General features: G+C 38.9%; 5 protein-coding genes across 7 annotated transcripts in view; 4 read left to right on the top strand and 1 right to left on the bottom strand.

The window, feature by feature from the left end:
* Nucleotides 1-21,292: 21,292 nt before the first annotated feature.
* On the top strand, nt 21,293-38,904 carry slc16a1a (solute carrier family 16 member 1a). 2 transcript variants are annotated; one of them, XM_072381716.1, is made up of 6 exons: nt 21,293-21,332; nt 30,463-30,519; nt 33,744-33,980; nt 36,643-36,786; nt 36,959-37,732; nt 37,847-38,904. In XM_072381716.1, the coding sequence occupies exons 3-6, from the start codon at nt 33,764-33,766 to the stop codon at nt 38,080-38,082; spliced, it is 1,371 nt and encodes a 456-aa protein (XP_072237817.1). In that variant the 5' UTR covers nt 21,293-21,332; nt 30,463-30,519; nt 33,744-33,763; the 3' UTR covers nt 38,083-38,904. The 2 variants fall into 2 exon arrangements, with proteins under 2 accessions (XP_072237817.1, XP_072237819.1); XM_072381718.1 differs by lacking the exon at nt 21,293-21,332 and adding an exon at nt 29,339-29,424.
* A 937-nt stretch (nt 38,905-39,841) lies between these two features.
* sycp1 (synaptonemal complex protein 1) lies at nt 39,842-48,698 on the top strand. Its single transcript, XM_072382869.1, has 33 exons — nt 39,842-39,970; nt 40,352-40,436; nt 40,521-40,564; nt 40,683-40,847; nt 40,993-41,060; nt 41,197-41,270; nt 41,371-41,429; nt 41,563-41,629; nt 41,728-41,801; nt 41,877-41,985; nt 43,865-43,959; nt 44,035-44,219; nt 44,308-44,375; nt 44,452-44,513; nt 44,626-44,742; nt 44,830-44,934; nt 45,058-45,161; nt 45,246-45,363; nt 45,490-45,560; nt 45,642-45,723; nt 45,828-45,890; nt 45,969-46,031; nt 46,118-46,180; nt 46,260-46,376; nt 46,452-46,562; nt 46,653-46,736; nt 46,814-46,888; nt 46,999-47,085; nt 47,168-47,290; nt 47,887-47,958; nt 48,040-48,147; nt 48,274-48,339; nt 48,424-48,698. The coding sequence occupies exons 1-33, from the start codon at nt 39,842-39,844 to the stop codon at nt 48,562-48,564; spliced, it is 3,054 nt and encodes a 1,017-aa protein (XP_072238970.1). The 3' UTR covers nt 48,565-48,698.
* Nucleotides 48,699-51,205: 2,507 nt separating this feature from the next.
* Nucleotides 51,206-60,259, bottom strand: slc5a8l (solute carrier family 5 member 8, like). Its single transcript, XM_072381714.1, has 15 exons — nt 59,906-60,259; nt 57,028-57,093; nt 56,758-56,809; nt 56,486-56,553; nt 56,229-56,383; nt 54,531-54,671; nt 54,318-54,447; nt 54,126-54,214; nt 53,813-53,925; nt 53,040-53,107; nt 52,842-52,928; nt 52,512-52,705; nt 51,908-52,017; nt 51,736-51,821; nt 51,206-51,634 (listed from the first exon to the last, which is right to left on the bottom strand). Exons 1-15 carry the CDS (start codon nt 60,257-60,259, stop codon nt 51,521-51,523), a joined length of 1,827 nt encoding a protein of 608 aa, XP_072237815.1. The 3' UTR covers nt 51,206-51,520.
* A 1,758-nt stretch (nt 60,260-62,017) lies between these two features.
* On the top strand, nt 62,018-63,859 carry tshba (thyroid stimulating hormone subunit beta a). The gene is made up of 3 exons (XM_072383108.1): nt 62,018-62,242; nt 62,323-62,521; nt 63,243-63,859. The coding sequence occupies exons 2-3, from the start codon at nt 62,360-62,362 to the stop codon at nt 63,519-63,521; spliced, it is 441 nt and encodes a 146-aa protein (XP_072239209.1). The 5' UTR covers nt 62,018-62,242; nt 62,323-62,359; the 3' UTR covers nt 63,522-63,859.
* Nucleotides 63,860-67,200: 3,341 nt separating this feature from the next.
* Nucleotides 67,201-70,371, top strand: part of slc25a55a (solute carrier family 25 member 55a) — a 5,084-nt gene continuing 1,913 nt past the window's right edge. Inside the window, exons 1-6 of one of the 2 annotated variants that reach the window (XM_072381712.1) lie at nt 67,201-67,307; nt 67,968-68,070; nt 68,301-68,426; nt 68,847-68,902; nt 70,041-70,131; nt 70,216-70,334. In XM_072381712.1, coding sequence (XP_072237813.1) covers nt 68,051-68,070; nt 68,301-68,426; nt 68,847-68,902; nt 70,041-70,131; nt 70,216-70,334 — 412 coding nt within the window. In that variant the 5' untranslated portion in view covers nt 67,201-67,307; nt 67,968-68,050. Of the gene's footprint in view, nt 67,308-67,967; nt 68,071-68,300; nt 68,427-68,846; nt 68,903-69,281; nt 69,353-70,040; nt 70,132-70,215; nt 70,335-70,371 lie in introns of those variants that run through there. The other variant, XM_072381713.1, reaches the window with a different exon arrangement.

Below are 70,371 nucleotides of genomic sequence, written 5' to 3'. Positions count from 1 at the left end.
ATGAATTTGACCACAAAACCTTTTCCCTCAATGTTTCTTTCATGAAATAATGTTCTCAATACTGCCACCAACGCATCAAAAGCAGTCAAACAAACTAAGAAGACAATAACTTCTTGTTTTTCTCTATCGAACTCCACCTACTGGATCTTTTCCAAAGCACTCAACCATACCACTTAGAGTTGGTCACTTGTCACTGATCCTTAAAGTGTTGTGGTTGGTGTTATCTGCACAAGGGGTTAAATTTGGATTTGTGAGGGGCTCTGTGGCATACCCTGGACTACACTGCAAACGAACTATGATAATAAGTAGAGGGCAGCAAAAATGCAATACTGACAAGTGAGAAGTCAGCTACAGAGGATGGTTAGCAACTGCCACAACAAGTGGGCAGACATTTGTTTGTATATTTCCCTTTGGTCTAGAATTATTTGCATAAATGATCAGTAAGTATTTTATTTATCTATTTTTTTCATTATTGTTTTTTATTCAAAGAGCTATGTTGCCCAGTTGGGAGGCTTTTATTGCACTTACACTTGCAAAAGGATTGGTTGAAAGCTGAGAAAGTTAGTGACCCCAATGGAAAAGAAAGGCGAGAAACTAGTTTGCTCTAAATGACAGCAGAGACTCTCACTTTGAGCTAAAAAGCATTTAAATTGGCTGTAATGACACACATTGCTATGCCCCTTTTCATACTAAAAATAATAGTAATGCCTTAACTATCTGGAGAGATCCACTGTTTTTTTCTTTTTAATGTTGTATGTGTGGGCAGGTTTATTGTTATTGTCACCTGTCATTGTGTGACAGGGGTCACAAGTAGGGTCTCACGCAGTGTGTTGCTAAAACAACAGTGCCTTGTTTATGTGGGCTTTGAGAGAGAAGTTGTGTAAAAACAAAGAGCAGCCTGTGGAAAACCTCAAACTTGGTTAACAGAACAATCACGTCAGGGGCCAGCCAAGAAAACATTGTTTTAGGGCAAATTATATCTTCTTAGAATGCCATTTCAGCCATGCTGCACCATGCTTTTTTGATGTATCCTCCCAACTGATACAGAGACGGAAAGAAATCCAAAGTGAAAATAAGTCAGGTATACAACCTGATGGAGAATAATCAACTACAAGTAGCCTGTATTTTTAGTCCTTTTCTGACTGCAAGCTCTTTGTAGCAATCGGATCTTTAGAAACCCATCATAAACACATCAAGGGTCAGTACCAGATTATCTGTAAAGGACCGTCAGTCCAAGAAGAGATTGAAGAAGACTAAACTAGATTTAGATCCGTCTACTGTTCAAATCATCAGATACTCCATGGATTTAAGGTCACAGTCCAGGAAGGAAACAATCCACTACATTGTATGTCTTTCCCAGGAAATAAATCTTTTGCTATGTAAAATCTGCATTTTCTACCGTGACCTTCTGTGTTTTAAGTTCAGTCAATTCAATTCTCAAGTCAGTCCTATCTACCTGATCTCAGCAAGCTGTGAAAAGCGGGAGCCATCGTCTAACACCAGCACCAAAGAGCCAGATTCCTGACATTTAAATAAAAGATGGTGGGATTTAGGAAGAAAAAAAAAACCTGCTCTTCCTCGAAAATCTGATAACACAGAATAGCTTTTACCTCGATTTCACAAAGTCTTCACTTAAAGGACACATTATTTTTATCTTCTATCCTATATTGCCAAGAAATTAAACATTCATGGACTGCTTTCCCCATATTTACATACCATGTAATTTATCTCTTTAATGTAGAAGAAGGATTGTAAGGACAGTGTCCTTATCACTGTGATTTGCTAACCTCTTATTTAATTGTACTGTTGAATATCAAGTGTCTGCTCTGCTTTCTCACTTGAACACTGAATGAAACAAGCAGAAATCATGTAAGGTAAGTTCCCCTTTGGATTTGTGCACCTCAGACATTTGAAAGTGAGACCATTGTCATGTAGCGTCATTGTCAAAAGACAGCAACTGATGAATATTTCATCCCTCCTGTCTGTGGAGCACATTCTGCCTGCATACAGATGTTCACTGCTTTAAAAGACAGCTGTGGCCTGTGGTGTTTCTGTTACAAGGGGCTTGGTTTGTTCACAAGAGCAAGTTGGTCATAAAGCTATATTTGGTAATTTGTTTTTCTGGATGTTTATTTATTGAACAAAATAAGCTACCAGCATTTGATAAGATTTATCACTATAGATCTGATATTGGAAACTGAAAGCTCTATTGTAAAATGAGATGAGAATTTATTGATAAAACAGCGAGTAAAGCAGCATATCAGAGTTGTTTATTGGTGGGGCAGTATCTACAGTGAAAATGGAAAGTTTTTTAGTTTATTTTCAAGATCTCCCCTTTTTGTAATGTGGAACACTCAACTAAACATCTTCTCAGCTGTTCTTTTTTTAGGGCCCAGACCACATTAGCGTTGACTTTTTTCCTCCAAAATTTGCACCTCTCATCCACATGCAAATAGTATTCTTAGTCAGAAAAACAAAGACTTTTAAAAAGGTTTTCTAAACTGAAGACTTTCTGTCTCCATTCTCAGTGGATCTATATGTATTTGAGAAACGGCTATTGTTTGCATGTAAGCCATCTTTGTGCATTCCCAATGCTGCTTTGTGTTGGAAGTTCTGGAAACCATAACAATAAAGATCAGGTTTTGTGATGTTCACCTGGGCTTTCATCACCTTATATTATCATATCACGTTGAGCAATAACTCTACTTCATTGTCTGTCCGCACAAAAATACAGCATCGCATTTGTCTGTTTTCGTTTCGCCATTGTATGTACTACAGTTTAAGTTTATGCCAAAGTAGAATCAGCTCACAAGGCATGCTCAGAATGTTCCTCAGAATGTATTTACCGTGCCGTTACTGTAGACACCATCTACTGGCCTGGTATGATTATTTCATATTTTTCATATATTTAGATAAACATCTGGACCAGTGTAGTCGAGGCCTAATTTATCAATCTACACACAGTGGTGCTAAAGTATCACATAGCATCTTTAGGTTTTCTTGGTAACTGCCCTGCAATCCTGGAACACCTTTTCTTTGTTAGTTTCTGTGATGCTTCATGGCAGAGAGTTCAAACAGATTGGAGCAAGAGCATCACTGTGCCACCAGTTTCAAGTAACTCAAAAACCTCCTACTAATTCAGGTCTGGACTCTGGCTCTGGTTTTCTATCCTGCCAGTTGTCCTGGAATTGTTCCACCCCAGCTTGAGATACTGAGCACCGTGTTTTCTTTATCCATCTCTTTCTCTATCCTGACTGGTCTCCCAGCCCCTATCATAGAAAGATTTCCCCACCAAATGATGCTCCTATCACTGGGTTTTATTGTGAAACTGGTATCAAAAAGGTTACTCTCACTACTTGGCTTTGTCCTTATACACTTTTGAGAATTGTGGTTGAATAGTTTAACTTTTATCTAATCTGATCAGTGGATTTTACTTTGTATGTTGTAAGAGCCATTAGTGTGTTTCTTATTGAAGAATATCCTCTGCCAGTGATGAAGTGATGGTTGTTCTTTTGTAAAGTTCTCCAATGCCTACAAACAAACATTGGATCTCATTCACAGAAATTATTGACTAGACTCAGACAGATCTGTTTATGGTTGAAAACTTCTTCCATTTTAAAATGAAGGAGGTCACTTTGTTTTGGAGCACTTAAAATACTGCAGAAATTTTCCCATGACCTTCTCCAGATCTGTGCCTCAACACAGTCATGTGTCACATGACTGTGGAAAATTCTTTGAGCTGCATAGCTTTTACACCATATATACCATCAGCTTAACATGGGCAGGTCTGTGCCTGTGTCTGGTGGACTTCTGTAAAGTTATAGAGGCATAGAAAGGATACCTGATAAAAGCAGAATGCACCATAGCTCAGTCGTGAGTCTCAAAACAAAGTCAAACTGAATAGGATGTAAAAAAAGCAATGTAGCCACCATCAGTGTTAGTGAAGGTGTTAATAAAAGGAAGGAGCAAGGAGCTATGGTATTAATGCTTTAATTCTATTGGAGATATCATTACAAAAAACAGTGAAGCTAGAATTATGTTCCACCTCTAGATCCCAGTTGTAAAATGTCTAAATACGGTGTTGACTACACATACAGGACAGCATGTGGTGCGTTCACTTGTTCCTTGTTTTGCACTATCATTCTGTAGCCTTTTTCCCTTGAGGTCATCGTGTCATTACGAGGTGTCAGAGGGGCTCCTCTCAAGCCTTTTGGCCTTCTGTAGAAAGGTTGCCACAAATCTGCAACACAGAGACTGTAGAATCTGTGAAGCATGCCAGGATTTTACAAGAGATTCAACAAGAGATTTGTCGATGTTGTTGCTCGAGTTTTTCTGTTTTTTTCCCCCCGAACAAATAAATTCTCAGGCTCTGAGCGGTAGCCCCGTGCACCTTTCTCTGATGAATATTGCATGGACTCCAACCTGACTGCCCAGCCATCACTGGCTGTTAATAAAATCACTGTGAATTGGTAAAGTAAATTAAGATCTTAACTGCAGTGGCATCAATTAATTAGTCATTAGGAATAATTGAGACATCTCAAGCATGCATACCTCTTCTGACGAAGCTGTTAACGGCAAAGCAGAATCAGCATTCAGGGAAAGTTCTTAAATCGAAAGATTGCACTGTATGTACCTGTCTTGGCAAACAGATGTATGAAAATGAAAATTGTATATCAGGCTTTATCATTTCCATAGAACTCAGTTTATTCCATGTTTGCCCCAAAATTACCATTTTCATTCTGTTGAAATTATGAATTGTTATGATGGATCTGATGTTATTGTATTGCAAGTATTACAGAGGACAAGCATTGTATTCTAATGTAATGAAATAACAATGCTGCATAGTTACATTTTTGAGCTGTTCAAATATAGGAAAATATAGGGAATTTGTTCATTGTTCCGTTCAAATATGTATTCCATAGAACTACAATGAAAAAGAAACATTTCCAAATGAGGCAGTATCGACACTTCAGCTACATCATCTATCACTCTATTCAAGCAAACACAGTATTATTTTTTCTATGATGGAACAATGCCGTATCTTCAATTCCTCCATATTCTTCATATCATTAAGGAGAGGATGAGGACTGATGCTTTTATATTTTCAGCATCGACACTTGAGGTCTCTTGTGTTGCTAAAAACTATACCATACTTATGCTCCGTGTCTAACCATGTGTGTGGAAAGAACAGCTACTATGCATGGAGCAATTCTAAGTCAATTTCCTCAACTTCCTCAAGCGGAAAATGAGCAGAGCATAGATAAGATGCGAAAATGCATTGTCAACTGCGTAGTCTGCTTTATGTTTGCATACAGTGAAAATTCTGTAGACCATCAGCAGGGAACCAAATGTAACTTGAATCCCATTAATAAATATTCTCCCATGAAACCCACTGTAATATACACAGCTCATCAAACCCTTTCTGGCCTTGAGTCAGTTTTGTTATCCTTTTATTAGTTAGTAGCCCTATATATAGTCACAGTTTCATGGATAAATGGATTTACTAAAGCCAGGATAAATGCTTGAGAAGCAGCCATGGCATTACAAACAGACTAATAGAGGTTGTTAATACCAGCACATGACTGGAATGAATAAGTTATTGACCCAAGCGGTTACTCAGTGGTGACATTTGAGACCTGACTTAATAAAAAAGGTTCAACATGACTTGGATAGGCATTTTGTTATCATATTACCTTTAAAATCAAACTACTGAATTTAAAATGAAAAACAAAAAACAGGGATTGTCAGAAAAATTTGTTTTTAAGATCACATCAGAGACCAAGATTTTACAATGAAATTCAGTAAAGTCATCAGTAGTTAAGTTGTTAAAGAGTGATTCCCTGACCTTTAACTTAACTTACCACCATCAGCAAGTTGCCATTTTTCCAAAAGTTTATGGATTGCATTGAGTGGAATTACAAACATTTGAACAACATCTCAAAGTAAAATAAATTTGATCTTGGTGAGCTTTGAACTTTTCACAAAGAAGCACCATCAGGTGATTATTTTCATCATTTCCTATAATCTGGGGTTGAACATAGATCTCTGTAAGCTCTCTGCTGGTGCCTCACAAAGGCCTGTCTGCATGTTATAACTTCCCTCAGTGCCACTTCTGAAATGTGACTTCTCTTGGTTATAATAGCACTGCCGTTGTTACATTAGCTTTGCTCTACTGTGGAAAAGACAAATCATAATGTGCAAAGATTTTCTTTGATAGAGTGAAAGTAAGTGTTAAATAATAAAGACTATCTAGTGCAACTATTGACTGAGCTTTTCACCTGTGCTTCTTCTTTAGCGCCTTCATCCTCTTACTGTGAAATCAGTTAGTGACAGTCCCTCCAGGCTGTAGCTGGCTTGAGTTAAATTGCAACCTGTCAGTATACAATCAACATATTGTGTCATCATTGTAGCCTGTCTATTGCTAGCTCTTTGGAGGACTGCACATCTGTCCATCTGCATAATGACCATATACTGAGTGAGAGTGCTGCAGATCTCCATAAAACTGACTTCAACCTTACTTACTTTGTGTTTTGTTTTAATTGTTAAACGTGCGTGTACATTCTTTTACAATTAGGATGTTGCTGTTCTCACTTTGAGCATTTATCTCAAAGCACTGTTGTGTGAAAGAAAGTCAAACAAAAATGTACGGCTCAAACTTAAGATGAAGCACACGGACTGGAACGTGGAGTGTAAAATGAAGCAAACTTCCTTTTTGTCTGCTACAGTTACACGAGTGATGCATCCCTCACAATGCATGATTATTTCTTCCAATGTTTGTGCACAACTTTAGCAGGGGCACCTTGAAAAGACATGAATGCATGCTTATACATTCCCATAGAGAATGTATCATTTTAGTGCTAGCATAGAGTGAATTTGCTTTGAGGGTAGAAAACAAAAAAATGCTCAGTAAAACATGTGACTGTCTGTCCTGCTTGAAGAAAGACTGTTGCTTAACTAAGGGCACTGACAGCTTGTATTGCGACAAAATTCAGCTGATATTGGGAAACTATTGCTAAAGAAAAACATTGCTTTTCTAAAAGAGACATATTATCTTATGCCTTTTTTGCACGTGTACATGCCTTATCAACCATCCAACACATGTGAATTTTGTACAATGGACCTTTATCTGGGAGACTCAAGTTTGATCAGTGTGAGAATATTGTTTATTCTTTTCGTTTTACCTTGACTTTCGTTGTTACTCATTGTTTGGTTAGTATTAGGCAATCTCTTGGCTGGGGTTAAAAAAGAACATAATACGGTATGAAATACGGTCTCTCAAAACCATAAGTTGAATTTGTCTGGTTTGCACCCAGAATATATATGTAGATTCATTCTACGGGATCAACAGTGAATCATCTGTATAGTTTGAAACAGAACAAAAATTAACTGCGGGGGTAAAAATATTTCATTCAATGCATTGTTTTCTTATTTCAGGCCGTCACTTTTATATAGACAACATGAAAATGGTGCATGAATAACTTTGCCCTCATTAAGTGTCCACTCATAAATAGATTAAGTTTACAAAGATGCTTTTCTGTTAGGAATGTTTTAGCTCCTACACAATAATTTATTCAGTTTTAAATTATCACCATGTTGACATCGTGACTCACTGTCTCCATTATATTAGAGCTGCCACTCTGTGATAATTGCAGAACATCTGAACAGGAGTGAGTCTGTTGGCCATGCAAGAGCGTAAAATGATTTAGGGAATTCAAATGTTGTGCTGGAGTTATGTGCTCATTACAGGCTCCAAAGGCACTGGTGCCTGAGCTCGTGATGTGATAGTGCTCTTGTCTCTCAAATTTTATCGCTCAGTAGACCTGCCATCTGGTCAGGCCCAGAAGTGCAAAGAGATTGATTCAAAATAGAAGCAGTAATAGATAAGGTCAGAGACTCAGTAAAGGCATCTGTAAAATTACCGTCATGCTCTAGGCATTGTACCGTGGCACAGTGACAGATTTAGAACACAGCTTTAATGTCATTTCTATACATAGGAGGAATATGCTTTGGTCACAAATGAGGATATTCATTTTTACCGTTGGTAATAATAATGACATTAATGCCTAGATCCCCTGCATAATCACCTGTTCCATGTCCTTGATATGTAAAGTAAAGGAAGGGAACATTATAAAATTGCCTCTTGAAGCAGATTTGATTTGGACCAGAGCCAGACTGGCAAGGCTACAAATAGCAGAGGATACATTTGCTGATGCACATTTTCCTGCATTACATATCCTCTTGATTACCCCCTGTTGTGTCTTTTGTGTGTGTGGTTTGCAGAAGCTTGATCAGCTGCTCACTATCCTAACCTCTTCACATGACGACACGCTCAAGCTCGAAAACTCTGATCTATGGCACTGCAGCAGGAATTGACCCTCATCGGATAAACCGCTCCAAATTGCCTCCCTGATATATAGCTAGCCCCTTGTTACCGCTCTCCCCCCTGTCAATTTTCCCTATTCCCCTCAAGGTCAGCACTCCATGCTGTTGGACAAAGTAGCAGAGCAGCTCTCCTGTTACTGCCTGCCAGCCTCACATCCACCTCTCCAGCCCTCAAGCCTCCACCCCTCTGCGCCTGAGCACCAATCACATCTCAGATACATTAATAACCACAACCACCTTCATGCAGCACCACAGGGGTCAGTAGGGGAGGTACATGTTGACAACACAAAATGGCTCCAAATCAAGGAGATACAAGAGTTTAGAAATACAAATACACCCTTTAGAAGATTTTAAAAATGAATCCCTTGATAAGATAAGGCATTGGGTAAGAAAAAAGAAAAACTTTCCTTTGATGAACACTTCTATAACAACATCATGCTTCTGTATGACCACCTTTACTTCAAAGAGGAAAAGTATCTGCCTGTAGCCACAAGGAATCTTTGTAAGGAAAACATACTGTACTTCATATATTCATTTGTAATAACATAAAGTGAAGATACATTTCAACCGCAAACTAAAAGATTGTGGGTTTTTAGCATTTCCACTGAGGTTTAAAGTACAGAGTGGATTAGGCAAATTAAATCCAGTAAAGTGTGAAATTTCTCTCCTTGTGAGTGTCAGAGTTGTCGTGCTGGACAGCAGCCAACACAGTAAAACTAGAATGGGTGCTTAAGCTGCATTGGCTCAAAATCTGTGTAGGTTGCACATTTCTACGGGGATGTGGGGGGTTTAAATTTGAACTTTTCAGTTTCAAATTGAAATTTTGATTTTACTGCTTTGATTAGCAATTTTTTTCATGCTCCTCTTTGCATTCAGTCTCAAGGTCATCCAACCACTGCAGCTCAGTGTGCTCTGTGTCTGCTTAGCGAAATTAAACAGGCAGGATTGAGTGTAACTATTTCTGTGCTACAACTTAAAGTTGACAGATTTAGTTGCCATGGCGGAAATTAAATGTTTGATGGCTGAGACAGAAAGGTGAACGTAAATCATGGAGGATACTCCACCAATCAGAAATGTTCAGCACTTTAAGCTCCAACCTGAAGATTCAAGACAATCAAAAAAGTACACCAAAGTTCCTGTGGTGGAAATGGGGTCAGCCAAGGTAAAGTCCCTTATTCTGAGAAAAGTTTCCTTTGGACAAAAAAGCATTACAAGGAAGTATAAATCTTTTGTCATTTTTTGTTATTTTCTAAAGTTTTCACCGCTATAATCCCACCTTTATGGGCCTCTCTCCAGATATAAATATTGAGTGCTCAGATATGAGAAAGCCAGCGTTGTACTAAAATGTATTAAAATCAGTGTGTTCATGAGTGGCGTTAATATCTCCTGGGAATTCTCAACTGAATGAGGCTGTTTTTAACTGATGAACTCAACATGAGCTGGTTCTTTCTTTCATTGACATTCAATAAACTTGTCAGTGAACATGGCATGCCTAATAGTGCCTGCAGACAGACTACAAGGTGCATGCTCTGACAGAAGCCACAGACGTTGAAATATTACCCACACCGTCAGGTATACATGCTGAAAGACATTTACAAGCATTTTATTTATAGATGTGAATGCAACTATGAAGTGTCAGGATTTACGTTCTGTTTCATGTCTTGTCTTGTCATTTCCTGTTTTATTTTGAAATTCATTAACCTTCCACTCTCGTTTCAGGTATCTTGCCCTTCCTCCCGTGTCAAGTAGCTGATTGTCTTCCGTGATTCCCAAAGTGTTTCCATCTCTTCCCCTTGGTCCCTCATGTGCTCAAATAGTCTGCATCTCCCTTGTCTTGTGCCAGTTTGTTGCCTTTTGCCATGAGCCTCAATCTAGCCTTCTTGTCCACAGTCATAGTCTTGCCTCGAGAATGCAGTCGAGCGACTCTCTTGCAGAGCATATTAATTGGTAAATTATTCACAGTCATAGTTTGTGTATTTATTCAACAACGGTAAGTGTTTCATAGCTTTGTTTTGTTCCTCCGTTTCTGGAGAGATTTCATTTGTAACTTCTATAGTTCCTCCCCTAGCGGAGCGGTTTTATGTTTTGTTCTTGAAAGGTTTTGTGCCGCCGTTAAAGGCGAGTTTAAGATTACAGTTAATGTTTCATAGTGCCTCTGTTTTTTAAGAGTGCGTCTTTCGTTTAAATCCGCCTCATTAGGAGCGCGTGAGAGTTTATTTTGTAATCATTAATAGCTTTTCTGTTTCCCTCCTGGAGTGGAGAGGTTTTTTGTTTGTTAACTTTCATAGCTGCGCTTGTCCTCAGCCTTAATTATTGAGGAGAGCACTTAGGCTTTTCACAGCCTTTACTTTGCTCTGTGAGGAGATCCTCATCCCGCCTGCTGTGCTGTGCTTTATTTAATAAACCTTCTTGAACTGACCCTGCATCTGAGTCCTGAGGCCCTGACATGAAGCAACAGAAACTGACAAGAGAAAGTGTGAAGATACGCTGTTAAAAAAGGCAAGTAAAAAGAGAGAGGCCTGTTAGCTGAATCTGAGGGATCTACAACTTTGCACAGCAGAAAGTCAGAGGTGAGCACCTGCAATGTAAGGTGAACTTTTGTTTTGGCCTTAACAAGACAGCAGCACGTTCAGGCACAGTGGCTTGGAACTCTGTTAGGCAGCAGTATTATTTTTGTTTTATGCGTCTTAAGTTTAGCATACGGTGGGCAACTACATTATGGACGGGCAAAACTACTACAGGATTACACCTCCAGAAGCCTGCATTCTATGGCTTTTGAAGAAGCCAAGCGGAGATACCAGCAGCGCATCGAGGGACACTTTGAAAACACCAACCCCTGCAGCATGTGGAAACGCATCTAAACCATAACAGACTACAAGAGCAGTGCCTTGCTGACCAGCCATGACAACTAACTTTGTGATGCCGTGAACCATTTTTTTGCACACTGTGATAACAACGGCAGCACAAAGGGCGCCCAGACAGCACAACCACCCAGGTGTCTCACAGCTCCACCAGGTGAGAACCACTCTGAGGATGATTCACACCTCCAAAGTAGTGGGACCAGACAGGGTACCAGGCCGCACACTGAAGTCATGTACTGACCAGCTAGCAGGGGTGCTCACTGACATCTTCAACTGATCTCTGCAGCAGGCTGTAGTCCCCATGTGCCTTAAAACCACCCCTATCATCCCTACCCAAAAGCAAGCAATCACATGCTCTGAGTGACTAAATCAGAATAAGAAATACTTTATTAATCCCTGAGGGGAAATTATTCTGATTCTGAACCTGGGTCTAAACAATACTCTCTGCACATTGATTATGGACTTTCTAACTAACAAAACACAGAACTACAAGTGTGTAACTGCACACCCACTCTCACCCTTAGCACCACAAGGCTGTGTCCTCAGCTCAGCCCCCCTCAATCTATTCAACCACGACTGCAGACCCATCCATTCCTTTAACGAAGTTTGCAGACGACACCAGTATAATAGACTCAGTCAGTGCGGTTACATGCGGGCAATCGGATCGGATTAATGGCTAAATTACAATAAGATTGAGTTATTCAGCTCATGTAACAAGCTTAATCCGACAAGAAATCGAATCGGATCGTGTTACTTGCGATCGAATTAAGACCCCGGGATAACTCGATCCGATTGCCCACTTAACATGATCGAGCGTTCTGCGCATGCTCGAGATTTTTTCCCGCGATCGTCACCCGGAAGTCCAAGGAGACGATATTACTGTTGTTGTCGCCGCCGTCAGAAAAAAAAACAAACAAAGCGATGGAGAATGCGCCGTTGTGCATCATGTTTGTGCCATAATCAGCTCATCTCAAATTTAGAGGGACGCAGCTTCATCTTGCTGTTCATTCGCAATCTTTCTCGAATGCCTTAGTTTTGTTGTTGTTGGTGGTGAAGACGTCAACAGGAAGTGGCTCTATTAGCGATAGTTGAAATGAGTACAGCGCCACCTATCGTACTGTGGTTTTGCATGCTTTGTGCCAGAGATTTGATTCATTCACCGCCATATATCCAAGGATAATTACCCTTTTAATTAACCCAACTATAGCTATAATCGAGTTAATCTCATCATGTAAACCCACTGAATGAGACTCTCGACAGAAAGGAGTTTTAACACCTGGCTCAGTGGTGTTCAGGCAGCAATACAACCAAAACAAAGCAAATCATCATAGAATTTAGGAGGGACATCTTCCAATCACCACATAAATGGAGTGGAAATAGAGAGGGTCAACAACGTCAAATTCCTGGGACTCCACATCACAAAGAACCTGACGTGGACACTCAACACCTCCAACCAGATGAAGAAAACTCAGCAGAAACTTTATTCCTTGAGGAAAATTTTAAAAAGCTGGATGGTTAAAATGAATTGAAACAATTAAATTATACTGCCTAGTCATTACCACATTTTGGGTAATATGTTTTTCTTCTAACAATATCTGTGCGTAACATGAAAAACTCCAAATCACGTAGAACCACACAAGATGTCAAATGAGACATCGACAGTGAGATTAGAGGTTATTCAGAAATAGCAGAGACAAGTAAGTGACAACCAGGATTTGCATGTTGATTTCTTGGCATTTTATTTGCTTTTCAATCAGTCAAAATGTGATTATAAAATTATTCCATTTATAGAGTTGTGGGTTAACAGACAGATTTTAATCAGTGTAAAGGTAAAAGTAATTTTACAACTGAAGGTGAAATAAGAAATAAAGGCATAGTTTAATCATTTTTACTCCTAATTATGAACTCATGTACAATGAAAAGCCACACGACCACTGACAGGTAATGTGAGCAAAGTGGGTCATATTTTTTCAGTAAAATGTTCTCCTGTGAAAACCTGCATTCTGATATTTATATGGATTTTCCTTTGACATTTACCACCTACCAAAACATATCTACAGACCAGACACCCCCACCCCTAATGGCAACAACACTCCCCTGCTGTAGCCTCCCCCAGTAGGGGAACAATGGGCCCCACAAAAACAGCTTTGGAATGGCTCAAAGAACACATAAAAAACCTAAGGTATTTACCTGGCCCCCAAACCCCACAGATACCAATCTAATGGGATAGAATGGCATCTGTAGGAAGCAGCCCAATACACAAAGACTCCACCCAACAACCCACAGGGACCAAAGGATCTATTGCTGATGCTCGAGTGCCACACATTCCAGGAGACCCTCAGATGTTTTTTTAGGGGGGGGTTGGGCCCTGGCTGAGCAGAATGAGAAGAAGCCCAATATTAGGCAAGTGGTAACAATATTATGGCTGATCAGCACAGTTTGTGTGATGTAAACAAGAAGCTCCTTGGATGCCATGATAGAGGTGGTGTTTGTTAGCTCAGGGGAACAACAGAGTAGCTGGTAAATGAAGGATAATAAGACTCATGACTCAGCCTGTATTTTTTATCATAACGGAAAAATATTTTCCCAGAAGGCAAAATCAGGTTTACATGGAAATGTAAGCTCAACACATTTAATATATATAAAATTGCTTTTTCAGATGTTACTTATAAGATATCTGCAGCACAAAAAAAGGAACTTGTAGAAGATTTCAGTTGTATTTGTTAGTGTAATATACTTCTTTATATTAAAATTCTCATTGAAGTGTATCGGTCAGCATCAAAGCATGACCAAACCCTCTTGTTCCTCCAGTAATGAATATACAAATCTTTCCAAATACAGCTCATTCCTGTAAAGATTTGTTGTTTTTACTCAAGACACATTTTGAAAGCTTTATATGGACTATGTTGATCTTTTTTTCCAAATTTCTGTTTTTGTTTTGTTTGTACTGAGATCACCAAATTAAATGTATTTACATTTCTCCTCACCACCACTGTGTTTAATCTTCACCGTCCATGAAACTGTACTACTTGTTTGCTTCAGTGCTGTTTCAAATAGCTTACTATACAAACAGCTTTTTATATGCATACGGTTAATTAAATGAGTGTCGACAAACATTCATGACTGGAAATCCAAACTTAAATTGGTCATATATCACCATTGGCTTTTTCTGCCTTTGTGTCCATAGTCATAATTTTTTTTCATGGCAAGTACTCTGTCTCAATATATATACAATACTTAAAGAAACCCCGTTTTTCTGTATCTACAGTTTCCTATGATACTGAATCGGTCTACTCAAAGAGTTAATCGAGTATCAGAGGTGCTGGTGGAAATGATGAACCTGTTAATTCAAAATGCCTGAATGAATGGAACAAAACAAGGGTACATTTTATTGCTTCTAAGGTCAACAATTTCATTGTAAGATAAAGAATGTGTGATTATTTCACAGATTATACACTATTGCTTTCAGATGATTCATATGACAGCCTGAATAAATCATCATTGTTCAAAGACAAATCCCAATAATTCAACTGCAACATAAAAGGAACAGGAAACAAAAATCAAAGAGGGCTTTCTTGCCCTCTCCCATTTGTCTAGTTTGCATGATGGGCCATCTGTTGCAGAGGTCCTCGCATCACTTCCTAAAGTACGGCCTCCACAAACAATGCGACCCCTGCAGAGACGGAACATGCCCCACCATAGGCACTTTATCTGTTTACACAGGAACCTATTCTGCTGAGCGTTTGATGTGTTAAATCTCTACCAGGCTGCACATAGAAAAAGAATGACATTGACTTGCCTTTTTTTTTTAAAACATGTGAGTACTTTTTTTGTGTTAGGTCAGACTATTTTACTTTATGCTGTTTTCTTTTAAGCTGTAAGGATCTCTGGGGCTACAGGAAATCCTGCATACATCAAACTGGATCATGAACAGAGAACATTAAAGATAGTAAAACAATGAAACACATGAAAGATAATGCAAAAAATAAACAAACACATGGTCTTTGCTGCTGCCTCTGGTATTCAGTACAACTGTGTGAGCACTCAGTCACACAAGAATGAGGTCAAGCAAGCCTACCTGACTGTGTGTCCTTCAGGAATAATGTTTCATTGTTATATTCTTTATTTTTATTCCTGCCTCTATACTTCAGCCAACCATCCCAACATTATCCAATGGACTATTGGGCAATAATTCCTGAACACCAGCAGTGTCACAGCGATATATGTTAACATTAATCAATAGCTGTATAAAGGCCAGAACACCAGAACCTGCATCTTGTGTGTGCACCTTTGCACAGTAAGTTTTTTTTTTCCTGAATAAAGATAATGGTGTTTTAATTTGAACACATTTGATTTCATTAATCCTATAGGAACTCTTAAAAGTACTACAACCACTTGTCATAATTTATTTCACATACAAGCGAGTACATTTTTCTGTGAGTAAACATTGCAGGAAAATAAAACACGTTCACCCTTCTCTTTTTTCACATATTTGCTCGTAAAAACATCTGCATGATTGCATTTTCGTTCAATCAGATTGTGCATTACGGCGCCGTAGAAAACAAACTACAATTAATTTTTATATTACAAACTGGAAAAAAAATTTTGGCAAACATTTTTTTTGTGGTGTATAAAGGCAAAAGCAAAGGTATTCAAAAACGACCAAAATGGGATCAGACCCCAGAGGGATAAAATACATTAGTTTGAAAGTGATAAAAAACATTGAGCACAATGCGAATCTATCAGTATAAACACAGTGATTTTTGTTGATGTTTTCTCAAATAAAACCGAGTTGTACACCTGTGTTGTGCTGTCATTCCTCAGCAGATGAACTTGTATAGATCTTTGAATGTTTGATTTAAATTTGAGGTCATTCTGAAGTAATCTCATAGCTCAATGTAGTAAAATTCCTCAAAACTTTACCATTTAATGCTGTTGAATCTTCAGCTTAACCCAGCGATCACTGAAAATCAGACACACTGTGGAGTCTAGACATCTACCAGCAGTACAGAGATATTTTTTCTGAAAGTGTTTCATACATATTGTGTATAACACCTTGTGTCACTCCATCCCTCTGATTCAAAGCAAGAGCAGTAAAACAAGAGCAGCAACTGAATTGTAAAACAGGTGATGCACGCATGATGCAAACCAGCAAACATGTATGTGAGCTTTTTTGTAAATTCAGATTGAAAACAACCTGGTCCAGAGCAAAAGAATAAAGGAGAAAATCCGTGCAGGGTTGTGCATGAGCAACAGCACGTCCTCATCTTTCAACATAACTAATAGCCAGGAGGTATTGTATGGTCAGACTTTTTTCAGTACAAAGGAGTGATTGAAGTTCTATGTAACCGAGAATATACCATGTGTGCATATGTGTTAAATGGGGGAGGGGAGGGGAGGGGGGGGGGGGGGGTCAAAGATCAAAACAAAGCTTGTGCGGCAGAGCTATTTATCAGAAATACAGTTCTAACCTCCACTTCATTTACCCACCACTTTCTGACGCACCAATTGTTGTTTATTTCCGTGTGAAAAATGATTTCCCAAAATATTTGCAACGACATTTAAAAGTCCTCTGATAAATAACAATGTAAATAAATACCCCTTAAAATTCCTTTTGATTTAAATAAATTCCTGCTCTCGGGATGCAGAAGCCCTGTCAGAGACCTATGCTGCTCTGTTTGCCCACATTATGATGCACATTCACCTTTGTGTTATCCACGCAAACACGATGCAGATTAAAAAGATTAGATTGTGTGATGACATTAAAGCAGTCAGGTGTGTCTTGAAAATAACTTCACATAAGCATCACTGAATGTGAGAACAGTGGGCTGTTAAAATATACAATGTGGTTCATTTCAAACATTCTGTTGGTCATCAGGATTTTATCTTAACTTAAAATGTGATATTTTATGTTTAGAATGAGTTATTTGAAGTCATGGTCTGTTTCCTCTGGACCTCTTTTTCATAATTACAGCTGTTTGTGTGCTAATGTTGCTTAACGTGTTGGGACATGCAGCACAAGCATCCGAAAACCTTCCAAAGGCATTTGAAAAAATATTTATATTTTCATTTTAGTAAAAGAGTTCATAGCCACCTGTTCTAAAAAGGGTGTCAAACCATTTAACATGTTCTGTTTAAACAGAATTAATTGCTATTTAAATCATTTAAGCCTTACTCATGAGAGGATGGTTTAGTTGTGAAGGCAAGAATGTGGAGCCTCTAAATTGTTGCAGTCAAGGTTTCTTTATTAAATTATTCTTTCCTGTTTCTTACAGCAGTGGTTCAGTGCAATATATGTACAGCGATGCTTATTTTTGTCAAAATAATGAAAAATAGTACAGCTGGTGAATTCAACTATGAGGAAAATAAACAAAGAAAAGGATTAGTGGTAACTATGTTTAGGGACTCAGTACTGGGCCATAACCATTTAAGTTGAGCTCCTGGCACTGCAGGCAACATCTGTGGCCTGTTAGTGACCAGAATTTCCCTAGGAGAAGCTCAAAGTCCAGCCCATTCTCTATCTATGATTTCTTCCCCCTAAAACTTAAACAAAAAAACTCCATAAATGAGCAGGGACTAGTTTAGCTGTTCCTGGATTCAAATCGAAGTATAGCCAGTCCAGAGGTATTAAAACTCATAATACTATCTTTGATATGTAAAGGCTTGGTGTGATTGTGGCACCAATACCATTTACACAATTATCAGGAGTGGGCCTCAGCTAAGGATGCTCCGATCAGGATTTTTTTATATGAGGTTTCATTTGTGCCAAAATTATGTTCACATGCAAACTGCTTATGTCCACTGAACATATGACAAAACATTTGTCCATTGCATGCTACTTCTGTACCTGTTATCGAACCTACTCATTTCAACAAATTTAGAACACCTTCTGCCACAAGAAGACAGTCGTACTGCCATTTTCCCTGCAAAATCACAGTTCATTTTACAATGATCCAGTGAGAACTTATCATGAAGCAGGATCCAATATCATACTGTAAGAAATTCAGAATGGTTCTCTCTGGGTCCTCCGGCTTCTTTCCACCACCTAAAACATGCATGTTAGGTTAATTAGTGACTCTAAATTGACCCTGGGAGTGAGTGTGAGCGTGAATGGTTGTTTGTCTCATTTGTCTCTGTTTGGCCCTGTGATGGACTCGGAGACAAGGGGTAGAGGAGAAATTAAACAGATTTATTAAAACTGTAACAAAAGGAGCAGCTGTGCTGGAAATCCAAACGACAAAAACCTGATGAAAGAAAACCTGAGGATTAACAGGAGCACCAGACTGAAGACAGGGACGAGAGCGAGAGCAGGACCGCAAACGACAGCGAAATCCATGAAGTGATACGACGAGGACCTGGCAAGGACTAAGAGAAACCAAGGGACCATATACTGTGGGGAGAGTGATTAGTGAATGAGGGCAGCTCAGAACATTGAATACAGGTGTAGCAGTAGAGGTAATGAGCAGGGAACTGGGGAAAACTGAGAGGGAAAGAGAGTGGAGCAGAAAACAGAGGCAAGACAAACTGAATAAACCTGATAAACCAATAACTAGGAACACAAAGACGGTGGCCTTCGGCAGTCCAGTTGAAGTTTCAAAAGCGATTTGAGGTTAGAGGTTAAAACTTAAGATGCTTTACTATTGCGTTCCATTGTGGACATTAGACATTTTTACACTGGAAAATCAATGAGTAAAACTGATAAATTACACTCATATGAAACGATTTACGGAACATTGCCAAGATGCGCAAACATTTCTTAAAACTATCTCTTTAACCTCATATCAGATAATAAAAAAAAATTTCATAAAAACACAGTCAAATAACAATCCAGTTCAAAGAAGATAGCTTCTCTTGGTTTCTGAGATATCTCTTTTGACTTCTGGACAAAAGTATCCCTCTATCTACTGTCATTGAACAATATGTTTTTCTCTCTGGTTTGACAAAGGGCATGCCAAACTCCATTTATGTGGTGATTGGAAGATGTCCCTCCTAAATTCTATGATGATTTGCTTTGTTTTGGTTGTATTGCTGCCTGAACACCACTGAGCCAGGTGTTAAAACTCCTTTCTGTCGAGAGTCTCATTCAGTGGGTTTACACGATGAGATTAACTCGATTATAGCTACAGTTGGGTTATGCTCCATATCTGACCAAGGGTAATTATCCTTTGTTACATGGCGGTGAATGAATCGAAACACTGGCACAGAGCATGCAATACCACAGTAGATAAGTGGAAATGGGTTGAAATGGGTACAGCATTTCAACTATCGCTAATAGAGCCACTTCCTGTTCACGTCTTCACCACCAACAACAACAAAACTAAGGCATTCGAGAAAGATGGCGAACGAACAGCAAGATGAAGCTACGTCCCTCTAAATTTGTGATGAGCTGGTTATGGCACAAACACGATGCACAACGGCGCATTCTCCATCGCCTTGTTTGTTTGTTTCTGATGACGATGACAACAACAGTAATATCGTCTCCTTGGACTTCCGGGTGATTATCGCGAGAAAAAATCTCGAGCATGCGCAGAACGCTTGATCCGACCCACTGTCGTCTCCAGGCACGTTAGGTGGCAATCGGATCGAGTTATCCCGGGGTCTTAATTCGATCGCAAGTAACCCGATCTGATTCAATTTCTTGTCGGATTAAGCTTGTTACATGAGCTGAATAACTCAGTTTTATTGTAATTTAGCCATTAATCCGATCCGATTGCCCGCATGTAACGGCACTGACTGATTATGTTTAGGAAACTGAAACAGTTGAGGCTTCAGGTTCTTTCTTATGCTCAGTTTGAAGAGTGATCTCACTTTCTAATATATTCGAGTATTTCAATTTCCACCGTAATGTTGTGAACAAACTAAAATGGTGTCCTGAAATGGCATAGTAGTCTCATAAAGTGTTATAATGACCTAACTGTTCATATTCAAGGCATCTCTGTGCTCATCACCATTGTTCAAAATATTTTAAGAAGGACAAGGCCGAGTGAGATGCAGCAGGTAATAGAGATATGACAGACAACTCTCAATACAAAGAAAACTGAAATAGCGTATGCAAGGTCACCTGGTATCAAAACTAAGTTGAACTGTTTTGAGTCAGTTCAACAGTTTTCAGGAAAAAATATTCCCACCTTGAATCTTTTGCTTGGTGCTTTTCTTGATTTAAAGAATTCATTTACACAATGGAGAAATGCCAATGTCTGATCTTTTTTTTTAAATTCCTAAATTAAAAAGAAATTCAAGGGTTCAGAAACACAATTCTCAAATCTTGCTTATCTGTCATTTTTCTCATGGGTACAGATGTGTACTTGCTTAGCAAAGCTTCTTTGTAAACTTATAAAATTCGCTACTCAAAAAATGTCAAACCAATTTTGTGCACCTTAAATGTGTTTTGATCTGGCACACACTGGCCTCTAAAGATAGCTCCAGAATTTAAAAAAAGCCATAAAGCTTTAAAAATTGGTGAGACTGGTGAGACTAAACTTGAACTGACGCAGCCAAATGTTTGGTCAGGTTAGCAGTCTACATAGGCAGTGTAATTTTGCCACAGTTGAATTTTAAAGTTACTTTAACAATGGAGAAATGTTTTGTCACATGTTCAGTGGACATAAGCAGTGCACATGGAACCTCATATTTTGGGGCCAATACACTATTGCTTGAAGCAGAATCTGCTGATCACCAATCACTATGCGTATTTGAAGTCTTTGATTTATCATGTAAGACAATTTACTATTGTACAGCTTTTAACTTAATTCTTTCATAAGCATTCATTTCAGAGAGGACAAAACATGATTTATAGACTGCTGCTGATTTACCACAGGGCAACATATGCATGATATAACTGTTAAATAGTTAAACCACAGCAGCCTTTCTTGGTTCTTGGAAACAACTTTGAGCGAAAATAAGAATACGATACCAAAACGTAATTGTTCCATATTGACACTGAATGCAGCATTTTGTGTCTTAACGAAATTGAACGCAACACTTTCTGCTTTTTAATGACAAGTGGACTTCCCCGTTTGTCATTTGTTCCACTTTCACACAGGAAACCGGTGTGCTTGTCTGTCGTTATTCGAGGATTCAGTGGTTCTGGTGAGTTGCTGTTGTTTTATACATGCTACGAAAACAAATTCTGTGTGTATATTATCAGTAGAAGATAAATGTAACTACAGCTGTTGTTAAGTAACCTGGGGGAGTGCAGTCTGTATTCATATGCTAATTAGCCATGTGCTAGTTACTCATCTTTCAACGTCTGTTCAAGAATTAGTTTGGCACTTTGGCTGTTGAACTTTTGGCGTTGGGTTGGGAAACGTCGATCACTCGTTTTCCATTGAGTTTTAATCGACTAATGAGAAGCTTTTATCTAAGTTATGTTAACTCAGCGACTTGTAGTTAATCCACAGATGTTTGTCTACCCTACTCAGTGAACGCTACATTCAAACATAAACGTATGTCATCAGTTTCGCTGAACTGTGATGACATTCATTGGCGACCACGTTTTTTTGTTTGTTTCGATTATTTACTGGTGTCTGTTTAAGAAGCCTTAAAGCTCAAAACACATTTTTCAGCGACCTCCAGGACAAATATTGGACAAAAATCAGAGCGCGATTGATTGGAGCAACAAACAACTCAGAGAGACCTGCTTTATTTAAAATGCTCTCCGACAACGCATCAAAAGTTGAGATATTTTAGAAAAGTTCATATGCTCATCTTGAGTTTGATGGATGTGACATTGTAAAGGTGGTACCGTTGTAAGAAAAGACGGTAAAGAAAGGAAAGCAACAGGTGGAGCATCTTGCATTGATTCGTTTTATTAACACATCTGTAACATGACTGAGTCAAAAAGTACAGCCCAGAAAGGCTTAATCTTCCAGGAGTAAAGATGGATTCACCACTCTGAAAGACTGCATTGGCAACGTCTAAACAGCATTAGAGGATTTCATCATCTGCCATATATTGTATGAAAGATTCGGCACAGTTGAGGAGAATTTGCATGCAAGAGATGAGGCTGAAAACCAGCTTCGAAAGGCTGTGATCTTAAGGCCCTCAGGCTGCACTGTATTAAAAATCATCATTGTTCAGTTTTTGAAAGCACTCCATGTGCTCATGAGCGCTCTGAAAACCAATGTCAGTGCACGCTGTTGGTTGCCTCATTAACAAATGCAGGTTGAAACTCTAACATGCAACGGAAAAATACATTTCTAAAGAACCAGAAATGATGCTCTCTCTGGACCTGAGCTCATTTAGAAATGGGCTGGGGTGAAGTTGGAAAAAAAATGTTCAGATCAAAGCAAAATGTTCTGCTCTATTTGTAAGTCTTGGAATTGTGGATAGGCGTGAGACCATCTATCTCATCTTATCTGCAACGTTCTGGAGGTGCATGTAGTGTGGGTAGCCACCACACCAGTGAAGGTACCATTGAAGCTGAACAATACAGCTTTTGGAGCAACGGCCAGCGGCCATTTAGCTTCTGTTGTCTTAAAATAAGACTTTGCTTATCTTAGCAAGACAATGTCAGATGTTCTTCTGAACATATCTCTGCGGTTGAGCTCCTCTGTAAATGTGTATCGTAGCTACACCGGCCTGCCTGTCTGAGGTCCATAGCTGTCTCTTATTAGAACTTTTGATACAGTACAAAATGAAAAATTTGTTGCGTCACTTTCTGTGTAATAGGCTGTTGCATAAAATGTGATGCAACACAGTGGTTAACATAGCCATCCCCGCTATGGGATAAAAGTGTCCTGAAGGCATTAAAGATGAGCATTCTTTTGAAAAGCTATTTGAATTTGATCTTTTTGCTGTTACGTGTGATGTTTGCTGCTGTTTTCAGCTAAAAAAAAAAGCACTAAACTCACTCTACACTATGCAGTCAGCAGTTGGTTTATCACATGTAGTGTATATTTGGAGTGCTTGTGTGATGACCTGTCTTCATTTAAGTGAAATATTTCCTTAAATTTGGAAGTGTTTTAATTTGAAAGGAGATTGATCTGGCAAATCAGTTAGTGTACGTTTTTAAGCCTGATGTATCATACTTAAGTGCATTTTGAGACCATGGATGTAAATTGCTGTATGAACATACATTGATAAATAAGAACTTACAAAGGCATATCAGAAGTATTTTAAATTTATTTCAGAATAAAACAACACCAAAAACTTAACTCACTCCCTCACTCGAACAAACAATCTATTGAATGAACAAACAACACTTTTGGACAGGCTATTTACAAACTATTTACACACTCTGCACCCAGGTGCTGAACATTTTATTTTTCTGGGCTTTTCAAAGAACGGCTACAGAGCTCTGACATAATTAAAATCTCCAGGGCTGGGTCCATTAATGGAGATCCTCAAGCAGGCAGCAAGGTGTTCCCCCTGAAGTTGATTACGGAGGTCTGATTTCATCTAAAAATTAAGATAATTGCAATTAATCAAAAGGAATGAAAGCAGGAGAGGTGCCTTTGGAACACACATTTTGGACCCTAGTCTTATGTATACAGTTCCCTGTAAAGGATTAAATATTAGACACAGCACTCAGCAACTCTAGTCCTGCCATTTTGCATTACTCGATTCATTGTGGAGAAGTTTCTCTCACAGTTCACGCTGGAAATGCCAACTTGCCAGGAGAGACAGAACTTCAGATTGGTTCTTGTCCTCGAAAAAAATATTAGAGAGATGTTGATTATTTATATTGCACAAATTTTGTCTTGAATTGAATAATTAAGTCTTTTGAAGTTGGAGTTGCATCAAAAGAGTGTTTATTTAAATCAGGAGAGGAGAATATAAATTAAAAAGCCGCGCGTTCTTCCTTTCGCTTGGTTACGGTAAGAAAGTACAGCTGTGGAATGGTCTGATAGACTGACAGATCTTTTTCTTTTCTCCCCTCTCTCTCTCTCCATATGAGACTGTGGCGGGCCTGTGGCAGGTCTCCTTCATTAATGGGAAACACTGTGATTAGTGCATAGTTCTGTTAATAATTCAAGCTTTGAAAATAAAAATAGACCACGTTTTTAGGATGAAAAAGTCACATTTTATTCCAGTTTGATGGGTGTCTTGCCTCAAGTCTCAAGGACCTAATAAATGCATTATATCCTTTAGTAAGTCGTTCCAGAGATTAATGTCCCCTGTACTGCTTTCCTGAGCAAATGATGCATCGCCATCAAAGCCAGGGCTGGACAGACCTTCAGTCAATTTCAGGATCAGTGTCTCACCGACTCTATTGCTTGGCCTCGTTCCACGAAAAAATGTCTGCCAAGAACACTTTTTCCGTCCTGGAGGGAAAGGAGAAAACCAGAGCCTGCATGGTTGGGTGTGGTGTGGTGTGGGGGGGAAGTAAGGCTTTTTTACACATTGTACCAGGTGCAAGCTTTCCTGTTACTACAGCTTGTATGTGTGAGCTAATTGGCTTTTTTGACATCATGCCCACCCCTTGACCCGTATGAAAACGCCGCTCTCTCTCAGTTCACTGCGCCAGGATTTGCTCCACTTTCTTTTCCTGGCTAAAAGGTAATTGCCACTGTCTTTTGACCCGTGGGTGTCAATTCTGGGGGCCACAATAAATTGCATTCAGTCCAGTTGAAGTTGGAGCTGCTTCAGTGTTTATTTGGTTCTTGGTTAGAGTTTATTTTTAGAATAAACAACCTTATGTTACATCTCAGTCGCTTAATATGTGACAAATCATATTTGTGTAATTACTGGGCTACTTTCTGTGCATTTCATTAGTTGGGGGTGTACTTAAGCAAAGCAGTGCATTAAAAAATATGTCAATTTTTGGAATTTCTGTCAAAGTAATGAACAAAGAGATCTTGGTGCTGTATGCTGACTGGGAATATGATTGTTTGATGTAAAACATTTAGACTTAGACTCAACTTTATTTATCCCTTGGGATGACTCCTTCAGGGAAATTCAAATCTCTAGCAGCTTATACAAATAATATAAAGGATCAGCATACATTAAGATGCAAAAATATACTATATAAAGTATACAAGATACAGAAAATAACTAAAAATAAACTCTGAACTAAATATAGATAAAATTAATTAGGTTATTGCACTGTTGGAATTGACATGAATGAAATTAGTTATTGTACATAGGCTGACCATTTTGATAATTAGATAAGTGTTGCACAGGAAATTGTACAGGAATTGTAGTGTGTATTGAGCAATTGAATATTTCTCTTCATCTGTCCCTGTTGCCCCCCAAAGTGTTCCAAGTAGGAGTTCTTAAGTCTGTTGGTCCTGTACTTTGGAAGGAGCAGCCTCCCACTGAACAGACTCCTCTGGTTGTTGATGACGGTGTGCAGAGAGTGACTGACATTATCCATAATGTCCAAAAGTTTGCTTAGAGTCCTTGTCTCTGCCACCGTCACCAGAGGGTCCAGCTTCATGCTGATCACAGAGCCGGCACGCCTGATCAGTTTATCCAGTCTGGATGTGTTCTTCTTTGATGTGCTGCCTCCCCAGCACACCACAGTGTAGAAGAGGACACTGGCAACCACAGACTGGTAAAACATCCACAGCAGTTTGCTGCAGATGTTGAAAGACCGCAGTCTCCTTAGGAGGTACATCCTGCCTTGTGTCTTCCCATACAGGTGGCTGATGTGTGTTGACCAGTCCAGTTTATTGGATCCACAGCCTAAGGTATTTGTAGGAGTCCACACTCTCCACCTCAGCTCCCTCTAGTAGGACTGGTCTCGGCTTCGGTCTGGTCCTCCCAAAGTCTATGACCAGCTCCTTTGTCTAAAGCTAGATTTATACTCTTCCAGAACATCGTCGACGTGACGTCTTCATTGAGCATTCGAAGTTCTGCGTCGAGGGAACACGTTGCTCTGCAATTCACTATGCTGGTAGGGAGGTGTGGCGGTACGTTTGAGGGGTTATGGCTGAATCCTTGCTTTTTCTTCCGGTCACAGTTAACAACAGTAAACAATGGCAACCGAAGTGGAGCAGTTGTAGTTGGAACTTATCAGTAATGAAGAACAAATGCTTATATTGCAAATGTTGAAGCGCAGGCAACAGAGAAGACATTCGCGGGGGTGGTCTGTACGACCGGCCGAGGCTGGGAACGGGTGAATTTACTACTCTGGTTGTGAATTCACTGGTGTGATGAGGGCGGGCGCTCTCCTTAGCTGCAGGCTGAGGTTGAACATCCGTTTGAAGTGGTTCCCCCAGTTCTGCAGCGCAGGTCTTCAGGAGTCTTGGACACACTTTGTCCGGGCCTTCTGCTTTCCTGGTTCGGAGTTTCCTCAGCTGTCCTCTGACCTGGGCTGTGGGGCAGAGATTGTGTTGAGGTGGAGGTGCTGTGGTGTCTGGGTGGAGGTGTGTTGTGGGAAGAAGGAGAGATGGCTGCAGTGGTGGTGGTGGGGGGGTTGCATGGGCTGGTTGAACCTGTCAAACCCGTTAAAGAAGTCGTTCAGTTCATTCGCCCTCTCCACTGTCCCCCCCTGTGCTCTTACTACAGCTTGTTATGCTGCATTACAGGCATGTGTTTAACATGCCTAAGATGATCAATTTTAATCCCTCCGATAATGAATAAGGTCTTTAACAACAGTGGTACCTAAAGCCCTGGTTCTGGACCTCAGAGCATTTTCTACCAAACAGAGGGGGGACGTGTTAACCAACTGAAACATTACAGCTCTCCAACTGTGTGGCCCTCTGTTTCACTCATCACTTCCTGTCACACAAGCCCAAGTTATTTTTACACTAAAGTAGGCCATCGTACAACATGCTTTGTTTTCATTATCTACCTAGACTATGCTCGTCAGGTGGTTAAATTGTCTCCGACACCTTAAAGATCACCACTGTTACTTTCCTAGCTAGCTAATTCCATCACAATAGCTTAATGCACTAGTTGATCAGGTTTGAACAGATCTAGTAAGTTGATAAGGTTAATTATTCTGTTCCATACTATCTCTATCACTCTGGATGTCACAGAGCCATGTATCAACTAGATAAACAGATGGAAAAGTCACTGTGTTCCCAGTACTAAGATGCATTCTTATTGTGTTACATCGCATTTCATTGTTCTTTTATTTTTCTTTGGCCACTGTTGGCAATCAGTGTAACCTGGACCGTGATTAGTGCGCATAACAGCCTGATTACCCATCTCCCTCGACACATTCAGAAAGTTCTCTGGTCGTTGACGCCATATACAATGGGATTAGAACAATCAGCTCTCAAGGCAACGTCAGGTCTGACACGTAGACACAGGCGACCAGATATCCTGGGATGTGCTAGGAGAGAGGATGATGTCATCGTCCCAGAGTCTGTTGAGAGCTGTCTCCCGCTGACTGATTATACAGATAGAGCAGGTAGATTCTGTACCTGCACCGAGCAGCTGCATGACAGAAAAATGCTATTATTTCTTCAGAGGGACTGCATAAGGAGATGGCGATTGTACAGATTATCACTCAACAGATGCATTCAGAGAAACGAGAGAAACGCATGCTGTGGTGATATGGTTCAACCTGACAGGAGTACTCAAGTCCTCGGATTGAAAGCAGAAATGGCAGCAAAAAGTGACTGTGCATGCACAAAAAAGACGAAAAGTCAGCCATGAGAGGCTAAATGTTAATGCTAATAACATGCTCCCTTGATAACAACTCTTACAATGTTCAGCGTCAACCACATTTATTATGTTTTATGACAAATGTTATCTTGATTAACATTAAGAACGGTTGAAGCTTGGTGTGTCATTTGTTCTGCAGTCATTTAGTCTTTCACCAAAGGGTTGGACACATTTTGCGCTGTTGTTGTCACACTTACTTTATTCCATTTTTGTGGGGCTATGAATGTGAGGAAATTTCACTCAAGGAGGAGGTGAAATATTTGGAAGACAGACAATACTGTCAGCTTCATGAAGGCTCGGTGAGAAAATTCAGAGTATTTGGAATCCTGACTTTGAACTGTTTTCTTTTTGTGCTAGTCAGAGTACACAGGCCACCGAGGCATTATACTGAAGGGGGCAGGGGGGTGAAAAAGAAGCTTTTCCTGCCACTGTAAAAGTCATGGGATCTCCACTTCATCATTTAGGAACCATGTTTGCTGAACATTCATGTCGGTGTAGTTATTAGTAACTAAGATTCTAACATGGCTCCAAAATGATGATTATAAAAGGAGAATTTATTTGGAGTTTTAACAAAAGACACCTGTATTTCAAATTTATAGTTATTCAGTTTGTGAAATTCACAAATTGCATTGATGCATATCTTTTAGTGCTTGTGTGTATGAGTGTGTGCAAATATGAATGCCTTTATTTCAAACTGTCACAGTTTATCAGCACCAACCCAAACCCGGTGTTGCTCTTTTGCTTCCTCTGTTAGAAAAGCAGAAAGTTGACAAAATGAGGCAAACAACATAACACAACTTGGCAAAGAGAAATATTGTTTCAAGGGTGTCAAGAATTTGAAGGCACTTTGCAAGTGCTTGCTTTTGCAATAACCTCCTGTACTTGAGCTTTTCCTTTCCCAAGCCCTGATATGGAATCCCTAATAGCTCCACAGGGAGTTTGAGAGGAAGGCTCAACCAGGACTGACCCCTGAGGCGTTCAAAAGTCTTTCTTCAGGTGCTTGAGGTTAACAATGTCTCTTGTTTCAGAGAAACATACTCATTTTTGCTTGAAAATTCAATACTATTGAATATCAATTATAAGTGAAAGTAAAACGGGAAATCAGCATCTCAGAAAGCATCTTATCTTCTATAGGGCAGACTTTTTTTCTATATCCTCTTAGACCACACATACTACGGTGCTGTTCTGTGAATTATTCTGACCTCAGTCTGAGCTCAGCACATGACAGAGGGGTGGAGAAAGCTTTGTTAGGGGCATGGCACTAAAGTCACCCATAGCCAATAAGAACTGCACTGACCCCACCATGTAGCACCATAGTGATCTAGATCATCCAGCTGTTTGACCAGGACACTAAATGAACTCAACTTTTTAACTTCTCTCTGTGAATATAGATACAGGCTGAGGTGCCACCCGCAGCTCTTGACCTGCCTTTGTGGAGAGAGACACGGATCCCTTCTGGAGTTTCAGTCAAACATATGCAGTGACTTTTTAAAAAAAGTTTTTTTTTTTTTAAATTTCACAGGCACCGGGTCCTATTCAGTGATGTCTCCTCGGCAATAACATGTCATTTGAGAGCTAGTCTGCAGAGCTCATCTATTCGTGTTCAAGAGCTCCTGCCAAGGTAAGATGCTTGACAAGGACAATATGCACATTTAACAGATGTCACTTTGAAAATAATTACTTCGATGAGTAATCCATCTTCAACTGGATATTCACAAATGCCATTTTACTTTGTCAGTATTGTATGAATACTTCTTTGAGCAAATATTTAACACACCCCTCTCATCTATAGTCAGTCAAATTTATTGGGTTTAATGTGTGGCTTCAGAAACCAGAAGTTGGTGGAGGCCTAAAACATAAACACAGGCAGGGTGAATCAAAATACCGCTGCTGGAAGAGCAACAGTTTTACCCCAGCAATAAACTCTTGTTTTTATACAGCATTTAGGCTGCTTTAGTTGTCATTTTTGCCAAACTCATGCTTGTTTTCACAACTTAATTTAGTCATACTTCTCTTCAATTTCAATCAAAACTGTAATCCTGAATTCGGCAGATAAAAGATTTGCGGCTTAACACTAACTATAGAGGATTGATGGAGGAGAAGCTTGATATTTTTGAAAAGAGCATAGCTACTAAATCCTGTTTATACGCCAGCTCGTGTCCTCTGTTGAGCATACCCTGCTTTGTGCTGGTATGTGTGTTGTTAAATGTCACTTAAAGGCCGCCCACTTTGACTTCTTTATTTAGACTTGTACAGTGTTCGAGGATTCATGCCTCTACCCATTTAGTCCTCTCTCATTCTCCTACTTGGCTAAAATGAATCAACTCTATAGTTTTTACTGAATTATTTGATACTTTGCTCTTTGTATTAGAGCCTAGTGATAAATCCATAGCTGGAAAGAAAGTGTTTTATTCATCATTTCTGGAGTTGCGCGGTTTTATCTTGGGACCCTGTCTGTCAAAACTTGTTCCTCCATTCATCTAATGTAGAATAATTTTTCGTTCTTTAAAAATATACACAACACTCATGTCTGCTGCGACTGAAGGACTTTTCCTTGCATACTGCCTTATTTTAGAGATGCCCAGATGATTTGTGGCGTCTGCTTTCCAACACTGAAAATGTTTTTAACCTATATCTCCTGTAACTGTGCTGTTTAAAGAAAGGTGATCCTGTCGGTGGAGAAATCCCAAACATCCACAGCCTGTATTTACTGAAGGTGAGTACAATTTTGAGACTACACATATCTACTGGTATATCTTTTTGCAAATATGCTTTGTGAATGTTTAAGGTTTTGCTGTAAAAACGTCCAAATGAAGGGAAACGCAATATTATTTTATCAGTGTTAAATGAGCTCTGTCAAAGAAGCCTGTACCTATCCTTTCAGAATCATTCCAAGAGTGAGTTAATGTAGGAGGGCTACAAACATTAATCCTCCTGATAACTTTGAGTCTTGCTTTGAAGATGGCCTGTGCCAAATTTCATAGTAACTGTTCCATAAAATCCAGTATGTTGATAAATCTACTGGTTCAGAAATTGACATCATGGGTTGCTTTCAGTTTTGCAAAGTTCAAGAAATGCTACAGTGCTTCATTTTCAAAATCTGTTAAATGGATCAAAAGTGGACCTCCAACTGTGGACAATTGGTGGCGTTAGAGTGCTTAAAGAAGAAACCTCAAACTCAGAGAAAAGACTCATGATCCTTTCTCTGTTCAGACTTGCCACAAACTGAGACATTGATGTTCTATTGCAGACACTTTGTGGGGAAATGTGGCTCCAGTTACAATGCTATTGACTGAGCAGAGTGCAGCTATGCATATCTTTGAGATGAAGCTAACCAATGTCCAGTTTTTATACCGTACCAAATTTTTCATTGAGTTGAAAACAAGTAAAACAAAACTGACAAATAATTTAAAAGAATGGCCATTTTAATAGACTTGCTTACATTTTATGCACTCATTTGCTGGAGGGATCATCAAAATACAGAGCTGTGGTTATAATTGTTTTAACATGGCTTAAGACTGAAAACGAGGGGAAAAGGCAAACGATTAACAAGTTTAAACTTTTTACTTTCCTCAAAAGCACCAGTTGTCGTTTGTACTTTTTTGTAAACGTGATAAACTGCAGACACATCTGCTAATGTTGGAAGCACCGTGTCTAATGTTCCAACAACATTAACGTGCACAGAAAACCACTACATGTATGTTCTCTTTACATGAAATATATATGCAAATTTCATTAGCTTCGCCCAAGTGGTTACTGAATTATTCCAAGAGGCCAGTAATGGATGAAAAACAGAGATACTGAGAGTTCTTATTTCATTCCCACAACCTATTGAATCTGTAGAATAATGCAAGAGGCACATTTACAGCTGCACAGCAGCAGCTAAAATCCCAGCTCAATAACAAAAGTTCTTTCATGCATTAAATATTCACTACTTGGTGCACAAAACAGGCTTATCCAATAAGTTTTCAGAGTACTAAACAAATTCATCAACCAAATCAAGTCTTGCTTGGCTGAAAAACACCATATTATCACCCACTTTTGTGCATAGCCTTGAGCTATTGAGCAGTGTAAATTCAACCTGTGTTCACAGTGATCAATGTTCTCTCTGGATAGTCCTCCCTTTGTAAACAATACAGTTAGTCATTTGACTCTGCAGATGGACTGTTATTCATCAGCTCTAAAGTGAAGTTGTGGGAGATCAGTGGCTGAAAGCTCAGTGATTACATTTAGAGAGCAATTCAAAACAAAGCATAAACACTATCATTGAGTCATGGATTAAGTTAATTTAGAAAAATCTGGTTACTTTTCAGTAACACAAATTATTAGCAGCGCAAGGGGCGCAAGGAGGAACCCATTGATCAGTATACAAGGCATCTTTTATTAGCTGCTTGGTGAATTTGTTTAGTGCACGGCACTAAAGTTCAGTCTGTCAGTACTGTGACCAGAAGGCTTGAAGCAGATGGAAAACGGAGGTTCACATGAATCTTTCACACTATGATTAAATACATTTGCAAAAAAATGTGACTTAATTAATGTGACTGAGTTGTTGTCCCTGAGCCAGATGTTTAATTCTCCAGATGCCTTGAAGATATGTTTAAACTGTGAAATTGGAAGGTGAAAAGGTTCACAGCTCCGTTCTGTTTTAGCGACTTTGGGCTCTGTGTTTGTCGTTGTTTGAGGTGAATGCTTTAAGACCTGTGACATCAGCAGCTTTGAATAGTCCCGTATCACCCGGAAAACTTTAATGTATCAACACTTTCTCTAATTCCTCAGCCGCTCAAAGAAAGGCACATTGCTAAGTCACAGTTACAGAACTGGTTTCTAAAAAGAAATAAAAGCAAGGCTTTAGAGAAGCGACCATGATTCAAAGAGGTGCTTTGATGGGCATTTACAGCTCAAGCTACATCTGCAAATGCACACAGCTCTAACTTTACAGTCAAACTTTTTCCACTGAACACAAATGTAACAAAAAAAAAAAAAACTTTGGTAAAAGCAAAAATAATCCATATCACTCTTCCAAACCAGAGGGATGTTTTCAGAGCAGCTGGTTTGTCTATCAGCAGGAATAGACCTAAACTAGTTTGAATTGAAAGAAACTTGATGGTGAAGTGGGACGTCGACAATAAGAATGCATTAAATTTGGATGCAGATCTCCATCACTTCCTTTAAAAGTGCAATAAAGGACATTTACCTAAATGAAGAACTGCACCCTTCTATTTTAAGTTCCTTTTTTTGAAAGCTGTATGAAAGTTTGTTTTATCTGTAACTATTCTGTTCTCTAATCTGAGTTTCCTTTTTTCTTTTAATCCCTTTATTGTTTTTTTTTTTTTTTAATTGGTCTCCTTTGTTTCTTATGAGATTTAATGTTTTTGTCTCAACGAAAGCGAAAATGATTAGAGGTACAAAAACTATAAAGGAAGTAACAGTTGCAGGTAAAATTCATAGTAACCCTTTTGGTGTCGTGATGTAGAGTGAACTGTAGCAGATAAGGGTTGTCCTTCCTTTAACAGCACATATTAAGGCTTGTAGCTCTTCCTGCTGCCTTTTGATAACGGCATGCACATCAGGAACCATTGAAACCACCAACAGAGCTGGTGAATGAACATTAACACAGTAAGTGTAAATTATCATCTGGATCAGCACGTTTTATTTTGTGAAAAGTCAATCTCCAAATATGACCAGAGATTAATTAAACCAAGAACAATTATCTCTTGATCACGTAATCTTAGAAAATTGAAAATTCAACTTTTACACTCGTTTAAATTTTTTCCTGTTTTGTTCAGTGCAACTTGAACACAACACTGCAAACTCTGATTTTGGCCAAAACTGTGCTGAATTTACTTTTTGGATTGATCCTCATTAGAATATAAAGAAACATTCAAGTAACATTACCGGCTAATAAAATAATTTTCTGTTTCTTTTGTCTCCACTGAACAGATTCTCATAACTTGGGAAGAATGGCGCCTGCCGTTGGTGGTCCTCAAGGCTACACACCTCCTGAGGGTGGCTGGGGATGGATGGTGGTGATTGGGGCCTTCATCTCTATTGGCTTCTCCTATGCATTCCCCAAGTCTATCACAGTCTTCTTCAAGGAAATTGAGGTGATCTTCGATGTGACCAGCAGCCAGGTGTCCTGGATCTCCTCCATCATGTTAGCATGCATGTACGGCGGAGGTGAGCAGCCATCTAAAACACAAGCAGCCACACTTGACATTTAGCACATCGGGAAGATTTACAGATTCAATCCATTTCTAGCTCTTAGCATGAGTGTGAAAGATTTATTCCTGTGGTGTTCAGGAAAAGTCAATCCTATTGTTTGTTTTTTTTAATATTTTTTGCTGGACTACAGGCTTTCAAGCCTCTCACTCGTATTTTATCCACAGAGAGGTCACAGATTCTTACTCTCAAAGCACAGATGAATTGATAAACATTTCATACTGAGAGAAAACAATACTTCAACTCCTCTATGAGAGTGCTGTTGCAACATGATCTCTCTCAGGAACACATGAATGAGTTTTAACTTTGTATACCCACGGATTGGTTTCCCTTGAGGAAGACCACAAGGGAGTTTGGTTGTGTTTCAGCGCTGATGAGATGAATGAGATGCTGGATGATGTCATACACTTCTGGTCAGTCAGGTGGTGATAAATCTCTACTCATGTGCATGAACAGAGAGAACAGAGTTCAAAGAAGCCCCATTGTCCCATATGAATGTCTGCTCTGATATTCAAACGCTGCAGATCTCTCTTTCTGTAAACTGGAAAAACTGAAGTTGACATCTAGAATCTGGAGAGAGAGTCGCTGTAAGGTTCCAAACTGATCAAATGGAAGTTATAACGCAATATAAAAGTTCTATTCTCACCTTCTGTATGATTGGATGTTTTTAGCGTAGCATCTTTTCTACGTGTCCACGGTTTTCAACATGTTACATCAACACACATTTGCTACATAAACCCAGCAAAGCAAAGTTGTAACATATGTATTTACTTTTAGCGGTATTTCATGCCAAATGCACATAAAACATCTCACCCAAGCTTCATAACAGCAAGTGTCAGGTTCTCCGTTAAGGAATCAGTTCTTATTGTTGAGCAATTCCTTCCACTAACAAGTAGCTGCAGAGAGATGTGCAGGCAGTATAAAGCGGTTATTGAGTTACAGTGTAAGACTGTTTGATTGGACTTTTCCCTTTTGGGGTGATATCTAACACTTTTTATCTGTAAAAGCATTTAATGGATCTACGTTTGTGTTCACTTAAAGAGATCTACACGTGTCCCAACAGACTACAACTTTCAGTGGTCTCAGTGCACAAATGGGTGACAACAGGAATGATCTTAACCTTTCATTCCTACTGTGCTGGCAAGCTCTGGGTCCACTTGTCCCCCTTAGAGAGAAAGGTCACTGCAAATCAATATGAAGTTGTTCTGAGAGATTGTCTTTATCCACTGCTGAAACATTCCAATCCTGGTGGGAGTTGCCTCTGGCAGAATGACATGATGACAATGCCCCCATCCACAGAGCATGAAGGGTCACTGAATGCTTTGAATATGAGAATGATGAGAATTATATGGCATGGCCCTAAGTCTCCAGACTTCAAACCAGCTTAACTGCAGCTTTTATAATTATGTTGTTTCATCATTTTAGTAGAATTTGAGACTCATAGAATCAAAATTGAATCGCATGGCATCTGCTCCGGCAGCTTATGACACATTTTTTTTCTTTATCACCCATCTCTACATGTTGAGGTGTTCGTGTTAAATAATGCAAATGTTTAGATGTAAACGTTCACAAATTAAGGCAAGTTTTGCATAGTGCTGTGACTGTGAGTAGACTGAGGAAATGTTTTAGTGCTGTGGAGTAGATGGCAGTCTGTTCCCATCTGCATGTTAAACATTCTGAGCACATCGGCAGAAGTTCATTAACAGCCTACTGTTGCGTACTCCTGTACTCCTTCAATTTTTGATTCATTACATTCATAATATTCGACATTGGTATGTCTCCAACCTTTATATCCTAAGCAACCCTTCCTGCAAAGTAGGAGGAAAGAACTCATTGTTCGTGAGGAGGCTGCCTGCATTACAATTTAAAAACCCTTTGTCTTGCACCGTGCTGGCAAATGAGTCTGGACAACCTCTAAACAAAAACTGTCAGTTTCCATTTAGGCTCATTGGGGACTGTGAGGATTTGGCAGGAAGGCAGAAATGTCTTCTATGTGGATCTTCATACTCATTTAGGGTGGTTGTTAAAAGATGGAGGTGGTGTTTTGTGACCTGAACCCTTCGTACATTTTAGTCATTTGTCGTAATAATGTTCTTTGTGATGTTGAATTCTGTATGTATGCATCCTCATGGGTTAAAATTCACCTGTCCTTCCCTGCAACTCATGCACAAGATGTGAAAACCAAGCTTACCTCTCCCATTAAGGACAAGGTGGTACCAACCCCCCCACCCAAAAAAAAAAAATCACAAACTAATACCTCACTTACTTGTCTGCTCTGACATACTTTCAATAGTATTTTGAGACCATTTAAGATTTCTTTTATTCATTAAGCAAATGATTTCTGTCAGTATTTATGAATCACAGAATCAAATGATTATTTCATTGCAGCATTTGTGGTTTTCCTGACGGATCACATTAATAATGGCACGAGAACACATCTACTGCAGTGCAGCACTGACACAAATGATTGCAGAAGTTGCTTGAATTTGCACAGCCACAGCTGTGGCACCTGTGCCCCCTGGTGGTTAAATGTGAAAATGTGCATATGGCATGATGGTAGACATTTTTCAGGGTCCACTGCGTGTGTGTGACTATAAGGGAATTGTTTTCTGTGCTTCAGGTCCTATCAGTAGTATCCTGGTTAACAAATATGGGAGTCGCCCTGTTATGATGGCAGGAGGATGCCTGTCTGCAGTCGGCCTTATTTGCTCCTCTTTCTGCAACACTGTTGAAGGACTGTACTTCTGCATTGGTGTGCTGGGAGGTATGTCATTTTAGAATTTCTATATATTCAAGTTTTGATCATGACCCAGTTATGTTTTTTGTTTGTTTTTTTTGTTTAGTTTTTTTTAACTATGCACTGTTGCCATCTAGTGTTTGAAAGGTAAAATAAATAAAAAAAAACAATCTTTTTTTTCTTTTTCTTTTCTTTTAAGGTTTGGGACTGTCCTTCAACCTTAACCCTGCTCTCACTATGATTGGAAAATACTTCTACAAGAGGCGACCTATTGCTAATGGACTTGCCATGGCTGGGAGTCCCGTCTTTCTCTCTACCTTGGCTCCTTTTAACACCTGGCTCTTTGACCAGTTTGGCTGGAGAGGAAGTTTTTTGATCCTGGGGGGTCTGCTCCTCAACTGCTGTGTTGCTGGTTCCCTCATGCGGCCAATAGGACCAAAACCCAAACCTGTAGAGAAGTCCACTGAGAGAAGAACTGTTTTACAGACCATTAATAGCTTCATTGACCTCACTTTGTTTAAGCACCGTGGATTTTTGCTCTACCTTTTTGGCAACGTAATCATGTTTTTTGGTCTTTTTACACCCTTAGTGTTCCTCTCAAATTATGCAAAGAGTAAAGACATCCCTAAAGAGAAGGCAGCTTTTTTACTCTCTGTGCTCGCTTTTGTTGACATGGTTGCCCGACCCTCGATGGGCATTGTGGCCAACACCAAGTGGGTTCGGCCCAGAATCCAATACTTCTTCGCTGCCTCCGTGCTGTACAACGGTTTGTGTCATGTTCTAGCTCCATTATCAGTCGACTACAAAGGCTTTGTTATTTATGCCATCTTCTTCGGGTTTGCTTTTGGCTGGCTGAGCTCAGTGCTGTTTGAGACCTTGATGGATCTAGTGGGAGCCCAGCGCTTCTCAAGTGCTGTTGGACTGGTCACTATTGTGGAGTGCGGTCCTGTATTATTAGGACCCCCGTTGCTTGGTGAGTACACAATCCCATAAGGGATCATTTTGTTCATCCACATGCGGTTTATTGAATTTGCATTGTTGACCACAGCAAAACGATGATGAAATGTTGCTCTTTTTGTCCCAACAGGCAAGTTCAAAGACATCTACAACGACTACAAGTACACCTACCAGAGCTGTGGGGTCATCCTCCTCGTCTCCAGTGTCTTCCTGTTTGGAGGAATGGGACTCAACTATCGACTGCTGGCCAAAGAGAGAAAAGAGGAGGAGAGGAGGGGCAGGGTGGGAGTTAGAGAACAAACATCCAACAAGGACAATGCTGCCAAAGAGGTGGCAGAGGCTAGGAACACAGAAGACTCTGTTTAGTTCTCAGTATCATGTCAGGTGTACAGTTTTCAGTGAAGTGTAAATTCATGATAAATGGATTATTCTTTGAAGTACTTCACATCAGCATTCATAGTCTTTTTCATGATGTGCTGTTTTTGAAGACTGTAATTTAAACTCCTGGACTCATTTGCAATATAGTGTTTTTTTTTTTTTCTTTCACATTTATTAAAACACTTTAAAATTTAAAAAGTAATCCACATGAAATACCTCTTATATTTGCATTGAGGCATTCAAATACTCGGTGCATAGTCTTTAAGTTACAGGATGATGTGGTATTTCTTTAGACTTATGTAGAGAAATATCAACTAAAACTCATTTAGCTTTCCTAAAGTCTATATATGTTGTATTTTAACCTTTAAGTATTTACCTGTTGTGTTTTTGCTAACGCAGAGCTTTATATTCCTTAAGAGACATTTTCTCAGACAAAGTGCAGTAATGTAACTCTTTAATTCGCACAAGTTTCTGAGGGCACTTTGTATTTTTTTAAGGTTTGTAAACACTCACCAGGTCACCATATCTGTGCTTATTCCTTAACTGTTTTCATACGCATTTTCTCTTTTAACATGTTTTTGTAGTTGAGTTTTGAAAGGATTCTGAGATCATTGAAACCTCTCTGCACAGCTTTGTGTGTTAACACGATAGGACAATGTTCTGCAATCACTGCAACTTGCTATAAATTCTGTATATATATATATATGTGTATGGAACTGTCGGAGAGACAAATAAATTGCCATTTAGAAATTATACAAATGTTCACTGTGGTGTTTGTCTCCCCAAAAAAGACAATGTATAAGCTAATGTTATTTAGATAACATGTATTAAAAAAAAATACATGTACTTTTACTGCATTTGTGATGCATTTTCCTTCATAATGCCACATTTAATCAGTTTAGCAAAATACATTGCCTCTTTCCAGCTTGTAAAGTAGTCTACATTTAAAAATAAATTAATCTGTTTGGTTAGTTATATTATTATTTAAACCTATTGTCAAATTTGTTGCATATTAAGACATAGTATAACAATAATTTTCTTGTTATGCTTCAATTGTCAACTAAAGGATCCAGATTTTTTTTTTGTGCTCTCAGCTAAGATTCCAAGCAGTTATCACCTTTATAAACCCATCTTATTACGGGAGGGAAAATATTTTGCTATTTGTATTTTATTAAAAAAAAAAAAATGGAAAAAATGAAAGAAAAAAATCTTACTGTTCATCTATCTATCTATATATATATATATATATATAAATTAAAACGTATGTGAACTGATGTCCGTGAATGGATGCATATGACTGAAATCTCAGTTTAAAAGACGTTGACTATAACCGTTGACTATAACGTCGGTGAAACAGTCGTACACGCGCTGGCATTGGGTCTGAAATTCATCACATTAATAGTAAACGGTTCAACCAGGTAAGGCTTAAAAAAACCAAAACATTTTGCTTTTAATATTTTTCTTCCTGGTAACTGCTTATAATTGTTTTGTGAAAAAGTAGCGTTAACTTAGCGTGCTTATTGTAACCATATTTTAGTGAGTTAATGTCAAGTAAAACCCGTCAAATGGTAAGCTAATGGGCTAAGCTAGCTGGACGGTTTGAACGTTTATTTTCCGTCATTTCAAGCTATGACACGACATACCGAAAATATGAATAACATTTCTTGGTTTAAAATTATTACTGCTCGGTAAGTGACCTTTGGCGATAACATCTACAATGTAACGTTGCATTTGTTGTCATATTAGTATGGACAGAGATCGGGGGTTCAACTTCAAACTGTTGGTGCCTCCCAGAGTAAAAAACGGGCAGATAAACGCTGTTCGACCTCAGGAAATAGTTGAGGAGAGTGGTGATTTCCTTAACACACTGCAGCAGGTAAGTCGTTGAATAAAGTAGACAATACATAGTCTATGTAACTAAAAAGTCAATGATAAAGTCATGGCAAAACACTTTAACCAGCTCCCTACTTAAGTGTATTAACTGTTCCTTAACTGTTCCTTGATATGTGTAGTTTTTAAAGACTTATGATATCATAAAAGTAAAATAAATGTAATAGCTGTATAGAAAATTAAGCAGTTTGCAAGGTTTTCATTAAGTAAAATCCGCTTCAATTTGAAGATTTCTTACACTATTCTGGCAACTCCATAACCTAGAAGTTAGAATGGAAAACTGAATGCATTTAACTGAAGTGAGTGCAGAAAATGCTGTAATAATACATTTATTTGATAACAAGCTATCCTTACTTTTTTCCTCTAGGGTTTCAAAATATGTTGTGACAAGGAAGATAACATGCTGTCCCTCTATACAAGTGCAGTAGCACCATCCAAACCAACCAAACAAGGTACTTTTATTTGACAGCACTGGCTACATTTAGTATAAAAGTAAAGCATGCTGTCATATATTAATTATTGTCTCTCCTCTGAAGACTTTACCAAGATGACAGTTGTGTCACCAATGGAAAAAGATGAGGTAATATTTACATTACATGGTGTAAAAATGTGTAGCGTGACTAGATACACATGGTCTTTGAAAATTGTTTATTGTTAAGTGTGTCACTTTATTTGGTGCTGTTGCAAATCGTCAACAGAATAACGGCAATCCTGGTGAGCTTTATTCCAAGCTCTTTGATGAAGTTGAGAAAATAAAGTTTTGGAAGGTCAAAGTTGACTCCGACACAGTTCAGAAGGAAAGAAGACTCCAAGATAACATAAGAACAATTGAAACTCAACGTAAAGCCATTCAGGAACTGCAGGTGTGTACCTCAGCTGCAGCTTTTTATTTTTCTTCTTCTCTACTACCACATACTCTATAATAGTGTTTTTTTAAAGTATATCCATATAACTAACCCTTTTGAATGTATACAAGTCTTTTTTCCAATGTATGTTTTGTATTTTCAGTTTGGAAATGAAAGTCTCAGCATAAAGCTTGAGGAACAAATTGGTGAAAATGAGGATTTAAGGAACAAGTATGCTTTTTTCTTTAGTGTCATAATTTCAGATACACGTTTCTGTCATGTAAAGGCCAAATAAATGTGACTTATCTTATTTTAAATACAATGAACTGTTTTCAGAACAAATTCAAATTCTTCTCTGTAAATACAGAAACAATGCAACAAGGAACTTGTGTAATATACTCAAAGAAACTTTTCAGTGGTCAGCTGATAAAATGCATTTATGTAAGTAGAGTGGCTCATTCAGCCCACATATCGTATATTTTTTACCAGCTTTGTTGGCTAGATGTTGAAAAGTATTGACTCATTCCTGTGTATTTTGTAGTTGAATCTGAAAGAGAAGAAACACATCAAGTCTTCATGGAAAACAGTGACAGTATCAAGGTAAAGTAATGCTAAATCTAAAGTGTATCATAATGAGTTAGAATTTTGTTCATCCCATTTAGTTGGACAGGTATCAGTACAACAGATTGAAATATGTTTTGATTATGGGTTTTTAACTTACTTGTTCTTGTAGAAATTGATGGCAGCTTTTGAAAGCCTTCGTATTCGAGTGGAAGTCGACAAACAAGAAATGCAGAGAGGTATCCAAACTTTAAGACGTTTTATGGAGCATGGGTATTATTGACATAGGAGAATTTTCTCCACCAGTGAGAGAGCTGATTAGTGCATATTTTTTCAGTCAAAGAGAGCTTGCTGCAATTTCAAGAACTAAAAGAGAAATATCTTCAAGAAAATGTGATGAAAGATGAAGAGGTTAGTAAAAACACATGAAAGACGTTAAAACAAGCTTTGAAATAAACAGCCTAATGATTGGCATTGTGTTCACAGATTGTAATGCTTCGGACTAAACTTAAGGACAAGGAAAACAAACTACAAAAAGTCCTACTTGACCTAGACGACACTCAGAAGTACTGCAGACAACTTCAAGAGTCAACAAGTAAGAATATGGCTTAATTTTAAGAAAATATCCTATATTGTTTGCTAAAGTGTTGTTATATTGATATATGTAATGTTTTGTCCCACATTGTTTATGTAAACAGAAAAGGAGACACAGTATCCCCTTTTTTCACAAACTAGCACAATTTCCTGTCATTTTAATTAAATGTCTGCGATGAGCTTTGGTCAAAAAAACACAAAGAATCAGGAGCTATTTTTTCTGTTTCATCAAAGCCTCACGAGAGAATTTGGCCATTTTTAACTCTTTGGCTCCCCCTACTGATATAATGCTGCTGCCATGAAAACAAACATCCGTCTGAGCTCTGCTCATGTACAACTTTACATGGAGATTTGTCGTCATGCCTTAGATAAAGGAGGCCACCTGAAGCGTCAAAGGACGAGGCAGAGTAATGTTACTGGACCTAACTAAAATAAGAGTTCTGAGTGAGTCTTCTGGGTTATAGTCTGCACCGAGCAGAAGAAGAAATGATCATGATTGTCTTCTTCTCATAAATTTAAACACACACAAGAAAATCAGCGTGACTGAACACCACCAGCAGCTATGAAGCTAATTCTGTCATCCTGTTTTTTCTCTTCACTGCATCTGCCACATTGTCTTTTTTTCTTTTTTTGCTTATTTTTTGTTTTCAAACCTTATTTGTAAAGAAAATAGTTTTAAAAAATGAATTTTATATGGAATGGCGACTGCCACTTTTTCTTCTTTTTTAAAAACTTTATTCATTATGGTAAAAGTGTGACGTTATCTAGTTGCTAGTGCGTTAGATGGTATGCTGAAGCAAATTGGTGTTAAACTGGGCAGAAAACCAAAGTTATAAAGTATTGTAGCCACTGGGTGCTCAGGGCAGCTTCAGGCTGGGGAATCTGCATAACAGGTTGGTTTACAAAATGAGTCAAAAGCACATAGTTTTAAAGTTCACAGACTTTCTCAAGTGTTGCTTTGGTATAAACATCTTTACAAACAAATATTTATTATTGTGCGTAACAACCCTTTGGAGCACATGATTACAATATGAGAGAGCGTGCATTAAATAGCCTGAGAGTTCACATCAGCCTGCTGTGGCTGTTTTATACACAAACACTAAGTTTTTCCTCATCTGCAGTTCTTTTTAAAATGCCAATTAGGTGTCAGATTTCCTTGTTGGGATATAGAACATTAGACAAAGTATTGGTAAAACATTAACTAATTTATTTCTTCAGTCAACTATCAAAAAGCAAGAGCAACAGTGTTTCAACTTCCCTCTTCTGGGCTACAGCGAATGCGTCATCATTTGAAGTTGAAGCTGTAAAGAGATGATAAGAATAGTGACTTGAGGTTCTTGTTCTCTGAACAACTTGTTGATTGGCACATTTAGATCTAGAGGGCCCAAAATATAATGCGAGAATTGTAGGGGGGGGGTGAGTTTAAGGTGACTTTAAACAACCAAATATATGCTCTAAAGTGCATACAAAAGTCATTTTTCCATGACATATACCTATTTCTAAAGTAAGAGCAGGAAGCAGTCATTGTACTACAAACGACACTATTGCTTAATCACCAATGTGGCCTAACTGAACAACAACTGAGATAAGATATAATGGTGCGGGCACAGTCCTTTGGTCGGACAGATGAAGAATTTAAACCAACAATGTGAGCATTAAAGAGGTTTGCTTTAAAGTTAAAGCTTTAACTTTAAGCTTTAAAACATTAACAAATAGCTGAAGTGAGGGCTGAATGTCAGTACATGTGAAAATCACACCGAATTTGTTACTTATTGTAAGTTTTTCATCTTTTTCCAGTGCTCTGTTCAAGTCCAGATCAACATCAGTATCGGTTGACTGGATTTTTTAAGGATAACATTGAATATTTTCTTCCTTTACAGATCAACAGTTTGAACTTCTCAAGAGCTCAAAAACTGAAAAGGAATCCCTTATTCAAAAATTGCAAACTACTGAGCAGCGCTGTAAAGAAACTGAGGTGAGTGTGTTGAGAGTCTTGTAAATCATTGTTAACCTGCTTTAATTGAAAAATATATATATATTTCCAAAAAAGGAAAAAGAGGAAATCACTGCTGCAGCCCTGGAACAAAATAGAAAAGAATATGAGCAGATCATTCTAAGCAAAGACCTCAGCATGCAGGAGCTCACCAGAGCTAAAAATCAACAAGCAGAGAAGCTGGAGAGGCATCAGACAACCATAGAAGAGCTAAAGAATTCACTCGCCTTAGAGATAAAAAGGTAGTCTTTAAAATTCACAGCACAGCATCCCGAACAAGTGGAAGTTGTCCTTGTACCATTACATTATTTTTTTTAATTAATTTTGAAGGGCCAAAGAACTGGAAGACAAACTTGTTGCAAACAGCACTGAGCTTCAATGCAGAACTACATTTTTAGGTAAGCTTCACCGGGTGGTTGGTGTTGATATTCTTATTAGATGTTTTCAAAGCCAACAAAATATTTTGCTCAACAGAAGAGACCATAGAACAGTCTGCAAAGAAAGATGATCTGATTAAAATCCTCGAAGAAGAGCAGGCAAGCTACATTTTAATATTCTTAAAATATGTTGTATTTGTTTCCTTGTCGCCGCAACCCCAAAACTACAGAAGGCGACTGGGGAGCATTAAATGTTGTTGTTTTTTATTAGGCCATAAAATCAAAATCCATCGAGTCTTTCAAAAGTCAGATCGATGTCTTTGAGGCCAGAGTGAAGGAACTTGTGGCAGAGCTTGCAAGGAAAACTGAAGAAATCCAGATGTTTAAGGTGATGCAAACCTGTATTTTATCTAAGAAGGAAAAAGTGTATTTAATATTCTAAACAAATGAAATCTTTTTGGGTCTATTCATACAGAATGAAGCACAGACAGCTTGGGCTGAAAGTGAGGAACTGAAGCAGGCTTATAAAGATTCTGAAAAGGCAAAAGAAGATTTGAAGGAGAAGTCCACTTTGACTGAGGTTTTTACACAATGTTTTCTGAAAATGCATCTACTGGTGTAGTTTAGTATTTACAATACTTACGATACTAATATATACAATAGTTACATATAAGAAACTCTTCATGTGTTGTTAAACATTTAGACCAAAGTGCAGGAGATGGAAGGGCAGTTGTCTGCTGAAATGAAGAAAAATAAAGAGTGCAACTTACAGATGGAGCAACTAAAGACAGACATCATGCAGCATGAGTGAGTCCAGCTATTCTATCTTATTAGCATATAGAATATGTCGTTCTCTTCATCTTGCTCTGTAATCTTTATATTATCTTTCAGGGTGAAGTATGAAGAACTGTTGTCCAACTTTAACAAGCTGCAGTCTGAGAAGATGGTCATCCAACAGGAGTCTGAAAATGGATTCTCCAGTGTGGAAGCTATGGAGGCAGACAGGAAGGTCCGAATTATTTAGTGAAACATAATAAACAAAATTCAGGGATAGAGTAGTTTTAATTTGTGTTTGCGCTTCTATTACTTCATTTTTAGTGTGATTGGTTAATGTGTGAAAACTGTTTTGATTCAGGCAAATGAGGAGAAGGCAGTGAAACTCAAAAGTGAAATCCAAAGACTGCAAGGAGAAAACATGTGTTTACGGTGAGTTTGCTCTTTGTGGACCTCAAGAGATTTGACAGAGAGTAGTTTTTCAAATACAACTTTTATGTTTCCATTTAAAAGAGATGAAGTAAATACCATTAAAACCAGGGTCCAAGGGAAATGTCAAGAAACCGAAAGTCTGCAAAAGAAAATTGAAGAAAACGTGAGCATGCTTTTAAAGCAGTAATCAATAGAAACACGAAGCTTTATAAAGATAGCTTTTCTGAAAATGGTAAATGATGATTTCTTTGTGCTTGTTGTGAGCAGTGCGAGCATTTGCAGGAGGAAATTACAGAAAAAGAGAAACACATCAAAGCCGTGGAATCAAAGGTGTCTGAAACTGAAAAACACAAACACTGTTATTATAAATCATTCCGTGGAACTAACATGAGATTATTTGCTTTTTAGCTTTGCAGTCTCAGAAGAAAATTTGAAATCAAATTTAAAGCCCAGGAGGAGCACAAGAAAGAGGTTTGTAATGACCATGAAACTAGATATACTGCGCAACACCCACATCAAGAACCATCGTTTTTCACTCTTCAATTGTTTAATTTCAGAATAAAATGCTTAAGAAACAAATGGAAAAGGAGATGGCAAAATCCAGTCAGCTTGAGATGATGGTAGGGTGTTTTTTTTTTGTGTAAGTCTTCCAGTTTATAATATTGATGTAAAACATTTTAACTGATGTTTCACCTTTAGATTGACAGGCTCCAAGAGGAGTCCCAAAGCCTTAAAAGACTAAAGAACGAAGATCATCAGAAAATGCTTAAGGATCTTGAGTCAAAGATGACCTTTGCAGCAGAGCTAGAGAATGAGGTTAATTAGATTTTTTTGTCTTATGTATTTCAACTGCTGGCAACAAAAACAAAATGAAAACATTTTGTGTTACAGCTACAGAAGCTCAGATTAACAGCAGCAGAGGCCATTAAGAACAAGGAGGACACAGAACTCAAGTGTCAGCACAAGATAGCAGATATGGTCACACTGATGGAGAAACACAAGGTACCACACATCCACAAGGATATATTAAGTAGATTTTGGCTATTTGAAAATGGTTGTTGCATACAAAGGAATTTGTGTCGTCGTTGTTAGAGCCAGTATGACCGAATGGTTGAAGAGAAGGACGCAGAGCTTGATGAGAATAAGAAGAAAGAGGTGGCCCATGCAAAGACACTGGTATGACAGTAAAATATGATAACTGAAAAGAAGAATAAACATCAAGTCAAACCATAACACTTCCTTCTTGACATCAGGAGTTGGATCTGTTAAAGCAGAGGACAGAAAATGACCAGCTGACGAAACAGTTGAAGACAGAAGCAGCAGAGAAGGTATGTCCTAGTTTATTTCAGTTATGATTTGATTTTTAGCTTTTCTCTTCAAGAGGTTGACTGCTGCTTCTGGAAAATTGGTCATTGATTCTGAAATATTTTACCTTTAGGAAAACCTGCACAGAGAACTCACTGACTTGAAGCAAGAAATGTCTTCTGTGAAAATAAACCAAGCATCACAAGCAAGGAACAAGCAGGTAAAGTCAGCAAATAGGCTAGAAGATGTATTCAGGTTCATCATCATTTGTACTTAACCAAGAAAACATCTGTACATTCTAGTCAGGTGACTATAAACAAGGGAGAGGGCCTGACAGCTCTTCAAAGAGTCGTATATTTGACTTTTCCAAGAGCAGAACAACCCCCTCCTACAGCAACAGTGGAAGTGCTGATGTTCTTAAAACTGTAAGTTTTATCTCTAAAAGCATTTTAGATGGCTGGAACAGTTTTTATGTTTCAGACAGTCTTGAGATGGGTTGGAAATACAAACGTAATCATTCTTCATCAGATTTGATCAGGTTCACACAACATCAAATGAAACCAACTTGTTACCCTTCAACATTATTGGCCTTTTTTTAAATCCAAACTTCCTGTTAACTGTCCACAAAGATTTAGTGTGGAGGAAAATATGCATTTGGAATTAATGTGTACATGCTGTTTTTATTATGAATTAAAACAAGCACAAATGGGTGATTGCAAATGAAGGAAGGGGCACAGAAAATGGCTTTAAATTAAAATTTATTTACATATATAAATTAATTTACAAAAAGAGAGTAAGATGAGTGGTGCCACTATGCTGAATATTCTGCTACTGAATTAGTTCCAACAATATTTGGAATAACACAAAAGACAAAGGTTAGGACAGTTGAATGAATTCATAAACTACATATTAACTGGCTATAGTTATAATTACAGATATTTCTACATGAGTTATTATCACTATGCTGCTGTTTGCTGTAGCATTTATGATCATTCAGGCTGACAGTGACTTTGCATTATAGCACTTTCTCAGTGAAGACATGAAAACTCCCGGAGGTAATACTAACAGGATCGGTGGAACGTCGAAGATCAAGGTAATATGCTGTATCATTCTGACACCCCCCCCCCCAAAAAAAATGTCTTTTCTTGGCATTCACTGGTGAGTTTCCCTACAGTCGTACAGAATTAGGACGCCCCCATCTGATGACAAGGCAGCACGGTGGGGGAAGAGTGTCATTGAGCTTGACCCCAAGTCTGACAGCTCTGATCATATTGATCTCTTGGTGAGAACTGCTTTTTTCATTTGTTTAATGTCAAGAATATTACTTAAACCGTGTTGATTTTGTGAAATGTCCAGCGTCTCCAAAACTTAAAGAAATAGTTTGATCCTCTGTTTCTTGTTCTGCTAGACCTTTAGAAATAAACCAGCACCAAGTGGCTCTGCTCCAAAGTGCAAAGTCAACATCTTCAAAAAGGTAACAAAACCAGAGTGGCTCTTTTTATTTTACAACAACTATGGATAAGGCTTGTTGATTTTGCATTTGTTTGGTGTTTTGTAGATGCAGAGTCCTGTCACTCTTAAATCACCGGGCAACTCTTTGAAGCTGGCTGCTATGAAAAGAATGAGAGACGCTGGTTGGACGGCTGTTACCGGCTGTGACAAGAAGAAGAAGAAGACCAACGAGAAGATCTTTGCATAAGTACTTCTTGTACAGGTCAGAGAAACGGTATTAATATTGGTGGTAAGGGCTTGAGATACATAGATAGCACTGCTGGGGATTAATATATACTTTAATTATCAAAAGTGTTTTGGTTTTTGTTTGTTTTGTTTTTGTCACCGTTCGTGTACAGCGAGATGATTCAGAGTTCCAATCTCAGGTTTTGTTTCATCTTTGGAGTAAACTTTACTATGACGGTGCTTTTTCATTCACAGAATGTCAGTTTGTTGTGGTTCGGTTGATTAGAATAACTTACATTTGCTGTTGTTCACATGAAATGTAGTTTTTATGACAAAAGTTCATATTGTCAATATGGGAAAAGGTGTTGTTTATATTTCTGTTTAAATATGTTTATGTATTCTGTTGTTGACAGTGATGCAAGTGAAAGCAACATTAAAATCAATCACCATTGCTCCTGTTTGAATGCTTTGCCCTTCATTATTTCTCTGCTACTACAACCATTTTCCTCTTGTGAAGACTTTAAATTGCATTTAAATTTGTCTTGAAATTTTTCTGAGTAGTGTATAAAGAAGATTTTGTCCCTGTCTGTCAAACACCAACGACGGCACTTTGACCTGCAGGAGCAAAGATGTCTCTTTTTTTAAAGGAATTCGAGACGAAATTGTGACTGGTCAGCAGGATCTGGTGGAACATTATCGTAGATTGGATGGCCATCATAAAGTCCTCCAGAAATAACAAGTGTGTCACCGTCTGCCACAAATCCATCTGTTGGGAATGTAATTGTTGTTATAAATAACATAGTGTGCACTTACATCATGAAGGTGGAGCAAGCCTTACCTGCATCATCAGTACTGTAAATAGGTTGGTGCAAGTACTGTAATTTATGTTTGCATTTGTGAAACATAATTCCAACCATCGCCACCACAAACACTCCAAGCACAGCACTGAAGGTGATTATCATATTCTTTTCAGATTTGCTGAGGCTCGGACCTGGTGACACAGAAAGATAGAATATAAACATGTAGATAAAATGATTGATAAAGCTGCCAAAGCAGAACCTGGTGCTCACCGTGTGTTGTTCTGTTCACTGAATCTGTGGCTGTGCTTGCAGTGTGAGATGAATTTTCAGTTGGATTTACTGACGCAGCAGGTGTACTGATGTAACTCATTGTGGTCTGGGTTGGTTGTGTTGTCACTGCAGTAAATGTGGGAGTTTCAGAGCTCAGCGTTGTGGTCAGTGATGTGCTGCTTGTTAGAGGAGTCCAGGTGGTTGTTGACTCTGTTCCCGTACTCCAACTTGTGCTCTCCGTTTGGCTGGTTACCGTGGTGACTTTTTCCGAGTCCGTGGTTGTTGACTCTGTTCCCGTACTCCAACTTGTGCTCTCCGTTTGGCTGGTTACCATGGTGACTTTTTCAGAGTCCGTGGTTGTTGACTCTGTTCCCGTACTCCAACTTGTGCTCTCCGTTTGGCTGGTTACCGTGGTGACTTTTTCAGAGTCCGTGGTTGTTGACTCTGTTCCCGTACTCCAACTTGTGCTCTCCGTTTGGCTGGTTACCATGGTGACTTTTTCAGAGTCCGTCTCTGAGCTGGTGTATTGTGTTGTATTTTCAGTCAAGTCATTTTGTGACTCCGCAATAGAAAGCAACAGGAGGCAACAAACCAGGCGACAAAAGATTTTAGCCATAGCTATCAAGTCCTGTATAGGGAAGCAAAATGTCAGCTAAAAACACATGCATAGAAAACACTGGAAACTAGACAGATTAAATCCTCTTTCTTTCCCTAATCACAGCAATACTCTCTCAACCTTAAGACTGAGGTTTTTTTTCCAATTTAAGCGTGTGCTTGAGGAAATGAGTTTGAATAAGATTGAACTTGATTTGACACACCAAGTAAACGTGCTGTTGCGCACCAACTCTGTTAACCTTTTGTAATTGCATTGAATGATCTGTCCGGTCTACCTCTCATTTGAAAGCTTGACTAAGTCCAAACCCAGCTTTAAAAAAATGTCTTTAACGCTAATGAACTTAATGCTATAGAGTCAAAAGAAAAACGCCATCTCACCTTGTATCGACAGGATGAGTAAAAATTCTGTTCTTAACTTAGCTCCCTTCCTGGGAATTGGGCCTTCTTCTATGACACGGCTGGCTCATAACTTCCCGCAAATCCTGAAACTGCTTGAAGGCTGATTATCTAACATGGAGGCAGGTGAAAGTGGGCTTGGCTTTTGTAAACTTCCTCTTTTGTTTGTTGCCAAGGAGACAAAGGACATGGTTATGATCAGTCCAAAGCTCAATTTCTCCTTTTCATTGAGTTTGATTACATTTTACACCGCCTTACGGCAGTGAAGTCATTATGAAAGCTTAGATTACACAGTAAACGTTTCCTTATGGCTTCACGCGTCTTGCCAACCTCTCTTAACCTGGCGAGGTTCTCTGAGAGGAGTTTGTGTTTTCAGTCATTGTGCTGAATTTGAACTTTGTACAAAATATTTATTGACAGATGAAATTTGTTTCCAATTTGAGTCAGCATTTCAGTGCACAATTTACATAGAAAAGCAACCATATAATAAACAAAGGACCATTGTTCAAAACTCTGCCGTTATATATACTGTGAAAATGAACAATATTTAATGTGCCTCCTGCGTCAGCATGAGGGACAATGTTCAGGTAGTAATCTGATATTAGTGGGAACAAATGAACAAAGGGTAATAAAAGTTAAACAATGTTGCCACGACATGAGTAAACAGGAAATGGGAGCAGCTCAATCAATGTGGACATGAAGATGTGACTTCAGTTATAGGCATTACAACCAGCTTTGAAACTCTTTTAAAGGAAAATGTGAGTAAAGTGGCATTTTAGCAAGTTTCAATACATAATTCAAGATGGATAAACATGTACCCACGATGGAGAGACACTTGTTTGCTTTTACAAAATAACTTTTGTTGTCAAAGTACTCAGGTGTATAAATACAGCGGCATTAAAGCCTGGTGGCTTTGTCAAAGTCTTTGCTCTTCACATCACAGTCTGTAAATGTCGAGTTGTCAACTCCCATGTGAAGGTCTGTTGCAGCCTTTTCAGGGTCGACTGATCCCTGTCGTGAATAAAGAACATGGTATCAGATTTTGAATATTGCAAAATTTACATTTCCTCCATTAATAATTAACTAGCAAACAGTTAGGGTCAGCATTTCACCTTTGAGAATCTGCAACCGTTGAAGCATATCAAATCACTCCTCCTCACAAACAGATTAGAGTTGAGTTTCTCTTGTTTGCATCCACCTAAAAAGCAGACGTAAATTCCCTTTGTTGTTTCACTCTGGATCAAAAGTACCCTCGATTGTAGTGATTAGGAAACGGTAACTCACCTGTGATTATGCTCACTAGCAGGCCGGCCACGACTGTGGTCAGCATGCCAAAGAGAGAGAGGTAAACGTAGGACAGAGAGTACCAGGAGTCTGCTATAGGTGGCCTGACACTGACACAGAAAGGAAATCTATTTAGTAATTATCCTGCCAGTATGTTACACTCTCTGCTGCCTTTAGAAGTGAATTAATCTGACAGCTGTTGTCCCAGTTAATTGTTTGATCTGTGACATAAACAGCTGTGTAAGGTTACTTTGTTACTTGCAACAAATTATCAAAACTTCATTTCTGAATTTATGTAGTGGTTATTTAAAAAATGTCAGATGTTTAGCACAGGATTCAAACTGTTCTTCCTTTAAAGTTTACAGTCAAATACAGTTTGAATAAAGTTTACAATGAAAGAGCAGTGAATACAACATTATTCTCATCTTGAAAACACCTGCTTTCTGATTTTTTTTGTACTTTTAATGATAACTGATATGTGGAAATCTGTCTTTTAGGCCATGAGCTGTTTTTGTGAATTACATTTGGTGTGAATTACATTTGGTCGTTAAAAAGTCAATATGTGCTCCTGAGTAACATGGCACTTTGGTGAAAAAGGACTTACTCGGGCTGTGGGGTCAGAGTCACAGGAGTGGTCCAGGGTGCTGCTGTTGTGTAGTTTTGGCCTATTGTGTTGTTGCAGCCTGCAGTGCTGAGAGGGAGAGGATGTGTTTTGTCATTTGTTGGTGGGTAAAGCTGGGCTCCGATACCCACCCACAGAGTCAGCGCTAGACCGATGATCATTCCTGTAAGTCCTCCCTGCAAAGTAAATATGACTACAGTCAACTCCTTCTTCTGTGTGCCACATTTGTGAGTTCTTTTTTAGCAACATCCATTTGTGTTGACAGGAGGAGCAGTTGTTCTAGAGAATGTTTCATTCATAAGAGATACTCACTACTGAATTGGTAGTGCGGAAAAACATGCCCAATACATAGAGACCAAGAAGAGGCCCACCAATCATGCCAAATATGGACAAAGCTGCCTAAAAAAAAGACAACATATTTAGGAGGCTTGTAGTTCTTAGCACACTGCTCTTGGTGGGGCTATAGAGTGATAAATGACTGCAGTTGGGTTTGTGCATGAAGAGGTTCACCTGCAGAACGCTTCCCATCAGTGACGCTACTCCTGCCATACCAATGCACACCCCTCCAAAGAACACACCTGAGAGTTGGTCAAATGAAAACAACTTATAAGTTTTATAACCAAGTTTATATGGGGCTGGTACACTTAAATAGTCTCATCAAAATGTAGCATTAGATGTGATTGTGAGGAAGGAGTTGTCCTTTATTGGATCAAGTCCATAGAGTATGATTAAATAGAATTTATTAAAGGTACAAACTTTCAATTTAATAGTTGGGAGAACCAGCATGCTCCTGCTCGCTCAAAGATGTTTCAGTGAATCTAACTCGTAAAATAAGATGATAACGTCTCCTGTGAAGCCTGCTGGTGGAAATTGTTTGAATGTACTTTGCTGTGATTTAATTTCAGAACTGAATTGAAAAGCTGTCCTTTGTTCACCAGGAAGTTGTCTTATATATTATCTGAGTCATTTATGGTCATGGTTTTAACTTGAAGTGGAACCACTCAGCTTAATACTTCCAGTCAAGAATAACAAGATAAGATAAGATAATGGTCATGTTGGCTTCTGCCGGTATCTCATTTATTTCAAGGAGTGGGTGTGGAAGGGAGGGTGAAGATCCACTGTGCGGCTGTGTGGATATTACTTTTATTTTAAATAGAACATGATATGAACTCACACTCTAGATCAGGACTTTTGCTCTAACTTAGTGTGAGGTTTCGAAGACGACTTAAAGAAATAAATCGTCTCATCAGAAAAAAAAATGATGGAATTTTTCTACAACTTACTGAGGCCCATGTTCAACCAAGTCACTTGTTTCTCTGTGAGGGTTTTGCACGTCGGAAATATAAAGTCTTCCACTGTGACAGCAACTAGAGCGTTAATGCTGGAGGACACCGTGCTGAAAAAATTAAATTATGAGATAAAAAAAACTGAATAGAACAGACAATGATACATTTATAATTAATATCTGATGACATGCACCAGTCTGGATCTGTGGGGAGTGTTAGTGGCTATATATGTTGACAGTTGATTCTTTCCTGAGAAGATTCCTAACTCTAAAATATTTTTCCCTTCATCCTTGTCCGTGTCAAATCTCACCTCAATGTTCCACTGTATGCTGCTGCCACAAACAGGCCTGGGATTCCAGGGTAGGCTTCCAAAATATCCATTACAAGGTAGGGCAACAGCTGAAAAAACATTTTTATAATTAACAACAGTGATTTGTTACGTAACTTAAAGTATAGTTTGCATGTGACGTTAGGTATGGATGAAGATGAATCCAATTCTTACCTGGTCGGGGGTATTTATATCACCATTTAAAAATGGGTCACAGTTCTTGTAAATGGAATACATGGTGAACCCAGATAACATAGCCAGAGTCACTGTCACCCACAATCCAACCATGTTCACATACAATGACCTGAGAGATGAGAAAAGACTTGTCAGCACACGTAACTGTGCACACAGCCAGAAATAGACTGTTTGCCTTACAGGAATGCTCACATCTTGGCATGTCCCAGCGTTTTGCAAGAGATGTAGCGCTGCACCTGGGACTGGTTGATTGAGTAGATGGACACCCACATTATGCTACCACCAACCACAATGGTCCAGAAAGTATGCCGCTTCAGGGGATCTGGGTCAAAGCTGTGGTGAAAAGGTAACCAACATGAGATTAGCTTTATAGTTGAAATTATAGTTCAAAGTCATCCAAGTTTATAGAGACAGCAGTTTGACAGAATGTGAATTGATGTGTTTCAAACGCAGTTAAATTGAGTATGATCTAATGCCATATTACCTCCGGCTGGATTATAGGGAAAAGGGTGAATCATATTGGCCCAAGTACAGAACCCTGTGGGACTCCTTAAGAGGGAGAGTCCGAGTGGGAAACAGTTTCCCAAGCTGACAGAGAAGCTTCTCTCAAACAAGTTTCACCTGAACAATTCTAGTGCCGTGTTTTCAATGCCAACATAGAGTTACAAGCAAGACATATGAATGCTGTGGTCAGCTGTTCAGAGACATAAAACCATATGGCCAGCTTTACACAGAAAGTTTGGTGTGTGCAGATGTCAGAAAAGTTTGCTTATTATCATTATATAAAAGTCACAGCCAGAGAGGCCATTTCATATCAAAACTTCACAAGGAGAAGTTGGGAGACAAAGAGAACTGTGTTTCAAGAAGGAATGTTGTCTCCCCACTGATCGTTATCTTTATAGCTCCCCAAATAAGGAGATGCCTCCAAACTCAGGAGATATACCAGACCTGGGCACATAGAGGATTGTATGTATGTATGTGTGTGTGTGTCACCAAATGAAAGAGCAAGGGAGGCAACCACTTGTTGGAGAATTCTTGTGAATCTGCAGAGAGAAGGTTCGTGTGTTGTTCTCCCCTTGCAAGTAAAATACTGAGGCCTCTGAGGGATTTCTTGATTTCATGCCGTTGTCTGCGTCTTTCTAACAGCAGAACGTTGGGATTTTCTTTTCGGTTCACATGCAATCAGGTTATCCACACACCATCAAGCTGCACGGCCATCAAAAGTATTAGTGTGATGCCTGTTATTAGTGTGATGCCTTATGCCTTAGCCTTAGATGTTATTAGTGTGATGCCTGTTTTTCAAGGATAAGTTAAGCGTCATTTAAGTGATTCTAAACAAAGCCCGCAGGTAAAACACGTGTGTTGGCAATATAACACAGACACTGAAAATATAGCTTACCCGCTATCAAGATGATTTGTCATTTCAGTCATCACATGTGACTGTTCTAGAGTTAGAACTTGGCCGCTTTCATGTCCTCACTTTTTGAGTCACATCAACCAAGGATTACACAAGACTGAGAACTGGTGGCCATTACCAGAGCAACTGCAGTGTTAAAAAACGTTGTGAAGACAGTAACCATGCTGCAGAAAGGTTGGTGGTGTGAATACACACATGGAGCCACAACACGGCAGTTTAAGCAAAGCCCACGCAATGCTCATGCCATGCTCTCAGAGTGAATCTGGCTTAAGAAGTGCCCGGTGATGTTCCTTTTTTAGATACTAGAGTGATTAAGACTCGCTGGAAACCCTTCTGTGAAAGCTGATCTGTTTTCCCCGTGGTTGTAAACTTAGATTACACTAATTCAGTTCCTCACATTCAAGAAGCTCCATCTATTTGGTATTGTAATCTGTTCAGATCACTATTCATTACAAGTCCTTTTATGTACTTACTCAAATGCATTTAGGCGGCCTCCTTCACCAGCATCTTCCCATATCTTTGTCAGGCCTCCTTGTATTACAGCTCCTCTTGCTATAACAGCTACAAAACCTGCCAGCATGACCACCATCTGCATCACATCTGTCCAGATGACTGCTTTCAAACCACCCTTACAAAATAAAATAAGAATGTTACAGCCACTAATGTTAAAATCTCAAAATTGATTAAATTTGTATCAGTTTTGCAGGGTTTGAAATGAGACATTACTAACGAAAGTGCAGTAGACGATGCAAACTATTCCTGTAGCCACCAGTACTCCCCATAGGTCCAATCCAGTGACTAAGTAAGAACAAAAAAGGCTCCATTATTATAAATGTATGTATATTAAGTAACTTGACACCAGATTTGTGCTTTGGTTATTTAGCATTTAGTATATAAACTATGGAAAATGTATCACTGTCAAGAAGATTAGACTGAACCTTGTATGTGTACTTTAAAGTTAAAAGATTAAAACCAAGAACTTGCTTTTGAGGTGAGACTTACTTTGGTTTAGTGCAAGAGCTGGAGCATAGATGACTAAACCGGTGTAGAGAGCCTGAGAAAAGATGTCCCCATTAGTTAATTAGATGGAAACAGAACAAGCAAGCTTGTGTTTCATATTAATGGTGTCTCAGAGCGTGTATCTAGAATCAATTTTACATAAAGTCAAAAGGAGGAAAGAGCAGATGCTGTTTGTCATTTAAGATTTACCATTTTAATTGTGGAATTGTGAAAAAAAAAATGTAATTGTGAAAACATAAATGCTCGACTTACCGTCTGTACGATGTACATTGATGTGCCAATTATCCGAATGGGTCGGCAGAAGCGCATCTCGAGGTACTAGAAATGAAAAGGCATTTAACTGATAACTTGAACCATGTGTTAGGCATATACATCCATGGTCCTCTGTTTTTAACCATTTATTCTTCTGACAAACTTTAAGACATCCTCCAGAGGAAATACTTTCTGTGATTGCCTTGAAGAGGACATGTTACATACAAATCATTAACTTAATATTAACTTTTAGTCTTATATTTCTGCAGAATACTCATAAAGCAAAGCTGTTTCTTTGATTTTTACAGTTACTTATGTTACTTCCAGCTGCACCTGCAAATGTTTTTCCCTTATAAAGTCTAACAATTAACAGTGTGTGACATATCCCCACCTCATAGGCACTGGTGATCCCAAGTCGGTAGAAAAACGGGACAAAGATTTCTGCTGTGATGATGGACATGATGGCATAAGAGAAGCCAAAGAGCCAGTAGGCAGCACCAAACCGGTAGGCCTCAGCAGGTGTGCCGATGACTGTGATGCCAGACATGAAGCTTGCTGTGAGTGACATGGCAACTGGTACTGCCGTCATTTGTCGTCCACCTAACAAAAACTCTGCACTGCTGGTTTCCTTCCGACCTCGGATAGCCTGAAAAAGGCCGATACCAGCTGCCCCCAAAACGATTGCAGCAAACACCACATAATCCCAGACGGAGAAAGTGGCCACGGGGCCACCTGTCCCAACCATGGTTATTTAAACAGGAGAAAAAGAGCCTCCTTAAACACTTCTCTCTGACCAGCAGTTAAGAATACGAATGCTTAGATTCAGCAGGATTTCGGTGTCATGCAAACTTGATAAAGTTTAATATTCCTGCTTCCAGTCCAGTCATACACCAAGAACAAAGTATTTACTGAAGATGGCAAGAAAACGGTTTTTGCCCCATCCGTTGTCAGAGATTTCAGAATTTTCTTGACCTGTCAAAAGTCAACCTTCGAACCATGAATGGGTAAATATATCCAAAGAGTTCCAGGTTTCAGCCTTGCCGCTCCAACCAAGGTTCACTTAGATTTTTCAACCATCTCTCGTACAAGTGACTGAGGTCTAGTAGTCTCTGATGTTTTCAGCAGACAATAAAAGTTAGTTCGCTTTAGTTGATGATCCATCAAGGACACAAGGCACTTAACGCTGTTATAATTTCAGTGACAATAAAAGAGGGTAATCCGGTGTTGTTTTACATTCTGATGGCAATTAGATGGCTCTTTATAATCAATATATCTTTTTTCCATGTGAAATAACGTGAGGCAGTGAAACATTAAGGCTGGGCTTTTATACATCTCCAGGTTACTTTTGGTTAAATAAGGAATTTCAGGAGGAGGGCAGGTTACATTTTTTTGGGGGGGGGGGTTGGTCTTTACTTCTGCTGTCACATCACATTGTCATATGTTGGGACTATTTGGGGTTTTAAAAACAATTCTAACATAAAATTTTACTTCATAAACCATTAACATATATTGTCTTCATCTCAATTTCAAACAACTGAGATAACATGCATTATCTTTAGTATTTGTTTAATGAATACAATCAGTCTCTACTAGAACACAATTAACAATGGAAGCGTGACAACTCTTTTTGTCATAAGGTTATAATTTATGTTAAAAATCCACTATACTCAAGACTTGGGTGTCATAAATCATGTTTATCTTGGAGAATACATGGAAGCTCTTCAGAGACATTGTGGCTCTAAATTGCTCTCAATGTCTCAGCATCCCACAGACTTTCAGTCGACTCCCCTCTTGATCTGTAGACACCAGCAAGGATGAGGATGCCAAAGTAGGCATGCAGATGCATGATGTCTGTCTCTTTCCACTGGTCACCAAAAACACATCTCCCCTCAAGATTAGTCATATCCAGAATCATTTTCTGAACTGAGTCAGGACTCAGCAGCTGAAAGGATGACTTGATATCCTGAACATGAGCCACTGCAAATCATGTGGGCCCTGGTACCATCCGTATTGTGTTAGCAGCTGAACAGGGGGGGGGGCTCTATCACTGGGGATGAAGACCATTCAATTTAGTCCATTCTTAGACAGATATGTCTGTGAGGCTCTTCTAGTGGCTGGCTCTTGGGCTGCTCCAGCGGCCAGCTGTGGTGCTCCTTGTGGTGCATATTCTGAGTGAAGGCCATCTTTAGGTTCACTTTCAGAATCAGAACACTCTGAATTGACATCTAAATTATCCTCATATTCTGGGACGTCTTCTTTTCCACATTGCTATGTGCCTGACTCTCTTGAAATGCAAGTTCCAAAGCCCTCTGGCAGCTAAATCTTTTGGTCATGCTGATGGTGGAAGACTGTACTGTGATTTAGAGGTATTTATCTATTTTGTCTCACCTCCTTGATGTGCAGGTGTAAAGCATATAGTGTGAGAAAATATTTGATTTTTACAATGTTATGGAATAATATCTAAAAAAGAAAGTGAGACCAAACAGCTTCTTTTTGCTTTGATGATAATAATGTAACATTGTGTGTGTCTGTGTGGGCGGGTCAAACTGACCCGAAGACCATATGAAGGATTAAATGTGTGGGGTATAGTAGCATGTGTACTCAAAACTTTTTTTTTGTTTGTACATGTTTATCACAGAAAATAAGCTAAGGCCATTGAGTTTCAGGTAGAAAAAAATGTGTGCTTGTACCATTTTTCTTCTTTTAAAAATTTGAAACGGGTCAATTTGTCCCAAATACCATACATGGGTTAATTATTTGCAGACTAAAGATTTTATTAGACAATGAGTTTACAGTTCAAGTTACTTCCAGCTGCACCTGTCAAAATGTTTTTTCCCTTATAAAGTCTAATAATTAACAGTGTGTGACATATCCCTACCTCATAGGCACTGGTGATCCCAAGTCGGTAGAAAAGCGGGACAAAGATTTCTGCTGTGATGATGGACATGATGGCATAAGAGAAGCCAAAGAGCCAGAAGGCAGCACCAAACCGGTAGGCCTCAGCAGGTGTGCCGATGACTGTGACGCCAGACATGAAGCTTGCTGTGAGTGACATGGCAACTGGTACTGCCGTCATTTGTCGTCCACCTAACAAAAACTCTGCACTGCTGGTTTCCTTCCGACCTCGGATAGCCTGAAAAAGGCCGATACCAGCTGCCCCCAAAACGATTGCAGCAAACACCACATAATCCCAGACGGAGAAAGTGGCCACGGGGCCACCTGTCCCAACCATGGTTATTTAAACAGGAGAAAAGGAGCCTCCTTAAACACTTCTCTCTGACCAGCAGTTAAGAATACGAATGCTTAGATTCAGCAGGATTTCGGTGTCATGCCAACTTGATAAAGTTTAATATTCCTGCTTCCAGTCCAGTCATACACCATGAACAAAGTATTTACTGAAGATGGCAAGAAAACGGTTTTTGCCCCATCCGTTGTCAGAGATTTCAGAATTTTCTTCACCTGTCAAAAGTCAACCTTCAAACCATGAATGGGTAAATATATCCAAAGAGTTCCAGGTTTCAGCCTTGCCGCTCCAACCAAGGTTCACTTAGATTTTTCAACCATCTCTCGTACAAGTGGCTGGGATTAGTTGTCTCTGTTTTCAGCAGACAATAAAGGTTAGTTTGCTTTTGTTAATGATCCATCAAGGACACAAGGCACTTAACGCTGTTATAATTTCAGTGACAATAAAAGAGGGTAATCCGGTGTTGCTATATAAGATTACGTTCTGATGGCAATTAAATGACTCTTCATAATCAATTTATCTCTTTTCCATGTGAAATAAAGTGAGACTGTGAAACATTAAGGCTGGGCTTTTATACATCTCCGGGTTACTCAGTATCTTTTGGTTAAATAAGGACGAGGGCAGGTTACATTTTTTTTAGGGGGTTGGTCTTTACTTGTGCTGTCACATCACATTGTCTTATGTTGGGAGTATTTCATTCCTCAGTATCTTTATCTTGATTATCTTTCCATTATGATATGGAGAAGCACATCACTTCAAAGTCCAACCTGCAGGAGAAGGGGAAAAATGTGGCAAATGTGAAAACAAAAACAAGATGAAAAAAGAATAAGTGGGTATAAACCTTTGCCCTGAACCTCTGCATCAGCACACCAAATATTAAGTCTTTGCAGACAAAAGATTTTATGAGATTTTATCAGAGAATGAGCAAACAGTCAAGTTTGAAAAGTTGATGAAAAATGCCACAGAACATTCATTTTTGTACAGGTCAAAAAGAGAACATGATAAGTTACTGACAAAAAATGAAAAGCCTTGTGCACTAGGGAAAAATAACTATTATTATATTTATAAGAATCACAAAATCAGTCTGTCCTTGTACTCCTTTACACATGTCAGTGACCCAGGCTATGACAGCACATTTGTGTTCGCCTTTAGCAGCGCTTGCATACTAAAAATAAGCAGCAGAGAAACACAGACAAAACAGCGACATTCAAAACAAGCACATGCTTCATTATTACCCCTTAATGGGTCTGGGAGACTTTGACTAAGCTCGACAATCATTAAACAAAATTGTTGATAAGGAATCCCTGCAGACTGGAGGTGTTGGATGGTGAATTACACATTCAGTTGTTTACCACAAGTAGGTTTAGCCTGATGTTTATGGCTGCAGATTTTATTTTATCTCCTGTGAAAGTGGGAGATAAAAACCTGCTGTGAATATTGTTTTTCCAGTGTTCAGAACAAAATGTTTGGACTCGCCTGCAATGCTGCTGATAGTGGTATCTATTAATATTAAACTCACAACTTAGGAAGCATCCTTTGAACCCGCACTTGAAACATCCACAGAAATTTTTGCATCGTAAGTAAGTTTTAGTTAATTTTTACTCAAATGAGAGACCAATAGGTTTGTTTTGGAAACCGCCGGAAAACTAAAGTTAAAATGTGAGTAGCTTCTTAGGAAATATACATTCTTTCAAGAAGAAAAAAAAGGGCATTTTGTGACATCTAGTGGACAACGGTATACACTACGTTGGACAGAATTACATGTTTATTGAACGAACTTCGTCATCAAGCGAATCATTTTTTCATGTCATCCACATAATGGCCCAAAGCTGACCCCTTTTGACACAGATAGAAGATAACGGTTGACTCGGATTAGGGTGGATTATATAATGTATGCATAAATACTGTCCAGCAGGGATGTTCAGACTCAGAGCATCATCAGGTCTCCAAGTGCCTCCATCTTTCCAGCAGGTGAGTCTGTCATTGAGAAAGAAAATTCTTAAGTAGAACATCCTGACATACGTGTTCGTCTGTTTCTCCTTTTCTCGCAGGACCAAAATTAATAGGGTAAATTACACATATCTTAACATGGACACAGCAGTATTCTCCTGCTGTCTTCTTTTTCTGCTGTTTTGTCCTGCTGTTCCCATGTGTCTGCCCACCGACTTCACCCTGTATGTGGAAAAGCCAGAATGTGACTACTGCGTGGCAATCAACACGACTATCTGCATGGGATTTTGCTACTCAAGGGTGCGTATGTCTTTGATGATGAAAGAAAAGTCGTTAGTTTTGTCAAGTGGGGAAAAAAAAAAGGCTCTGCGTCTAATTAACATCCCAACTATGTGTAGCCTTTCAAAGTGGACAGTAAAAGCACATAAAGATAATCAAAAATAGGTAGATTAATGTCAAAACTGAATTCTCAGCAACATTTACACTCAAATCATTGTTCACTTTTTGAGCAACTCTGCTAACAGTTAACATTAAAAAATTAATAAATAATCTATCGCATAACCTCCTTGTAAGAGCTGATAAATCAGACGTAAATCAGTCAGTTAGCCCGAACAACCGGACAATCTGTGCAATAAATACGTTTTTGCGTGCAGTAACAGCAACTCTTTTGGAGTGTTCAAAATGCCATGTCTACTGTTACATAGTGACATACTGCTGCAACAATACCATAATATGCTTTCACAGATTCATTTCATTCATTTCACAGAGGGAACCTCCCGAGGATCAATAAAGTTCTATCTTACTAAAATTCTGAATCAAGGTTATGTTGAAAATAATTGGAATAAAATTAAACTTTTACTTCTGAGTCACAGTTAACAGACAAGTATGTCATTTAGTTGCATTTTTACACACACACTCATCTGCTATTCTGAAACTTACAGCTTGTTGAGTATGTGTCCGTACAAGCTGAAGTATGAAACAAGTTTGAATAGGATGATTCATTTGTTTGCGTGTCATGCAGGACAGCAACATGAGGGGTATTCTCGGCCCACGCTTCCTCATCCAGAGAGGCTGCACCTACGATAAGGTGGAGTACCACACAGCCTTTCTGCCTGGCTGTCCCTTTGACTCCGACCCTGTCTTTACCTACCCTGTGGCTCTCAGCTGCCGCTGTGGAGCCTGCAGGACTGACAGTGATGAGTGCACGCACAGAGCCAGCACAGACGGAGCTACGTGCACCAAACCAGTCAGAGGTGTCTACCCTTACCCTGGCCAGAGCAACTATATGATACCCTTTTGATTTTTTTCTCTTCCCAAAACATCGTTCTTATTTTTGCAGAAGCTTAAAGTGTTTTGAGAAAAGATTTTTGTTGTAATTTAGCTGAGACAGTGATATTTGCACTGTGTGCGCTGTTACCTTTGCACTAGCTTATTTTAATGTGCCTTTGTTACCTAACATGTCTGTGCCGCTGCTCTGCTTCTCAGTTTACAATGGATGTGATCCCAGGGCATGTTTTTGTCAGCATGGATATATATCCTTTTGTTCACTCATGTGAGCGTGACTCCCAGACTTTTTATGTGTACTCTGAATGGAATTCTCTGAATACAACCCAATTAAAGCTGAAGCCTCTTAATAGCTTTCTGACTGACCTGTGCTTGACTTAATCACATCCTGTGCCTGACCGTAGCTGTCTGTTGACTAAACAAACTCAAGGCTGTATTACTTCACAACGTCACCTGATGCTATTTTTACCTCGAAAGTCAAACTGTAAAACCCGTGATTGTTGACACAACCCCTCTTTTAAACTGGATTATGAGGGATGGTGTTTAACCGGAAATATTTTGTGCACAGCATGCAGCCGACTGACCAAACACCTGGTTTAATAACAGTTTGTTAACTGTGTCTCTGTCTCATACTCAGCAGTGGTTATGTCAATAGTTCCTGCTTACACAAGGAGTTTTAGAAGACAGCTGGGGAGTATTAATAGCATAGTGCTTCAAAGAGGGCGAATGTTTGATAAATTCATCATGTGAGTCTGTGTCATTGCTCTTTCATCATCTTATGTAATCATTTTCTACTTACCACACAACATTTGTCTATTCTAGTCTCATTTGTTGGTTTTGTAGCTCTGATAGATTCCAATATTTCAAAATAGTTTGTTCAGAATTGAGTCAATAGGACATAACCATTACAATTACCAACCTGTGGGTGAGCACAAAATCTGACTTAAAGGTCTTCATGGCGGTTCTCTCTTGCATTTGTTCACTGTCAAAATTCAAACTTTCAAGCAACCTTTAGTCAAGCCGTGTTTTGGGGACAGAGATGCTATGGATGTGGTCCAGTTAACTACATGGAGGGAAAATATGGGAGCAAAAACTGGTTTAGAAAGTGCTGTCATTGATAAACCTTTTTCTGAGCCACTATTCTCATGACCTTCTTCAATTTGTCGCAACCTGATACTCTGCTCAGCGCTGCAGTCAGCTGACATCACTGAATGCAACCAAGTCCATTCTGTGTGTCTGTCACAGTATAAGAAGTATTGCACTGTATTTTCTTTTCTCCTAAATGCCTTCAAATGGTAAACTGTTCCAGCAGATATTTGATTTAAACTGACTTTTTTGGTTACTTACTGTGCTACAGCAGAAGAGTTAATTATGCTACATATTTCATATAAACATTTGGCCTGACAATGGTTTGAATTGTTCGGCTGAAGTGGTGTTTTAAAAACTGTAATAGCCAAATGGATTAAGCAGAGAAGGAAGTGGAATTTGCCTCCATCAGCATTCCATGTGCACCAGCAATGAGCTGCACATACCGATCACTCTTCCATTCACACAAACTATACAGTTTTGTTTGTGTTGTGTTTATTCAACTTGAAAAAATGTGAGGGTTTTATGTTTTGTTTTGTTTCGTGGTGTTTGCTTCTGTAGCAGCCTGGCTCAAGGGATGTTGCCGTATCTGTCTACCACAAATACTGTGAATGAAATATAAGATCTTCCTCTTTTGCACCAGCAGGTTGACATATTTGTTTTTATAATAACTCCTACGATCCATTGACCTTTGCTGCTGTGCTCCCATTCGGTGAAAGTTTTCGCTAAGTCAGTGAATTGTCATAAAATCTCTTTGATGGATTCACTCATCTTGTCATGAAATCTAACTTGTGCTGTCAGGTTGCTTCCTTGGGTGAATTGAAAAAAAACATTTATTACGCTTAAACCTTTTTGATAGTGCCACTATCATATTCAAAATCTATTTCCATCAGCTATAGTTTGGGTTCACTGTGAATTAGCCACTATTATCAGGCTTAGAAGTAAATTAAGACGAAACTAAGATATATGCTTGAACTCTTGCTTCCATATTCAGTCTGGAAGAATTGCAAGATTGCATGCACAATGTAAATAGATGATATTTTAAGGATGTTTGTTGCAAGCATTGTTACTCGTAACACAAGTTTAGCATGCCATTGACTATTTTAAATAAAAGGCAAAGAAAGTGCATTCAGGAGTATATCTGTCAAAATATTCAAAGCCATTCTAATGAAGAGAATATGGTTTCATATCATGTTACTTTATGTTATGGTCCCTGATTCAGCTTCACCTGTTCTAAGATTAGTCCATGATTGGGTGTTTGACATAAATGCAATGAACAAAGAGCATAGAATAGTTACTTGACTATCTATGCTGCCTTTCCAAAGCTGCATACTTGACTTGCAAATAACGTGTCCCACCCACTGTTACACCACTTTTCAGCTTCTGGTCTTGTTACTGAGTTGAGCAGGTTCCTTAATGCCTTGGAATGTGCCTAAACCTTTTAAAACAAATATTTAAGTAAACCCTCCTGTCTTTGGCATTCAGTCTGTCATTTTCCATACAATGCAGCCACCTTTAACTGAAGCCTTTCTAGAATTTACCAGGTAATCTGACTCAATCCAGGAAACATCCCTTTGAAAAATACAATAGCTTGTTATCTTTATCTGTGCAATGTGGATTTATTTAGGATGAGTTCACCTATTCAGTAAGATCTTCACACAGCCTCTGAAATTCAAACATGACAGAACATGCACACCACATTCACATTCATCAGACATCGCAAAAACGGGATGGTAAAAGAAGAATAAAACTTTCTCTCTCTCATTTATCATGCTACTATGTTGCAAACAATAAAACTACTTAATTTCATATAAAAGTATTGCATTCATAACTGCCCATTTGCTAAATATTTGTCAGTATTATTACCAAAATGTGTCGTTTTAAAATTAAAAAGAAAGAGAAAATCATTGATAATGCAGAATGACCCCTCCTTGCTATAGTTTTTACTTTAGGATGTTCATATTATACATGTTGTTTTTTGTTATAAATGATAATGAATCTGAACAAAGGGGAGCAAGACAAGAATATGTAGCATGCTGTTTCGAAATGAATGTTTGCTGTTCTTTGTATTTCTAAGAGATTGTAGACTATACATTAAGTAAATAAACCCTTAAGTCTTCAAATTATTTTTCACAACTGAGACATTGTGCCTGAATAGAACAAAGACCCAGTATGAATGATCTTTCAACCATGGCTGTTGTTGATGGGATTATGATAATTTTATCCTGAAGATACTGTTAAGAACCAGAGTTTAAACCCATTTCCCAACAGCGGGTTAGTAAAAAAAAAAAAAACCTATTACAAGGATCTTACCTATAATATTTTGGTTTAATCTGTTTCAAACTACTTTCTTTCGTAAAGCAAGAAACAATGTTCGTGTTGAAACAAGAGTTGTTGAAGTTTCTTTCTTTATACGCCCTTGACTGGTGTGTGACTACGTGATTGGTGGAGCTGTTGATTGATGGGTTTTTATCCAATGGAAATGAACTAAAAATAAATTTATTGAATGAACCGCCATGTTAGCTGAACTTTGATTGGTTGTGGTTATTAGTAGGGCGGGTCCACTCAAGGGCACTAGGTTGGCCAGCCCTTCTCCGTTTAAAAACCAGTGGAAATTTCCAGTCTCTCTGTTCATTGTTATAATAGGAGACCCAGCAAGCTGGTGAAGAGGAATTTGCGTTAAACGGTCATAGAAGCAGTACATCGCAATTCTCTGGTAAGCTGAAAGTTTGATTCATGTTTACAATTATTCAGAAATTTTATTTATTTAAATAGTTTGTCGCTTGCTTTTTAAATTTTTTTTTATTTTTTGGAGAGGGTTTGCTATGAATGGGGTCTCAGTTTGGCTCGTGCGGTAACGCTGCCCGTAAACCGAGCCGGCCGTTAATTATACCTGTGAAACTGGAGATGACCTAAAATAGACCGAGCTCTATTTTAGTTGTACAGTTTAACTTAAAACTGTGTGCTGAAAAAAAAAACCCAAAAAATCTTGATGTTTTGGTTATGCATTCTTTAATGGAGAGGTGCTGAATGGTTGAAGAAATATCTATTGGTTAACATAATGTCGTTCGGCGAAACTCGTTTTACAGTGAAGTTTATCTACGTTCACCCATCTGTACGTTTAAATAGTAGCTGCTCAATTCTATGGAAGGCGGTAATGACCAAATATGGCGTTCCGGTATGTGAATTTGAACACGCCCACGAGTTGTACTGCTCAAAGTAAATGAGCGGCCACATCACCGTCCCGTGACACTGAGCTACAAAGATAAGTTGGAAGCCTCTGTTGTGGGAGGGATAAGCTTAGTGTAACAGAGACTGTTACTACTCCAGAACCTGACCAGCCGCCCTTGATAACTGTGTGGTTTCTCCTCTGTAGAACTCTAATTAACCTGACAGAGCAACGCTTGAATCCCCATCACTTCATTTATACATCTACAACCCTCACTTGTGTTAGTCATCATGTCTCAGCAGCAGATCAGGTACGTCTCCTTCATTCTTTTTCTCCGTGTAGTATAAGAGTAATGTAACTGGCTTTAATTCTGCTTATGCTAAACACTTAACATTATGTAATTTCAACCTCTCAGTTGTGACTATTCTAATTTTATGACAGTAAAATTATTATCATTGGGGGATTTGGCTGTTCTTTGGACTTTGAATTTTTTTTTTAAGAACTTCTTCTAAAACATTTCCTTTTGTCATTTCCTTTCAGCCTCCCAGCCAAGCTCATTAATGGCGGTGTTGCCGGCATTGTTGGGGTTACTTGTGTCTTCCCCATTGACTTGGCAAAGACCAGGTTGCAGAACCAGAGAAAAGGACAGCAGGTCTATAAGAGCATGTGAGTATTTATATCTACGGTTGTCGTAGACAACCCTCTGCTGGCCCAATCACTTGGCATTACACCTACTACGTCCATGTATAATCTATGGCCATCCCTGTTAATTCCACAGTGACGCATGCATGGCATCATGATGAATGTGTTGAGTTGGGGACTTTCCTCACTTGATGTACAGTGACAACTATATACATGACTTTAATATTCCTCTGTAAAAAGGTTCTTGAGCCTCAGCTTGCCTTTTACGGATGTAAATGAGCTTTTCTAGAATCTTCTTTTCCTCACTGTGACCACTATAGATCGACGCAGCTTTCATTAAACACCTTATCATTAACCTTTTGTATGTATGAAACGCTTTTACTGTTTGATTTAAAGGGAGCACCTTCTCCATATTAATGTTTTTCCTGCTTTCTGGCTCCATAGGATGGACTGCCTTGTCAAGACAGTTCGATCAGAGGGATACTTTGGAATGTACAGAGGTAAGATTTACACACATCTAAATATTAAGAAGCACTAGGCTAGCATTAGTAGAAGTTCAACAAGAGGATTAATTGTAGGGTAAGCCTTCTGTGGAGATTAAACGGTTCCATGATGACTGCTGGGTACCTTTTTAATCTTAACTGATCATTTGGTCATAGTCTTTTTATTATAAATGCATGAGTTGCTTAAAAAAAGCCACTTAAAGTTTGAAAGTATAGTTTGATTTAATGGCATACATCCATTTGATAGAGACCAAATGTGTTGTCTCGTTATATAATGACAGAAAAGTGAAAGTCTAAGAAAAATGGAGACAGTTAGGCTGGGTCTCTGCTTCTGTGAGGAATGCTGTTGTTTGCATCTGTGTTTTTCATATTACAGACATGGGTCCCCCTGGGATATTGAAGGCTAGCCGATAAGGCGCAGCCACGCTGGAGGCAAATCATTAAATGGTTCTTACAATATTGCTCTACTTTAAAACTATAGGCACAAGTTTTTGTTTTTGCCATCTGTTTGTTCTGTAATTTGACTTCTTGTCAGTAACTTCCTGGCTGTCACTTCACTGTCCTGTCAACTTGTCGTAAATTGTCATTTTCGAGACTATGACTCGTGTCGTAGCAGACTTTGGTTGACCTTCCAGATTAATCTGTGGTGTGTTGAGTCTGTTTTGAATAATGGTCCCACAGATGAGTTTGTAAGTTTCTTCCAAGCCTGCTCACACAGTACATGGTCCAGGAGTCAGTCTGTCCTCTCACTAACATCTCTTAACTACACTTGTATGTTTTTATTTACCGCTGTGCTGTAGACACAAAGATTCCGTTTGAATTTTTCCCACAAAGTGGGCCTTCTTATCCGACACTGTCTTCATGTTTGCATCCTTGTCTCAATACTTCATGCATCCTTCTTCATTCTCGTTTTCCCATCTAAATGGCTTTTAATACAATTATTCTTGACATAATCCCTGTCCTTCATTGTTACTGAAGCTTCTTAAAATTGACCATTATGTCTCGTCTGTGTTTAGATGAGCTTTATCTTTGACTATTCCTCTCTGATGTTGTAATAATAGCTGTAGTTGTCTATGATCTGAATGAAATTCGATTGAAGCTTCTTTGCTAACTGTGTATTTGTTTGTTTTCTCAGGTGCGGCCGTAAATTTGACTCTGGTCACCCCTGAGAAGGCCATCAAGTTGGCTGCTAATGACCTTTTCCGCCATCACCTCTCCAAGGACGGGTGAGAGCAATCATATGAAATGGTCATTAGAAAGTCTATGTATGTCATTAGTAGGTGTACTTAGTACTCAGTGTCTTTTAACAGAAAGGGGTTGACGGTGTTCAAAGAGATGCTGGCAGGTTGTGGCGCAGGCATGTCCCAGGTTATCGTCACTACCCCCATGGAAATGCTCAAGATTCAGCTCCAGGATGCTGGCAGGCTGGGTAAGAAGAATACAGAGTTGTGTTTGTCTGTACTTTA

The sequence above is a fragment of the Leuresthes tenuis genome, unplaced genomic scaffold, assembly GCF_036924035.1.
Source record: "Leuresthes tenuis unplaced genomic scaffold, fLeuTen1.0.hap1 SCAF_3, whole genome shotgun sequence".
Lineage (NCBI taxonomy): Eukaryota > Metazoa > Chordata > Actinopteri > Atheriniformes > Atherinopsidae > Leuresthes > Leuresthes tenuis.
This window is presented reverse-complemented; position numbering and strand designations above follow the sequence as displayed.

What these genes read in the sequence shown, in the direction of transcription:
- sycp1 (XM_072382869.1), top strand. Translation starts at nt 39,842, where the DNA reads ATGGACAGAGATCGGGGGTTCAACTTCAAACTGTTGGTGCCTCCCAGA. An exon ending in CCAGTCAGCTTGAGATGATG is followed by an intron (nt 46,181 to 46,259) that starts GTAGGGTGTTTT and finishes TTTCACCTTTAG; the next exon opens with ATTGACAGGCTCCAAGAGGA. An exon ending in AGACAGAAGCAGCAGAGAAG is followed by an intron (nt 46,889 to 46,998) that starts GTATGTCCTAGT and finishes TTTTACCTTTAG; the next exon opens with GAAAACCTGCACAGAGAACT.
- slc16a1a (XM_072381716.1), top strand. Translation starts at nt 33,764, where the DNA reads ATGGCGCCTGCCGTTGGTGGTCCTCAAGGCTACACACCTCCTGAGGGT. An exon ending in AGCATGCATGTACGGCGGAG is followed by an intron (nt 33,981 to 36,642) that starts GTGAGCAGCCAT and finishes TCTGTGCTTCAG; the next exon opens with GTCCTATCAGTAGTATCCTG. An exon ending in CTGCATTGGTGTGCTGGGAG is followed by an intron (nt 36,787 to 36,958) that starts GTATGTCATTTT and finishes TTTTCTTTTAAG; the next exon opens with GTTTGGGACTGTCCTTCAAC.
- tshba (XM_072383108.1), top strand. Translation starts at nt 62,360, where the DNA reads ATGGACACAGCAGTATTCTCCTGCTGTCTTCTTTTTCTGCTGTTTTGT. An exon ending in TGGGATTTTGCTACTCAAGG is followed by an intron (nt 62,522 to 63,242) that starts GTGCGTATGTCT and finishes CGTGTCATGCAG; the next exon opens with GACAGCAACATGAGGGGTAT.
- slc5a8l (XM_072381714.1), bottom strand. Translation starts at nt 60,259, where the DNA reads ATGGTTGGGACAGGTGGCCCCGTGGCCACTTTCTCCGTCTGGGATTAT. An exon ending in GCATACAGTGGAACATTGAG is followed by an intron (nt 53,926 to 54,125) that starts GTGAGATTTGAC and finishes TAATTTTTTCAG; the next exon opens with CACGGTGTCCTCCAGCATTA. An exon ending in ACGGTTGCAGATTCTCAAAG is followed by an intron (nt 51,635 to 51,735) that starts GTGAAATGCTGA and finishes TATTCACGACAG; the next exon opens with GGATCAGTCGACCCTGAAAA.